Below are 72,089 nucleotides of genomic sequence, written 5' to 3'. Positions count from 1 at the left end.
CCACGATTTGTCCCTCTTCTAGCCGACATGTGGCCAAACTAGCCAGGCGGGAAGCTTGCGCGGTAAATAAGCGCGGGAACAGGCTCACTGATGATACATTTGGCGCCTCTTCGAGCCCACGCATGCGGTGCGGTGTTGTCAAGCGTGCACTGGAATCCTTCGCTATGAACGTCGTGACAAGACATGACGATTACAGGTTGGCCGGCCCCCGTTTATTACAACGACCATTTAACATACCCTTGTGTCTCTTCAACCTTTCGACCACGCCCCACCATTGCAAGAAGCACACCCACCACGAGAAATTCTTAGAGGGTATCCTGTGCGACTCCAATGGCGCTCCGAGCGGCTGCTGACGACGAGCAGCAGTTCACCATGCATGCCGTGGTGGACACTCACAGAAGGTTCATGGACCTCTCGGTGGTGTACACCAACGACCCGGTCTGGGTGGAGCACTCCATCCACATCATGGAGATGTTGCTTGCCGCGGAGAAATACAAGGTGGTCGGGCTCGACCTCGAGTACACCCGCGCTCGTGTCGGGTCTCGTCCCAAGGTCGTCGTCGCCCAGATGTGTGTGCGCCACCACGTCCTCGTCTACCACTACTGCCTGGGCACAAGGCCTTGCGAGAATTTTGCCAGGTTTGTCAACAACCCCACTACATGTTCGCTACGGTGGACATCACCAACAATGTAAAGGCGCTCGAGAATTCGGGCATCGCCTGCCAGAATCTTGTCGACATCCAGGGCCAATACAAGATCTGGGGCAGCAAGTAGCATGAGAAGGACTCACTGGTTCACCTCGCCGAGGCCATCATCGACCCCTACTACAGAGACATGAAGGATTCGTGCAACAAGGACAAGCGTGCCTGGTACTCGGCCTGGATGGAGAAACTCGACAAAGCCCACGTCGTGTACGCGGCCAAGGAGGCGTACACGATCTATAACATGTACAGGCGGATCATTGACACGAGGAAGTGTCTCCTTCCCCAAAACGGCCAGGGATCTAGCCGGAAGCAGAGCTATGGCAAGCGCGTCGCAACAATAAGTAGATGATTAGATCCTCGTTTATCCTACTTTAGTATGCATGTAATTGCTTTCTTTTGTGTGTGGAAATGTTATGTGTGTAGTCACTTGTGTAATTGTATGCTCAATTTGGTTATGCAATGCTGTCATTTTAAGTATATATGTTGATGCTCTGTAGACAGAGCGTAGATGTTGTGCGGACAAAGAAAATCACATCGCACATGGACTAAACAATGGAACCCATCGGTGATGTTTTCATCAATCACTCACAATTGTATACCAGCAATTGTTTGCTCACAACACACACGGCTTGTTAGCAGTAATCGTCTATGTTGTTATCAGTCTTCGCACACGTTTCCGATTACAGACTTGTTTGCCTCGTATCACACACATCTTGTTCATTTGAACCGTTTCTGTTCTCATGTCTCAACGCAAATAGTTCATCCGAGTGAACCGCATGTCGTATATCGCACAGACTTTTGATCTGGCTGGCCGTTTCTTTTGTGTTGCCTAATCACAAACAGTTCATCCGAGTGAACCGTATGCTGTACATCGCACACACCTTCATCTGGATGCCCATTTCTTTTGTTCCTCCTCATCGCAAACGGTTAACTAAACTGAACCGTATGCCCTCAATCGCACACGCAACTAAAATTTGAACCGTGTTTGATGCATCCTCCAACGCAATGGTTTTGCACCTTTTTTGATAGTTTTATACACCATTGTTTGCGATTATGGCATTGCACACAGTTTCGTCGAAGGGTCTCTGATCGTAGTGTCACGTTAGCAGCATCCTGCAAAAGTGTAACGATCATTATGCTAAGCTAACTGGTGGGTCTTGTCCATCACATCATTCTCCTAATGATGTGATCCCATTCATCAAATAACAACACATGTCTATGGTCAGGAAACTTAACCATCTTTGATTAACGAGCTAGTCAAGTAGAGGCATACTAGGGACACTTTGTTTTGTCTATGTGTTCACGCATGTATCAAGTTTCTGGTTAATACAATTCTAGCATGAATAAAAAAACATTTATCATGATATAAGGAAATATAAATAACAACTTTATTATTGCCTCTAGGCCATATTTCCTTTAGTCTCCCACTTGCACTAGAGTCAATAATCTAGTTCACATCGCCATGTGACTTAGCACCAATAGTTCACATCTTTATGTGATTAACACCCATAGTTCACATCGCCATGTAACCAACACCCAAAGGGTTTACTAGAGTCAATAATCTAGTTCACATCGCTATGTGATTAATACCCAAAGAGTACTAAGGTGTGATCATGTTTTGCTTGTGAGAGAAGTTTAGTCAATGGGTCCGCCACATTCAGATCCGTATGTATTTTACAAATTATCTATGTCTACAATGCTCTGCACGGAGCTACTCTAGCTCATTGCTCCCACTTTCAATATGTATCTAGATCGAGACTCAGAGTCATCTGGATTAGTGTCAAAGCTTGCATCGACGTAACTCTTTACGACGAACTCTTTATCACCTCCATAACCAAGAAATATTTCCTTAGTCCTCATAGGTAACTAAGGATAACTTTGACCGTTGTCCAGTGATCCACTCCTGGATCACTATCGTACCCCCTTGCCAAACTCATGGTAAGGTACACATTAGGTCTGGTACACGGCATAGCATAATGTATAGAACCTATGGCTGAGGCATAGGGAATGACTTTCATTCTCTCTATATATTTTGCCGTGGTCGGGTTTGAGTCTTACTCAACTTTGCACAATGTAACACAGCTAAGAACCCTTTCTTTGACCGATCCATTTTGAACTCCTTTAAAATCTTGTCGAGGTATGTGCTTTGTGAAAGTCCTATCAAGCGTCTTGATCTATCTCTATAGATCTTGATGCTCAATATATAAGCAGCTTCACCAAGGTCTTTTATTGAAAAATCTTATTCAAGTATCCTTTTATGCTATCCAAAAATTCTATATCATTCCCGATCAACAATATGTCATCCACATATAATATCAGAAATACCACAGAGCTCCCACTCACTTTCTTGTAAATACAGGCTTCTCTGAAAGTCTGTATAAAACCATATGCTTTGATCACCTCATCAAAGCGTATATTCCAACTCCGAGATGCTTGCACCAGTCCATAAATGGATCGCTGGAGCTTGCACACTTTGTTAGCACCTTTAGGATTGACAAAACCTTCTGGTTGCATCATATACAACTCTTCTTTAAGATATCCTTTAAGGAATGCAGTTTTGACATCCATTTGCCAGATTTTATAAAATGCGGCAATAGCTAACATGATTTGGACAGACTTAAGCATCGCTACGAGGGGGGAATTCTCATCGTAGTCAACACCTTGAACTTGTCGAAAACATTTTTGCGACAAGTCGAGCTTTGTAGATAGTAACACTATCATCAGCGTCCATTATCCTCTTGAAGATCCATTTATTCGCAATGGCTTGTCGATCATCGGGCAAGTCCACCAAAGTCCACACTTTGTTCTCATACATGGATCCTATCTCAGATTTCATGGCCTCAAGCCATTTATCGGAATCTGGGCTCATCATTGCTTCCTCATAGTTCGTAGGTTCATCATGGTCTAGTAACATGACTTCCAGAACAGGATTATCGTACCACTCTGGTGCGGAATGTGCTTTGGTTGACCTACGAGGTTCGGTAGTAACTTGATCTGAAGTTTCATGATCATTATCATTAGCTTCCTCTCTAGTTGGTGTAGGCATCATTGGAACTGATTTATGTGATGAGCTACTTTTCAATTCGAGAGAAGCTACAATTACCTCATCAAGTTCTACTTTCCTCCCACTCACTTCTTTCGAGAGAAACTCCTTCTCTGGAAAGGATCCATTCTTATCAACAAAATCTTGCCTTCGGATCTGTGATAGAAGGTATACCCAACAGTTTCTTTTGGGTATCCTATGAAGATGCACTTCTTTGATTTGGGGTCAAGCTTATCAGTTTGAAACCTTTTCACCTAAGCATAGCAACCCCAAACTTTAAGAAATGACATCTTTGGTTTCTTGCCAAACCATAGTTCATGCGGTGTCATCTCAACGGATTTAGACGGTGCCCTATTTAATGTGAATGCAGCTGTCTCTAATGCATAACCCCAAAATGATAGTGGTAAATCGGTAAGAGACATCATAGATCGCACCATATCTAATAAAGTACGGCTACGATGTTCGGACACACCATTACGTTGTGGTGTTTCAGGTGGCATGAGTTGTGAAACTATTCCACATTGTTTTAAATAAAGGCCAAACTCGTAGCTCAAATATTCGCCTCCGTGATCAGATCGTAGAAACTTTATTTTCTTGTTACGATGATTCTCCACTTCACTCTGAAATTCTTTGAACTTTTCAAATGTTTTAGATTTGTGTTTCATTTAGTAGATATACCCATATCTACTCAAATCATCTGTGAAGGTCAGAAAATAACGATACCCGCCGTGAGCCTCAACACTCATCGGACCGCATACATTAGTATGTATTATTTCCAATAAGTCAGTGGCTCGCTCCATTGTTGCAAAGAACGGAGTCTTAGTCATCTTGCCCATGAGGCATGGTTCGCAAGCATCAAGTGATTCATAATCAAGTGATTCCAAAAGCCCATCTGCATGGAGTTTCTTCATGCGCTTTACATCAATATGACCTAAACGGCAGTGCCACAAATATGTTGCACTATCATTATTAACTTTGCATCTTTTGGCATCAATATTATGAATATGTGTATCACCACGATCGAGATTCAACAAAAATAGACCAGTCATCAAGGGTGCATGACCATAAAAGTATTAATCATATAAATAGAACAACATTTATTCTCTTATTTAAATGAATAATCGTCTCGCATCAAACAAGATCCAGATATAATGTTCATGCTCAACACTGGCACCAAATAACAATTATTCTGGTCTAAAACTAATCCCGAAGATAGATGTATAGGTAGCGTGCCCACGGCGATCACATCGACTTTGGAACCATTTCTGACGTGCATCGTCACCTCGTCCTTAGCCAATCTTCGTTTAATTCGTAGCCCCTGTTTCGAGTTGCAAACATGAGCAACAGAACTAATATCAAATACCCAGGCGCTACTACGAGCATTAGTAAGGAACACATCAATAGCATGTATATCAAATATACCTTGGTTCACTTTGCCATCCTTCTCATCCGCCAAATACTTTGGGGCAGTTCCGCTTCTATTGACCAGTCCCTTTGCAGTAGAAGCACTTAGTTTCAGGCTTAGGTCCAGACTTGGGCTTCTTCTCGGGAGCAACAACTTGCTTGCTATTCTTCTTGAAGTCCCCTTCTTTTCTTTGCCCTTTTTCTTGAAACTAGTGGTCTTGTTAACCATCAACACTTGATGCTCCTTCTTGATTTCTACCTCCGCAGCCTTGAGCATTGCGAAGAGCTCGGGAATCATTTTGTTCATCCCTTGCATATTATAGTTCATCATGCAGCCTTTATAGCTTGGCGGCAATGATTGAAAAACTCTGTCAATGACACTATCATCCGGAAGATTAACTCCCAGCTGATTCAAGTGGTTATGGTACCCAGACATTCTGATTATGTGTTCACTGACAGAACTATTCTCCTCCATCTTGCAGCTATAGAACTTGTTGGAGAATTCATATCTCTTGACTCGGGCATTTGCTTGAAATATTAACTTCAAATCCTGGAACATCTCATATGCTTCATGACATTCAAAAACGTCTTTGAAGTCCCGATTCTAAGCCGTAAAGCATGGCACACTGAACTATCGAGTAGTCATCAGATTTAGCTTGCTAGACATTCATAACGTCAACAGTTGCTCCTGCAGCGGGCCTTGCACCTAGCGGTGCATCAAGGACGTAATTCTTCTGTGCAGCAATGAGGATAATCCTCAAGTTACAGACCCAGTTCGTGTAGTTTCTACCATCATCTTTCAACTTAGCTTTCTCTAGGAACGCATTAAAATTCAAGGGAACGATAACACGGGCCATTGATCTACAATATAGATATGCAAAAACTATCAGGACTAAGTTCATGATAAATTTAAGTTCAATTAATCATATTACTTAAGAACTCCCACTTAGATAGACATCCCTCGAGTCATCTAAATGATCACGTGATCCATATCAACTGAACCATGTCCGATCATCACGTGAGATGGAGTAGTTTTCGATGGTGAGCATCTCTATGTTGATCATATCTACTATATGATTCACATTCGACCTTTCGGTCTCAGTGTTCTGAGGCCATGTATGTACATGCTAGGCTCGTCAAGTTTAACCCGAGTATTCCGCATGTGCAAAACTGTCTTGCACCCGGTGTATGTGAACGTAGAGCTTATCACACCCGAGCATCACATGGTGTCTCAGCACGACGAACTGTTGCAACAGTGCATACTCAGGGAGAACACTTATACCTTGAAATTTTAGTGAGGGATCATCTTATAATGCTATTGCTGTACTAAGCAAAATAAGATGCATAAAAGATAAACATCACATGCAATCAAAATATGTGACATGATATGGCCATCATCATCTTGTGCCTTTGATCTCCATCTCCAAAGCACCGTCATGATCTCCATCGTCACCGGCTTGACACCTTGATCTCCATCGTAGCGTCGTTGTCGTCTCGCCAACTATTGCTTCTACAACTATCACTAACGCATAGTGATAAAGTAAAGCAATTACATGGCGATTGCATTTCATACAATAAAGCGACAACCATAAGGCTCATGCCAGTTGCCGATAACTTCTACAAAACATGATCATATCATACATCAAAATATATCACATCATGTCTTGACCATATCACATCACAACATGCCCTGCAAAAACAAGTTTGACGTCCTCTACTTTGTTGTTGCAAGTTTTACGTGCCTGCTACGGGCTTCTAGTAAGAACCGTTCTTACCTACGCATCAAAACGACAAAGATGTTTTGTCAAGTTTGTTGTTTTAACCTTTAACATGGACCGGCCATAGTCAAATTCGATTCAACTAAAGTTGGAGAAATAGACACCCGCCAGCCACCTTTATGCAAAACAAGTTGCATGTCTGTCGGTGGAACCGGTCTCATGAATGTGGTCATGTAAGGTTGGTCCGGGCCACTTCATCCAACAATACCGTCGAATCAAGATAAGACTCTGGTGGTAAGCAGTATGACTATGGTCACCCACAACTCTTTGTGTTCTACTCGTGCATATCATCTACGCATAGACCTGGCTCAGATGCCACTGTTGGGGAACGTAGCATGCAATTTTAAAAATATTCTTACGATCACGCAAGATCTATCTAAGTGATGCATAGCAACGAGAGGGGAAGAGTGTGTTTAACGTGGAAGCGGAAGCATTAGCATAACACGGTTGATGTAGTCGAACGCCTTCTCGATTCAACCGATCAAGCACCGAACGTACGACACCTTTTGAGTTCTGCACACGTTCAGCTCGATGATGCCCCTCGAACTCTTGATCCAGCAAAGTGTCTAGGGAGAGTTTCGTCAGCACGACGACGTGGTGACGGTGATGGTGATCTGATCCGCGCAGGGCTTCGCCTAAGCACTACGACAATATGACCGAAGGAGTAAACTGTGGAGGGGCACCGCACACGGCTAAGAAACAATTGATGTTCTTAGAAGTGCCCCCTGCCCCGTATATAAAGGAGGGAGAGGGGAGGAGGCCGGCCTAGGGCGCGCCAAGTGAGAGGAGTCCCACTTGGACCCCTAGTCCAATTCGCCCCCTTCCTTTTACCGAAAGGGGAAAGGGGGAAGGAGTAGGAGGAGGAGAAGGAAAGGGGGGCCGCGCCCCCTCCCCTTCTCCAATTCGGACTCCCCATGGGGGGCCACCCCTTGTGGGCTGTCTCCCCTCCCCCCTATGGCCCATATGGCCCATATCTTTCCTCCCAGGGGTTCCGGTAACTCCTCGGTACTCTGATATGTACCCGATACATTCCAAAACACTTCCGGTGTCCGAATACTATTGTCCAATATATCAATATTTACCTCTCGACCATTTCGAGACTCCTCGTCATGTATGTGATCTCATCCGGGACTCCGAATAATCTTCGGTCACCAAAACACATAACTCATAATACAAATCGTCATCGAACGTTAAGCGTGCGGACCCTACGGGTTCGAGAACTATGTAGACATGACCGAGACACATCTCCGATCAATAACCAACAACAGAAGTTGGATGCTCATATTGGTTCCTACATATTCTACGAAGATCTTTATCGGTCAAACCGCAATGACAACATACGTCATTCCCTTTGTAATCGGTATGTTACTTGCCCGAGATTCGATCGTCGGCATCTTCATACCTAGTTCAATCTCGTTACCGACAAGTCTCTTTACTCGTTCCGTAATGCATCATCCCGCAACTAACTCATCAGTCACATTGCTTGCAAGGCTTATTGTGATGTGCATTACCAAGAGGGCCCAGAGATACCTCTCCGATACTCGGAGTGACAAATCCTAATCTCGATCTATGCCAACCCAACAAACACCTTCGGAGACACCTGTAGAGCATCTTTATAATCACCTAGTTACATTGTGACATTTGATAGCACACAAGGTGTTCCTCCAGTATTCGGGAGTTGCATAATCTCGTAGTCAAAGGAATATGTATAAGTCATGGAGAAAGCAATAGCAATAAAACTTAACGATCATTATGCTAAGCTAACAGGTGGGTCTTGTCCATCACATCATTCTCCTAATGATGCGATCCCGTTCATCAAAAGACAACACATGTCTATGGTCAGGAAACTTAATCATCTTTGATTAACGAGCTAGTCAAGTAGAGGCATACAAGGGACACTTTGTTTTGTCTATGTATTCACACATGTATCAAGTTTCCGGTTAATACAATTCTAGCATGAATAATAAACATTTATCATGATATAAGAAAATATAAATAACAACTTTATTATTGCCTCTAGGGTATATTTCCTTCAACAACACCTCGACTAAACCACAAACCCACAACATGGTAGTTGAGGGAGTCCTGGATTAGGGGGTGTCCAGATAGCCAGACTATACCTTCGGTCGGACTCCTGGACTATGAGGATACAAGATTGAAGACTTCGTCCCGTGCCCGGAAGGGACTTTCCTTGGTGTGGAAGGCAATCTTGGCGATACGGATATGTAGATCTCCTACCATTGTAACTGACTCTGTGTAACCCTAGCCCTCTCCGATGTCTATATAAACCAGAGGGTTTTAGTCTGTAGGACGAAAAAACAATCATACCATAGGCTAGCTTCTAGGGTTTAGCCTCCTTGATCTCGTGGTAGATCTACTCTAGTACTACCCATATCATCAATATTAATCAAGCAGGAGTAGGGTTTTACCTCCATCGAGAGGGCCTGAACCTGGGTAAAAACATCGTGTCCCTTGTCTCCTGTTACCATCCGCCTAGACGCACAGTTCGGGACCCCCTACCCGAGATCCGCCGGTTTTGACACCGACATTGGTGCTTTCATTGAGAGTTCCTCTGTGTCGTCACTTTTAGGCCCGATGGCTCCTCCGATCATCAACGACGATGCGATCTAGGGTGAGACTTTTCTCCCCGGACAGATCTTCGTATTTGGCGGCTTTGCACTGTGGGGAAATTCGCTTGGCCATCTGGAGCAGATCGAAAGCTACGCCCCTGGCCATCAGGTCAGATTTGGAAGTTTGAGCTACACGGCCGACCTCCGCGGAGACTTGATCTTCGACGGATTTGAGCCGCAGCCGAGCGCGCCGCACTGTCATGATGGGCATGATCTAGCTCTGCCGCTGAACAGTGCCCTGGAGGCCGCACCCGCATCAGCTCCGACCCTTAATTCGGAGCCAACTGCGCCAATCGAGGATGGATGGTTGGACACCGCCTCGGGGGCTGCAATCTCTACGGCGATCGAGCCGAACACCAGCCCTATTCTCTGCGAAGCCCGTGACTCCAAGGAGTCGGACTCCTCTCCAGACTCCGAGCCCTCCGCGCCCCTACCGATCGAACCCGATTGGGCGCCGATCATGGAGTTCACCGCCGTGGACATCTTTCAGCACTCGCCCTTCGGCGGTATTCTGAATTCACTAAAGTCTCTCTCTTTATCAGGAGAGCCCTGGCCGGACTATGGTCAGCAAGGTTGGGATGCGGATGATGAAGAAATTCAAAGCCCACCCACCACCCACTTCGTAGCCACTGTCGATAATTTAAACGACGTGCTCGACTTCGACTCCGAAGACATCGACGGTATGGACGACGATGTAGGAGATGAACATGAACCAACGCCTATAAGGCACTGGACAGCCACCTCATCTCATGATGTATACATGGTGGACACACCCAAAGGAAGCGACGACGAGGAACACAGGGATGCAATGAGGGATCGTTCACTCAAAAAGCAATCAAAGCGGCGACATAAGCGTCGCTCCAAGCCCCGCCTCGACAGAGACAGCAGCCATACAGACCCAGCCATAGAGCAGGACGAGCCGGCGGACAACGAACATGCCTTTGAGCAACCGTATGAATAGGGCAACTTGGATAAACAAACCGAACACCCCGTCCCCGGCGAAAACAACACTCCGGACGACCTTACGCCGGATAGGCTCATGGAGCAGAAGAACCTCCACAAAAGGCTCGTCGCCACTGCGCGTAGCCTGAAAAAGCAGAAGCAGAAGCTCAAAACTGCGGAAGATGCACTCAGAATCAGATGGAGCAAAGTACGCAACACCGCAGACAAATATGGCGGCAGTCGCCGCACAAAAAGCTATCCAAAGCGAAAGCTACTGCCTGAATTTGATGAGGAGGCCTTAGAGCCCCCGCAGTCAAAAAATAGGAAAGCCACCCGGTCAGATAGACGACCGCATGGCCAGCATGGAGCGGCAAGCGGCGCCGCACACAAGTCGGCACGCGATCCACCAAAGGATCCGCATCAAAAAGATGGCCTAGCCAGATCTATCTACGGGCCAAGAAAGCAAGCTCTAGTAAGCAATGCAACACAACAAATATTCGAACATCACGGCACACCCAAATACAGGGGTGCCGCACACCCCCTATGTTTCACCAATGAGATGCTGGACCATGAATTTCTAGCGGGATTCAAGCCCGTAAACATAGAGGCGTACGACGGAACAACAGACCCTGGGGTCTGGATCGAGGATTATATCCTCCACATACACATGGCCAGAGGAGATGACCTCCACGCCATAAAATACTTACCCCTCGAGCTTAAAGGGCCAGCCCGGCATTGGCTCAAAAGGCTTCCTGAAAACACCATTGGAAGTTGGGAAGAGCTTGAGGATGCTTTCCGGGCAAATTTTCAGGGACCTATGTCCGCCCTCCGGATGCAGACGATCTCAGTCACATAACTCAACAGCCCGGAGAGTCAGCCCGGAAATTCTGGAACAGATTTCTTACTAAAAAAATCAGATAGTCGACTGTCCGGACGCCGAAGCCCTAGCAGCTTTTAAGCATAACGTTCGAGACGAATGGCTCGCCAGACACCTCGGCCAAGAAAAGCCAAGAACAATGGCCGCATTAACAAGCCTCATGACCCGCTTTTGCGTAGGAGAGGACAGCTGGTTGGCAAGATGTAGCACCAGCGACCCAAGTACATCCGAAGTTAGGGATGGAAACGGAAAACCCCGACGCAGCAAGGACCAGCGCCGGAATAAGGGAAACAGCCCAAAGAGCACAGCAGTCAACGCCGGATTCAAAAGCTCGTGGCAGAATCAGAGAAAGCCGCTGTCGGTGTCAAAACCGGCGGATCTTGGGTAGTGGGTCCCGAACTGTGCGTCTAGGCCGGATGGTAACAGGAGGCAGGGAACATGATGTTTTACCCAGGTTCGGGCCCTCTTGATGGAGGTAAAACCCTACGTCCTGCTTGATTAATATTGATGATATGGGTAGTACAAGAGTAGATCTACCACGAGATCAAGGAGGCTAAACCCTAGAAGCTAGCCTATGGTATGATTGTTGTATATGGAGTTGATTGCCTACGGACTACAACCCTCCGGTTTATATAGACACCGGATAGGGTTAGGGTTACATAGAGTCGGTTACAATGGTAGGAGATCTTGAATATCCGCATCGCCAAGCTTGCCTTCCACGCCAAGGAAAGTCCCATCCGGACACGGGACGAAGTCTTCAATCTTGTATCTTCATAGTCCAGGAGTCCGGCTGAAGGTATAGTCCGGCTATCCGAACAGCCCCTAATCCAGGACTCCCTCAGTAGCCCCTGAACCAGGCTTCAATGACGACGAGTCTGGCGCGCAAATTGTCTTCGGCATTGCAAGGCGGGTTCCTCCTCCAAGTCCTTCATAGAAGATTGTAAACACCAAGACTAGTGTCCGGCTCTGCAAAATAAGCTTCCACATATTGCCATAGAGAGAATAATATTAACACCAATCAAATCTGCTGCGTATTCCGTAGTGCGTCATCACACTACAGCCAAGTCCTTCACTCGAATCGTTTTCACTTTTCCACCTCAGCATGTTTTGCGAGGCGGTTTCCTTGGCACGTCTTGTCAAAGCAGAGATCGTGTACCCCCCTTTTACGGGATTCTCATCAATACGGACGTGGGTAACCCAACCGCGCCACTTATCACGACGCTTGGGAGGCAAGCGAGTTTTACTAGGCAGGTGGGGACGCACAACCGCATCCGCCCATATAAGGGGACAAGGATCCACCTTTTTACCTACGCCTTCTTCCTCCTTTGCCTATCCATCTCTTGCGCACCCGAGCTCCAGCGCCCAAGCCCGCACTTCCCACCTCAACCTTCTCCAGCAATGTCCGGAGCGAGAGGCAAGTGGATGGTCTCCTCCACCACAGAGGGCAAAGTCAAGAAGCTAAGGAAGGCCGGATACCTGTCCAAGGACATCGCGCACCGGCTTCCCGAAGAGGGGCAGCTTCTCCCCACCCCAAGGCCCCATGAGAGGGTAGTATTTCTCCCCCACTTCCTCCGCGGACTGGGTTTTCCACTCCACCCATTTGTCCGGGGGCTCGTGTTCTACTACGGCCTGGATTTCCATGATCTGGCTCCGAACTTCATCCTCAACATCTCGGCGTTTATCGTCGTGTGCGAGGCTTTTCTCCGCGTCCGCCCTCATTTCGGCCTCTGGCTCAAGACCTTCAACGTCAAGCCCAAGGTGGTGCGCGGCAGCCAGGCGGAGTGCGGAGGTGCCATGGAGGGCAAGATGGCCAACGTCCTATGGTTCGAGGGCTCTTTCGTGGAGACCCTAAAGGGATGGCAATCCGGGTGGTTTTATATCACAGAGCCGCGCGATCCGAAATGGACCGCAGCCCCCGAGTTCCGATCTGGACCCCCCACGCGGCTTATGTCCTGGAAAGAGACGGGCCTGTCATGGGATGACGAAAAAGAGGTGACCGGATTGCTAACATGCATCCAGTCCCTGGTGAACAAGCCAGTCTGGCTTGTTAATGTAATCCAGGTTATGCTCGTCCGCCGGATCCTCCCGTGCTAGCAACGGGATTTTAATCTGTGGCAGTTCGACCCGGCGCAGCATCAAACCCTCAGCAGGCTCTTCGACACGACATACGAAGATGCCTGGAAGATGCTATTCAAGGGCGCCGAGGCTCCCGCATCCGCTTCCGAGGACCGCGGATACAGCTCGCAGCGTCACGCTAGCGAGGTATGCCATCTACACCTTTTACAGGATGTTAAGCTTTTTTCATAGTTTGACTCTATGCGGGATCTAAACTCCCTTACCTTTGACAGGCTTGGCGGGCGATATTCGGACCGATTAACTGTCCGGCTCCGCTGCCTGAAGACCCAGCCCCAGCTCTACTAGCGAAGCTCGTGTTTATCCTGTGCGCTGAAAACTTGTTCGTATGCGCTAAGCAATGCTTATTGAATTTAAAATATTACTTTCTGTGCGGCCGTTTATCAAAAATTAAGAGATGGCCAGTCGTCGGCTTCTGCCCCCGTGCCACTAGTGTTGGGGTGTTCGGGATAAACCTGAGCGCTCTTTTTCCCATAGTTGGGTCCTTCGAGGGAGGCGCTCAGCACAACGAACCAGGCAATCGGACTATAATGCTTGAACACTCTCACTTAGCCATAGAACTCTATAATTTTAAATTTCGGCGAAGCCCCTAGTTCGAAAGACCGAGTTCGGGGCGCTATCCACGCCTTGGTCGGACAAAGCCAGCTCCTCGCTCGAAGCGGCATAAGCCTTTAGGGACTCGAAAAACCTCTCGAACAGCGACCAGTCTCTCGCCACATCATGCCAGTCAGTTTTAGCTTTCTCCACTGAGGTGCTTAACCCAGCTGAACCGGGGCACAATCGCAGTGGTTCTCCTAGTGCTACCTTAGCCGATAGAGCGAAACGTAAGGCACCAAAACATAGGAGCCGGGCAAACCCAACTATTGACCCAAATCATGATTCGGAGCCGATGCATATAGTGCTATAAGTTCGGGGTGCCGCACTTGTGAAAGTGTACGGACTTCTCACACCATTATGAGGGGTACTGAAGCCCCTGGCGTGTTTGCCGTACCATGGTGTACGGGTGCAATCATGTCATTTAATAAACATAAATGTGAAAAGAAGATAATGCAAAAAATAGACAAGAAGCTAAGCATTGTTTATAGAGAGGCTATTTATCAAAGCCGAACGATACAAATAGTCGGTAAGCAAAAGATATTGGACTATTCAGTATGTCCTGACCAGGGGCAGGCCGCGGAATTGTATTTAAAACAGGTATACCGCTCGTAACAGAGACCACCTGGGAGTTCCATAATGCGGCATGGCTTGTCTGCCTCCCTGGATCTTGCATCGTTTGTGCGGCAGTCGAATTGCCGAACAGGTCGTCCGAAGTATGGAGTCCTGAAAGTAAGAAAAAATTAAAAAAGAATCCGGCAGCCCCTAGTACGTTTTAAGCCGTATTTTGGGCGTGCCGTTATTGTGCCCCTTCCCCTGTGCCCATGGTATTTCAAGGGCGTAGTTATGTATGCAAGGTACTGGTTTCGCTATGTCGCGAAAGCTGGGGTTGGGGCCGCATTGCTACGCTTACTCAGAGTGTGCCAGGCGGTCTTGCTGTGGGTTACTCCAGGCCCGCTTGGCAGTGTCTGGCTTTTTAATGGCCGGACTGGAGAATTGCCTGAGAAGGCTACTTTGTACCTCCGCTGCGAGAGCCGCCGTATGCTCCTCCGTACGGAGGGACCGCTCGGTGTTTCCGTTGACCGTAATTACTCCTCGAGGGCCTGGCATCTTGAGCTTGAGGTATGCGTAGTGCGGCACCGCATTGAACTTTGCGAATGCGGTTCGTCAGAGCAGGGCGTGATAGCCACTGCGAAACGGGACTATATCAAAAATTAACTCTTCACTTCGGAAATTGTCTGGGGATCCGAAGACCACGTCAAGTGTTACTGAGCCTGTACAGTTGGCTTCTACACCTGGTATAACGCCTTTAAAGGTCGTTCTTGTGGGCTTAATCCTTGAGGGATCTATGCCCATTTTCCGCACTGTATCCTGATAAAGCAGGTTCAGGCTACTGCCGCCGTCCATGAGGACTCTTGTGAGATGAAATCCGTCGATGATTGGGTCGAGAACCAATGCGGCGAAGCCGCCATGACGGATGCTAGTGGGATGGTCCCTTCGATCAAAAGTGATCGGGCAGGAGGACCATGGGTTGAACTTTGGGGCGACTGACTCCATCGCGTATACGTCCCGTAGCGCACGCTTCCGCTCCCGCTTGGGAATGTGGGTTGCGTATATCATGTTCACTGTCCGCACTTGTGGGGGAAAGCCCTTCTGTCCATTGTTGTTCGGCGACTTGGGCTCCTCGTCGTCGCTGTGCAGCCCCTTGTCTCTGTTTTTGGCCCTTAACTTGCCTGCCTGCTTGAACACCCAACAATCCTTGTTAGTGTGATTGGCTGGCCTTTCGGGGGTTCCATGTATCTGGCACAAGCGATCGAGTATTCGGTCCAAACTGGACGGGCCCTGAGTATTCTTTTTGAATGGCTTTTTCCGCTGACCAGATTTATAGCCTTTGAATCCGGCATTGACTGCCGTGTCTTCATTGCTGTCGCTGCTAACGCGGCGTTTTTGCTTATTCCGACGTGTCCTGCCACTTTTGTCCTTGGTATCCGAATTACCAGGGTTCTTTGATAAGTTGTTACTGCGAGCTAGCCAGCTGTCTTCTCCCGCGCAAAAGCGGGTCATGAGTGTCGTGAGGGCTGCCATGGATTTCGGCTTTTCATGTCCCAGGTGCCGGGCAAGCCACTCGTCGCGGATGTTATGCTTGAAGGCTGCTAGGGCCTCTGCGTCCGGACAGTCGACTATCTGGTTTTTTCTTTGTTAGGAACCGTGTCCAGAATTGTCTGGCCGATTCCTCCTGGCTGCTGAATTATGTGGCTTAAGTCGTCGGCATCCGGTGGTCGGACGTAAGTGCCCTGGAAGTTGTCGAGGAATGCGGCTTCCAGGTCCTCCCAAGAACCGATTGAGTCTGCTGGCAAGCTGTTAAGCCAATGTCGGGCCAGTCCTTTAAGTTTGAGTGGGAGGTATTTGATGGCGTGTAGATCATCGCCGCATGCCATGTGGATGTGAAGGAGATAATCCTCGATCCATACCGCCGGATCTGTTGTGCCATCGTATGATTCGATGTTTACGAGTTTGAAACCCTCTGGGATTTTATGATCCATTACTTCATTTGTGAAGCATAGCGGGTGTGCGGCGCCTCTGTACTGGGCTATATCACGACGCAGCTCGGAAGAGCTATGTCTGTTGTGTTCGGCCCGGCCGGATTTGTTGTATCCGGAGTGAAGATCATTGTCACATGCCGTAGGGCACCTGCGCGATCCGTAGATCGATCTTGTTTGTCTTGCCTTATCCTCCAGTATGTATCGCAGGTTGGGCGCATTTTCCCGTGCCTTAGTTGAGCGGCGTCGGGGCATGGCTTGGGTGGAGGGCCGAGAGGCCTCTCTGTCGTGGCCGCGAGGTGGCCGGTCTGCCATGTCATGCGCTGGTGATGTAGGTGCTTCCTCCTCTGATCAGGGTAGCGACCTGCGCTTCGGGTAACTCTTGGAGGGGCGTTCGAGTTCATACTCTTCGGCCGCAAGGACTTCAGTCCATCTGTCAGCTAGCAAATCTTGGGCAGCTCTAAGCTATTGCTGCTTTTTCTTGAGGCTGCTTGCCATGGCTAAAAGCCTGTGTTTAAAACGCTCTTGTTCGGCGGGGTCTGATGGTATGACGAATTCATCGTCATCGAGGCTTGCCTCGTCTTCGAAGGGAGGCGTATAGTTATCATCCTCGACCTCTCGGTCTGCCGCTCTCTCATGAGGGCTGGCTTCTCCATCTTCCTATGCTGAATCTTGCTGAGGTGGGTGTTCTTCGGTGCTATCCGGGGTAGTATTATCTCCCATGCCGGAATCACCGTTTTTGCTTTGGCGGGATTTAGAGCAGCGCCGCTGACGCCGGCGCTTTGGCTGTTTCTTGGGGGCGTCATCCCCCACTGTTCCATCGCCATCTCCATCTTTTGGAGTATCCACCATATATATGTCATATGACGAGGTGGCCTTCCAGTGCCCTACAGGTGCTGGTTCTTGTTCGTCTCCTACATCGTCGTCCATGTCGTCGATGTCTTTGGAGCTGAAGTCAAGCATGTCGGTTAGATTGTCGACAGTGGCTACAAAGTGGGTGGTGGGTGGGCTTTGAATTTCCTCATCGTCCGTATCCCACCCTCGCTGACCGTAGTCCGGCCAGGGCTCTCCTGATAAAGAGAGAGACTTAAGAGAATTCAGGATGTCGCCAAAAGGCGAATGCTGAAAGATTTCTACGGCGGTGAACTCCATTATCGGCGCCCAATCGGATTCGATTGGCAGGGGCGCAGGGGGTTCGGAGTCCGGATCCTCGGAGTCACGGGTCGTGCAGAGTGCGGGGCTAGCGTTCAGCTCGATCGCTTTCGGGATCGCAGCCCTGAGGTGACGTCCAACCGATCATCCTCGATTGGCGCAATAGGCTCCGAGTTAGGGGTCGGAACCGATGCGTGTGCGGCCTCTAGGACACTGTCCGGGGGCAGAGCTAGATCATGCCCCTCGAGATAGTGCGGCGCACTTGGCCGTGGCTCGAGCCCGTCGAAGATCAAGTCTCCACGGATGTCAGCCGTGTAGTTTAAGCTTCCAAACCTGACTTGATGGCCAGGGGCGTAGCTTTCGATCTGCTCCAGGTGGCCAAGCGAATTGGCCCGCAGAGCGAAGCCGCCGAAGACGAAGATCTGTCCGGGGAGAAAAGTCTCACCCTGGACCGCATCGTTGTTGATGATCAAAGGAGCCATCGGGCCTAAAGGCGACGACACAGAGGAACTCTCAATGAAAGCACCAATGTCGGTTTCAAAACCGGCGGATCTCGGGTAGTGGGTCCCGAACTGTGCGTCTAGGCCGGATGGTAACAAGAGGCAGGGAACATGATGTTTTACCCAGGTTCGGGCCCACTTGATGGAGGTAAAACCCTACGTCCTGCTTGATTAATCTTGATGATATGGGTAGCACAAGAGTAGATCTACCACGAGATCAAGGAGGCTAAACCCTAGAAGCTAGCCTACGGTATGATTGTTGTATATGGAGTTGATTGCCTACGGACTACAACCCTCCGGTTTATATAGACATCGGATAGGGTTAGGGTTACATAGAGTCGGTTACAATGGTAGGAGATCTTGAATATCCGCATCGCCAAGCTTGCCTTCCACGCCAAGGAAAGTCCCATCCGGACACGGGACGAAGTCTTCAATCTTGTATCTTCATAGTCCAAGAGTCCGGCTGAAGGTATAGTCCGGCTATCCGAACACCCCCTAATCCAGGACTCCCTCAGCCGCCCCTCAAGGATAACAGGGACGAGCTATCCAACTTAAACAAAATCTTGGACAAGATATGTCAAATACACAGTACTCCCGGGAAGCCTGCGAACCATACCCACATAGATTGTTGGGTTTTCAAGCAATCCAGCAAACTCAACGCCGAACACAAGGGGCTCGACACACCAAGTGAGGACGACGACGAACCCCACAAGCAGAGCACCAGGAAACAAAAGGATTTCCCACAAGAAGTCAAAACAGTAAACTTACTTCACGTGACGAACAGAATGGCGCCAATAGAGATACGCGCCATACGGCCTATCCCAAAGGAGTCTCGCCAATGGTTGTTAAAACTGATCACCTTCAACCATCAGGATTACTCTAGAAGTATCCGGAACGCAGGGTGGACTGCCCTGGTATTAGATCCAATAATCGGTGGACTCCACTTTACAAATGTCCTGATGGATGGCGGCAGTGGTCTAAACATGTTATACCAGGACACAATCCGCAACATGGGGATAGACCCAACAAAAATTCGCCATAGCAAAACCTCCTTTCAAGGGGTAACGCCAGGCCCGGATGCCCGTTGCATGGGTTCTCGCAGGCTAGAAGTTATGTTCGGCTCCCCCGATAACTTCCGTCGCGAACAGCTAACTTTCCACATTGCCCCATTCTCAAGTAGCTATCAAGCACTGCTGGGACGCGAAGCTTTCGCCCGCTTTAACGCAATACCGCATTATGCATCTCTTACGCTTAAGATGCCCGGTCCACGAGGCATCATCTCATTAAAGGGAAAACATTGAGTGTTCCTCCCGCGCGGAAGACAGTGTGGCTGCCTTGACAGCCCCACAATAAAGCGGCTTCACCAGCCAAAGCACCTAAATAGGTCGTCAAGACCACGGACACAGCTAGACGAGTCCGGCATAAACATACAATTGATAAAGGCTTAATAGCCGTATACCCCTGTACTAGGGGCTCCGCGCATATAAAACAAGAGACAATAAAGCTCAATTTTACCAATTTTGATTTATACTTTGTTTATTTAGTATAACTCATGTTCGGCACGATCTTTCTTCAACTAAGTTCCTCTCTTTTGCAGATGAACACCGTGCTACGCCCGTCCAGGATACGGCACAACGGAGACATAGGCGCAGACATGCAGCAGGGACCCGTTCCAAGGATTCTTTTCAGATTAAGACCCTGCGTAAACCTTTTTTACTATCTCTTGTTGATACACATCCCCTGGTTTCTTGGTATAACCAAGGAGGAGGCTGGCGTTTTGGCATGTGTCCACGTCAGAGTTTTGCGCGTACCTGGACACTAGGGGCTTATTACTAAGGGCGTTATCCCGCCCGCCCTCATAAAGACCGAATACCTTAGGGAGTGTTCGCCGTCGCGAGTTTGGCCTTATATGCATCAGCTCCGAATCATGTCTTTGGTCAAATGTTGGGTTTGCCCGGCTCCTGTGTTTTTCTACCTTACGTTCTGCTCTATCGGCTAAGGCGGCACCAGGAGAACTACTGCGATTGTGCCCTGGTTCGGCCAGGCGAGCACCTCAGTAGAGAAAGCCGAAAACTGACTGTCATGATATAGCGTGAGACTGGTCAACCACTCTATGACTTACCGGAATCTTTAGGATTCCTCCGCATTAACGAACACATACGCGCCCCGAGTTCAGGCGAGCGCAGGCGCCACCAGGGGCTATATAAGTAGCCTCACTGTCAAACTCCTATGGCTAAGTGAAAGTGATAAAGCATCATAGTCCGATTGCCTAGTTCGCTGCGCTATCACCTCCTTTGTAGGACCAAGACGTTGGATCAAGTGTGAAAATGCGCCTTCTGCGAACACCCCCGCATTATGTGCGTGGGGGCTGAAGCCGACGACTGCCATCTTTCAGATTATATATACATATATGTTAAACGGCCGCACAGGAGGTATTATAATACTTGCAGGCACAAGTATAAAAAGCTTCTACAATTTATCAAAATATTGTTTTACAATAATATATGCTATTCGAATATAGTATCCTTCGAGCACTGCGTCTCTATTAAACGAGCGCCTTGCAGAACTTCCTGAAAATAGTGCTCGGCAGGTACTCGGCTTCCATCTGAGTCTGGGGATGCAACAGCGGTGGCCTCCATTTCCGCCCAGTATGTCTTGACACGGGCAAGAGCCATCCGCGCACCCTCTATGCACGTTGACCTCTTCATCGCATTGATATGCGGCGCCGCACCAAGGAACTGTTGCATCAAGTTGAAATAACTTTTCGGCTCTGGCCTCTCTAGCCACAGATGACTCATGACATACTTCATGGCGAGTCCGGACAACCTATTTAGCTCGGCCCATTCGGCCAAACGATCAGCTAATGACAGTGGACGCTCCGGATTGTGGAACTGCGACCAAAAGAGCTTTTCCACTTCGCGATCTTCTTGATCTCGGAAGTGTTCGGCCGCATCTGCAGCACTCGCTGCCAAATCCAGATAGGTGTCCGCCGTACTCCACATCCGGTCTAACGGAGCATGTTTAGGATCACAGAACTTCCTCCGCAACATAAAGGGCTTTCCAGCCGCGATCTCTCCGGCCTGACGCAGCTCCTCCTTCATAGTTCTCATCGCAGAGCGAGCATCCTTGGCATCGGCAACGGCCTTCTCCAGGTCCGTTTGTTCCGCCTGATCTTCTTTTTCAAGAAGCTTGCAACGGTCAGCAGCGCTCTTCGGCTTCACAGCCATCTCAGCCATTTCCTTCTTGCTTCGGCAGTGAGTAGCCTGTTCGGCTTTCAGCTCTTCAATTGCCTTTCCGGCAGCCGCATCACTTTTCCTGGCTTGCTCCTTGGCTCGGGCAAGTTCCGCCCAAAGATTCTCCATGGCAGCAGCACCATCTGCATCAAGCGCACACATTGTAAGATACTGGCATAAAGCTCCTCTTACCAGGTGCCGCCGGAGTAATTACATACCTTGTGCCTCGTCAAGCCGCTTGTTGACAAGCGCGATGTCGGCATCTGCCGCGTCAAGTTGCTGCTTTAGCTCGGCAAATTCATCAGTCCGGCTGGCCACCCGACACTTCGCCACCTACGTATGAAGGCGGCATATTAGACCTGGGATTATGATCCTCTGCGCGCCGTCACTTTTGACAACACATAGAGTCTTAGGGGCTACTATCTACACAGGGCACATCTTATTTATGCACAACTGTCAAAAAAGGGTGCATTATTTCGCGTACCTCAAAACCTGTCAGTAAACTCCTGACGGCCTCGTGCAATCCGCTCTCCGCGGATGAAATCCTCTCGATCACCGTACCCATCAATGCACGGTGCTCCTCTGAGATAGATGCTCGCCCTAGCAGATCCTTCAGCTCCTCCGATCGCGCACCAGATGGTGCCGGACTCGTTTGATGGCCCTTTTCGAAGGCCGGACACGGAGGGCTTTGTGGGGCCATACGACTACCTTCCGGCCCTGCCGGATTCGTAGAAACCCTCCGCGACGATACCTCAGGGTCGCCCGCCTCGCAAGGCGGTACGGCAGGGGGAGGCGTTCCGCTCTCCATCATCTCCAGAAGAAGATCCCCCGAAGACGAGCTCTGCTGAGAAGGGCTAAGGTCCGAGCTACAAGGTAAATTTTTGATTACTCTTCTCAGATATAACGCAAGGATTTCTCTCATTTCTTAAAAATAAAAACTCCTCTCTACTTACGGCTCGGTGGAGGGCTGATCCCCTTGAGGGTATAATTCAGCCGAAGTATCCCCCGGCGCAGGATCCTCTGACAAAGATTTCTTCCCCCGCTTTGAGGCCATGGTCTCCAGTTCGTCAGAGGCGGTCCTCTTCTTCCCCTGAGGAAAGGAATTTTTGATTCCTCCCTTCCGGACAAACTCCTTTGAGGAGGCTGTAGCTTCCTTGTCCCCTCCCTCGCTTTCCTTCGAAGGCACAACCTCCAACATCCTAACTAGCACGGGACCCGGCGTGGTCTCGGGGAGGGGAGCCGGACACCTGATTAACTTTGCTTTCGCTATCCACTCTTGTTTAAAGGACAGCTCTTTTAGGGGCAATTTTATGATAAATATACGGCTAGCAAGTTCGGGCACAAGGCTACTTACTTGAGTATCCGGGCGATTGCAGCTCAGGCCTGCGTCCTCGGTCAAGTCCGGACACATTGCTTGTGATCCGAAGAACAATTTGTACATCTCCACGGGCGTTGGCCCATGAAATGCTGGAGAGCTCGTGGTCCCTCCGGATTGAACTCCCACAGGCGAAGGGGGCGACGTTTGCCGGGCAAGGCTCTGCGGATCAACATGACCTGCGTCACCACGACCAGGCTAATGTCTCTTTCTAAGAGATCTCGAATGCGGCCCTGCAACAAGGGCACGTCCTTGGATGGCCCCCAGTCCAGTCCTTTATTGACCCATGACACTAGCTGTGGTGGGGGACCCGAGCGAAAGGCAGGTGGCGCCACCCACTTGGTGCCCCTGGGAACGGTGATGTAAAACCACTCTCGTTGCCATAAGCAAGACTCCTCTTGAAAAGAGCCCTCGGGCCATGGAGCACCAGCATTCTTGCTTATAAAAGCACCTCCGCACTCCGCGTGTCGTCCCTCGATCATCTTCGGCTCTACTTTGAAGGTCTTGAGCCATAGTCCGAAGTGAGGAGTAATACGGAGGAAGGCTTCACACACGACGATGAATGAGGAAATATGGAGGATGGACTCCGGAGCTAAGTCATGAAATTCCAGCCCATAATAAAATATGAGCCCCCTCACGAAGGGATCCGTCGGGAAGCCTAGCCCCCGAAGGAAGTGAGACATGAACACCACACTCTCACCAGGCTTGGGAGTGGGAATGACCTGCCCTTGAGCAGGCAGCCTATGCCAGATTTCGCCGGTCAAGAACCTGGCCTCTCTCAACTTCAGCATGTCCTCCTTCGTGACGGAGGAGGGCATCCATCGGCCTCGAAGGTCGGAACCGGACATTGTCGAAGGTCCGAAGCGCCTGAAATCTGGAGCCTTGGGTGTTGGAACTCGAGGCGAAGGGCGAACTCGTTTGAGATTGAAAGAAAGGAGTAAGGCCTTGGTCTCTTTATAAGAGGTTGAATACTAAGGGCCCTCCCCGTGACTGTTTGGGACTCGCCTTTGATCGAGAAAACATACCAACGGGTACGACTGGGTTACCCATGCCCGTATTGATGAGAATCCTGGAATAAGGGGACACGATCTCTGCTTTGACAAGACGTGCCAAGGAAACCGCCTCGCTAAACTCGCTGAGGTGGGACAGTAAAACGATTCGAATAAAAACTTGGCCGTGGTGTAATGTCATGCTACAGAATACGTCAGCATGTTAGATTTGTGTAAATATTATTCTCTCTATGGCAATATGTGGAAACTTATTTTGCAGAGCTGGACACTACCTTTGTGTTCAAAATCTTCTATTAAGTACTTGGAGGAGGAACCCGCCTTGCAATGCCGAAGACAATCTGCGCGCCGGACTTGTCGTCATTGAAGCCTGGTTCAGGGGCTACTGAGGGAGTCCTGGATTAGGGGGTGTCCGGATAGCCGGACTATACCTTCGACCGGACTCCTGGACTATGAAGATACAAGATTGAAGACTTTGTCCCGTGTCCGGAAGGGACTTTCCTTGGCGTGGAAGGCAAGCTTGGCGATACGGATATGTAGATCTCCTACCATTGTAACCGGCTCTGTGTAACCCTAGCCCTCTCCGGTGTCTATATAAACCGAAGGGTTTTAGTCCGTAGGACGAAAAAACAATCATACCATAGGCTAGCTTCTAGGGTTTAGCCTCCTTGATCTCGTGGTAGATCTACTCTTGTACTACCCATATCATCAATATTAATCAAGCAGGAGTAGGGTTTTTGTTGGGTTTCGTAGTAATTTCAAAAAAATTCCTACGCACACGCAAGATCATGTGATGCATAGCAACGAGAGGGGAGAGTGTTGTCTACGTACCCACGCAGACCGACTGCGGAAGCGTTGACGCAACGTAGAGGAAGTAGTCGTACGTCTTCACGATCCAACCGATCAAGTACCGAAACTACGGCACCTCCGAGTTCGAGCACACGTTCAGCTCGATGACGATCCCCGGACTCCGATCCAGCAAAGTGTCGGGGAAGAGTTCCGTCAGCACGACGGCGTGGTGACGATCTTGATGTACTATAGCAGCAGGGCTTCGCCTAAACTCCGCTACAGTATTATCGAGGAATATGGTGGCTGGGGGCACCGCACACGGCTAAGGAATAGATCACGTGGATCAACTTGTTGTGTCTTTGGTGCTAGCCCTGCCCCTCTATTTATATGTTGAGCCCCGGGGTCGAAACTTGGAGCAAAAGCCTCCTCAAAGTCGGTTTTGCCCGAAAGGCAAGAGTCCCACTCGGACTCCAGGACTAAACGCCACAATCCTTGGCGTCTGGCCCAGACGCCATGGGCCTCGGCGTCTGGCCCAGGGCCAGACGCCAGGGTCTCCGGCGTTTGGCCCCCTGGCCTCCGCAAAACTCCTTTTGCACCGACCTAAAGCCTCATGGGCTTGACCCCTTGGCCTAACCATATCATCCAATATATGAATCTTTACGTCTCGACCATTTCGAGACTCCTCGTCATGTCCCCGATCTCATCCGGGACTCCGAACTCCTTCGGTACATCAAAACATGTAAACTCATAATATAACTGTCATCGTAACCTTAAGCGTGCGGACCCTACGGGTTCGAGAACAATGTAGACATGACCGAGACACGTCTCCGGTCAATAACCAATAGTGGGACCTGGATGCCCATATTGGCTCCTACATATTCTACGAAGATCTTTATCGGTCAAGCCGCATAACAACATACGTTGTTCCCTTTGTCATCGGTATGTTACTTGCCCGAGATTTGATCGTCGGTATCCAATACCTAGTTCAATCTCGTTACCGGCAAGTCTCTTTACTCGTTCTGTAATACATCATCCCGCAACTAACTCATTTAGTTGCAATGCTTGCAAGGCTTAAGTGATGTGCATTACCGAGAGGGCCCAGAGATACCTCTCCGACAATCGGAGTGACAAAACATAATCTCGAAATATGCCAACCCAACATGTACCTTTGGAGACACCTGTAGTACTCCTTTATAATCACCCAGTTACGTTGTGACGTTTGGTAGTACCCAAAGTGTTCCTCTGGTAAACGGGAGTTGCATAATCTCATAGTTATAGGAACATGTATAAGTCATGAAGAAAGCAATAGCAACATACTAAACGATCGGGTGCTAAGCTAATGGAATGGGTCACGTCAATCAGATCATTCTCTTAATGATGTGACCTCGTTAATCAAATAACAACACTTTGTTCATGGTTAGGAAACATAACCATCTTTGATTAACGAGCTAGTCAAGTAGAGGCATACTAGTGACACTAAGTTTGTCTATGTATTCACACATGTATTATGTTTCCGGTTAATACAATTCTAGCATGAATAATAAACATTTATCATGAAATAAGGAAATAAATAATAACTTTATTATTGCCTCTAGGGCATATTTCCTTCAGTCTCCCACTTGCACTAGAGTCAATAATCTAGTTCACATCGCCATGTGATTTAACAGCAATAGTTCACATCACCATGTGATTAACACCCATAGTTCACATCGATATGTGATCAACACCCAAAGGGTTTAGTAGAGTCAGTAATCTAGTTCACATCGCTATGTGATTAACACCCAAAGAGTACTAAGGTGTGATCATGTTTTGCTTGTGAGATAATTTTAGTCAACGGGTCTGTCACATTCAGATCCGTAAGTATTTTGCAAATATTTATGTCAACAATGCTCTGCACGGAGCTACTCTAGCTAATTGCTCCCACTTTCAATATGTATCTAGATCGAGACTTAGAGTCATCCAGATCTGTGTCAAAACTTGCATCGACGTAACTTTTTACGACGAACCTTTTTGTTCACCTCCATAATTGAGAAATATTTCCTTATTCCAATAAGGATAATTTTGACCGCTGTCCATTGATCTACTCTTAGATCACTATTGTACTCCCTTGCTTAACACAGTGTAGGGTATACAATAGATCTGGTACACAGCATGGCATACTTTATAGAACCTATGGCTGAGGCATAGGGAATGACTTTCATTCTCTTTCTATTTTCTGCCGTGGTCGGGCTTTGAGTCTTACTCAACTTCACACCTTGTAATACAGGCAAGAACTCTTTCTTTGACCGCTCCATTTTGAACAACTTCAAAATATTGTCAAGGTATGTACTCATTGAAAAAACTTATCAAGCGTCTTGATCTATCTCTATAGATTTTGATGCTTAATATGTAAGCAGCTTCACCGAGGTCTTTCTTTGAAAAACTTCTTTAAAAACACTCCTTTATGCTTTGCAGATTAATTCTACATTATTTCCGATCAACAATATGTCATACATATATACTTATCAGAAATGTTGTAGTGCTCCCACTCACTTTCTTGTAAATACAGGCTTCACCGCAAGTCTGTATAAAACTATATGCTTTGATCAACTTATCAAAACGTATATTCCAACTCCGAGATGCTTGCACCAGTCCATAGATGGATTGCTGGAGCTTGCACACTTTGTTAGCTCCTTTTGGATCGACAAAACCTTCTGGTTGCATCATATACAACTCTTCTTCCAGAAATCCATTCAGGAATGCAGTTTTGACATCCATTTGCCAAATTCCATAATCATAAAATGCGGCAATTGCTAACATGATTCGGACGGACTTAAGCATCGCTACGGGTGAGAAGGTCTCATCGTAGTCAATCCCTTGAACTTGCCGAAAACCTTTCGTGACAAGTCGAGCTTTGTAGATAGTAACATTACCATCAGCGTCAGTCTTCTTCTTAAAGATCCATTTATTCTCAATTGCTTGCCGATCATCGGGCAAGTCAACCAAAGTCCACACTTTGTTCTCATACATGGATCATATCTCAGATTTCATGGCCTCAAACCATTTCGCGGAATCTAGGCTCATCATCACTTCCTCATAGTTCGCAAGTTCGTCATGGTCTAGTAACATGACTTCCAGAACAGGATTACCGTACCACTCTGGTGCGGATCTTACTCTGGTTTACCTACGAGATTCGGTAGTAACTTGATCTGAAGTTACATGATCATCATCATTATCTTCCTCACTAATTGGTGTAGTAGTCACAAGAACAGATTTCTGTGATGAACTACTTTCCAATAAGGGAGAAGGTACAATTACCTTATCAAGTTTTCTACTTTCCTCCCACTCACTTCTTTCGAGAGAAACTCCTTCTCTAGAAAGTTTCCGAATTTAGCAACAAAAGTCTTGCCTTCGGATCTGTGATAGAAGGTGTATCCAATAGTTTCCTTTGGATATCCTATGAAGACACATTTCTCCGATTTGGGTTTGAGCTTATCAGGTTGAAACTTTTTTCACATAAGCATTGCAACCTCAAACTTTAAGAAACAACAGCTTATGTTTCTTGCCAAACCATAGTTCATACGGTGTCGTCTCAACGGATTTAGATGGTGCCCTATTTAACGTGAATGCAGCTGTCTCTAATGCATAACCCCAAAACGATAGTGGTAGATCGGTAAGAGACATCATAGATCGCACCATATCTAATAAAGTACGGTTATGACGTTCGGACACACCATTACATTGTGGTGTTCCAGGTGGCGTGAGTAGTGAAACTATTTCACATTGTTTTTAACTGAAAGCCAAACTCGTAACTCAAATACTCTTCTCTACGATCAGATCGTAGAAACTTTATTTTCTTGTTACGATGATTTTTCACTTCACTCTGAAATTCTTTGAACTTTTCAAATGTTTCAGACTTATGTTTCATCAAGTAGATATACTCATATCTGCTCAAATCATCTGTGAAGATCAGAAAATAATGATACCTGTCGCGAGCCTCAATATTCATCGGACCACATACATCAGTATGTATGATTTCCAACAAATCTGTTGCTCGCTCCATTGTTCCGAAGAACGGAGTCTTAGTCATCTTGCCCATGAGGCATGGTTCGCAAGCATCAACTGATTCATAATCAAGTGATTCCAAAAGCCCATCAGCATGGAGTTTCTTCATGCGCTTTACACCAATATGACCTAAACGGTAGTGCCACAAATAAGTTGCACTATCATTATTAACTTTGCATCTTTTGGTTTCAATATTATGATTATGTGTATCACTACGATCGAGATCCAACGAACTATTTTCATAGGGTGTGTAACCATATAAGGTTTTATTCATGTAAACAGAACAACAATTTATTCTTTTACTTAAATGAATAACCGTATTACAATAAACATGATCAAATCATATTCATGCTCAACGCAAACACCAAATAACACTTATTTAGGTTCAACACTAATCCCGAAAGTATAGGGAGTGTGCGATGATGATCATATCAATATTGGAACCACTTCCAACACACATTGTCACTTCACCCTTAACTAGTCTCTGTTTATTCTGCAACTCCTGTTTCGAGTTACTAATCTTAGCAACTGAACTAGTATCAAATACTGAGGGGTTGCTATAAACACTAGTAAAGTACACATCAATAAGATGTATATCAAATATACTTATGTTCACTTTGCCATCCTTCTTATCCGCCAATCACTTGGGGTAGTTCCGCTTCCAGTGACCAGTCCCTTTGCAGTAGAAACACTTAGTCTCAGGCTTAGGATCAGACTTGGGCTTCTTCACTTGAGCAGCAACTTGCTTGCCGTTCTTCTTGAAGTTCCCCTTCTTCCCTTTGCCCTTTTCTTGAAACTAGTGGTCTTGTCAACCATCAACACTTGATGTTTTTCTTGATTTCTACCTTCGTTGATTTCAGCATCACGAAGAGCTTGGGAGTTGTTTCCGTTATCCCTTGCATATTATAGTTCATCACGAAGTTCTACTAACTTGGTGATGGTGACTAGAGAATTCTGTCAATCACTATCTTATCTGGAAGATTAACTCCCACTTGATTCAAGCGATTGTAGTACCCAGACAATCTGAGCACATGCTCACTAGTTGAGCGATTCTCCTCCATCTTTTAGCTATAGAACTTGTTGGAGACTTCATATCTCTCAACTCGGGTATTTGCTTGAAATATTAACTTCAATTCCTGGAACATCTCATATGGTCCATGACGTTCAAGACGTCTTTGAAGTCCCGATTCTAAGCCGTTAAGCATGGTGCACTAAACTATCAAGTAGTCATCATATTGAGCTAGCCAAACGTTCATAATGTCTGCATCTGCTCCTGCAATAGGTCTGTCACCTAGCGGTGCATCAAGGACATAATTCTTCTGTGCAGCAATGAGGATAAACCTCAGATCACGGATCCAATCCGCATCATTGCTACTAACATCTTTCAACACAATTTTTCTCTAGGAACATATCAAAATAAACATATGAAAGCAACAACGCAAGCTATTGATCTACAACATAATTTGCAAAATACTACCAGGACTAAGTTCATGATAAATTTAAGTTCAATTAATCATATTACTTAAGAACTCCCACTTAGATAGACATCCATCTAATCTTCTAAGTGATTACGTGATCCATATCAACTAAACCATAACCGATCATCACGTGAGATGGAGTAGTTTTCAATGGAGAACATCACTATGTTGATCATATCTACTATATGATTCACACTCGACCTTTCGGTCTCCGTGTTCCGAGGCCATATCTGCATATGCTAGGCTCGTCAAGTTTAACCTGAGTATTCCACGTGTGCAAAAACTGGCTTGCACCCGTTGTAGATGGACGTAGAGCTTATCACACCCGATCATCACGTGGTGTCTGGGCACGACGAACTTTGGCAACGGTGCATACTCAGGGAGAACACTTCTTGATAATTTAGTGAGAGATCATCTTATAATGCTACTGTCAATCAAAGCAAGATAAGATGCGCAAAAGGATAAACATCACATGCAATCAATATAAGTGATATGATATGGCCATCATCATCTTGTGCTTGTGATCTCCATCTTCGAAGCACCGTCATGATCACCATCGTCACCGGCGCGACACCTTGATCTCCATCGTAGCATCGTTGTCGTCTCGCCGATCTTATGCTTCCACGACTATCACTACCGTTTAGTAATAAAGTAAAGCATTACATCGCGATTGCATTGCATACAATAAAGCGACAACCATATGGCTCCTGCCAGTTGCCGATAACTCGGTTACAAAACATGATCATCTCATACAATAAAATTCAGCATCATGCCTTGACCATATCACATCACAACATGCCCTGCAAAAACAAGTTAGACGTCCTCTACTTTGTTGTTGCAAGTTTTACGTGGCTGCTACGGGCTTAAGTAAGAACCAATCTCACCTACGCATCAAAACCACAACGATAGTTTGTCAAATAGACTCCGTTTTAACCTTCGCAAGGACCGGGCGTAGCCACACTTGGTTCAACTAAAGTTGGAGAGACTGTCGCCCGCAAGCCACCTATGTGCAAAGCACGTCGGGGGAACCGGTCTCGCGTAAGCGTACGCGTAATGTTGGTCTGGGTCGTCTCGTCCAACAATGCCGCCGAACCAAAGTATGACATGCTGGTAGGTAGTATGACTTATATCGCCCACAACTCACTTGTGTTCTACTCGTGCATATAACATCAACATAAATAACTTAGGCTCGGATACCACTGTTGGGTTTCGTAGTAATTTCAAAAAAATTCCTACGCACACGCAAGATCATGTGATGCATAGCAACGAGAGGGGAGAGTGTTGTCTACGTACCCACGCAGACCGACTGCGGAAGCGTTGACGCAACGTAGAGGAAGTAGTCGTACGTCTTCACGATCCAACTGATCAAGTACCGAAACTACGGCACCTCCGAGTTCGAGCACACGTTCAGCTCGATGACGATCCCCGGACTCCGATCCAGCAAAGTGTCGGGGAAGAGTTCCGTCAGCACGACGGCGTGGTGACGATCTTGATGTACTACAGCAGCAGGGCTTCGCCTAAACTCCGCTACAGTATTATCGAGGAATATGGTGGCTGGGGGCACCGCACACGGCTAAGGAATAGATCACGTGGATCAACTTGTTGTGTCTTTGGTGCTAGCCCTGCCCCTCTATTTATATGTTGAGCCCCGGGGTCGAAACTTGGAGCAAAAGCCTCCTCAAAGTCGGTTTTGCCCGAAAGGCAAGAGTCCCACTCGGACTCCAGGACCAAACGCCACAATCCTTGGCGTCTGGCCCAGACGCCATGGGCCTCGGCGTCTGGCCCAGGGCCAGACGCTAGGGTCTCCGGCGTTTGGCCCCCTGGCCTCCGCAAAACTCCTTTTGCACCGACCTAAAGCCTCATGGGCTTGACCCCTTGGCCTAACCATATCATCCAATATATGAATCTTTACGTCTCGACCATTTCGAGACTCCTCGTCATGTCCCCGATCTCATCCGGGACTCCGAACTCCTTCGGTACATCAAAACATGTAAACTCATAATATAACTGTCATCATAACCTTAAGCGTGCGGACCCTACGGGTTCGAGAACAATGTAGACATGACCGAGACACGTCTCCGGTCAATAACCAATAGCGGGACCTGGATGCCCATATTGGCTCCTACATATTCTACGAAGATCTTTATCGGTCAGACCACATAACAACATACGTTGTTCCCTTTGTCATCGTATGTTACTTGCCCGAGATTTGATCGTCGGTATCCAATACCTAGTTCAATCTCGTTACCGGCAAGTCTCTTTACTCGTTCTGTAATACATCATCCCGCAACTAACTCATTTAGTTGCAATGCTTGCAAGGCTTAAGTGATGTGCATTACCGAGAGGGCCCAGAGATACCTCTCCGACAATCGGAGTGACAAAACCTAATCTCGAAATACGCCAACCCAACATGTACCTTTGGAGACACCTGTAGTACTCCTTTATAATCACCCAGTTACGTTGTGACGTTTGGTAGTACCCAAAGTGTTCCTCCGGTAAACGGGAGTTGCATAATCTCATAGTTATAGGAACATGTATAAGTCATGAAGAAAGCAATAGCAACATACTAAACGATCGGGTGCTAAGCTAATGGAATGGGTCACGTCAATCAGATCATTCTCTTAATGATGTGACCTCGTTAATCAAATAACAACACTTTGTTCATGGTTAGGAAACATAACCATCTTTGATTAACGAGCTAGTCAAGTAGAGGCATACTAGTGACACTAAGTTTGTCTATGTATTCACACATGTATTATGTTTCCGGTTAATACAATTCTAGCATGAATAATAAACATTTATCATGAAATAAGGAAATAAATAATAACTTTATTATTGCCTCTAGGGCATATTTCCTTCAGTTTTACCTCCATCGAGAGGGCCCGAACCTGGGTAAAAACATCATGTCCCTTGTCTCCTGTTACCATCTGCCTAGACGCACAGTTCGGGACCCCCTACCCGAGATCCGCCGGTTTTGACACTGACAGTAGCCATGGGAATTGAGGAGGGAACGGAGCATCATTACCAAGGACGGCTAGGAGCATAACTATATGGTCGTCCCACAGTTGCCACCCGCCGAAGAAAACGACTACATGGTTCAATGCCCTACAAGATTTGGCTCACACCCGGCCGAGGATGCAAGTGAGAGAGGTTTCCTCGCCACCGCTGACCTCCCTGGTTACGTGGGCTCATCGACGACAACCTTAAGCAACGATGAAGGACGAGTGCTGGTGGTGGTATAGAACTGGGTGACTTGGGTTTGCGGATGAGAGGCCAGTCGCTGTCTTGACTCAGCACCTCACACAAGCACACGAACTTGTCATTGTGTCACCTCTTATTGGGTGATTCCATACAAACTATAGGAATAGTTATATGATGTCTCGTTGGATGATGACATAACTATATTTACGTTTATCCTCTCATTTCCTTCCCTAACCCTAGCCGTCTAGGGCAAAATTTCCCCTCCAGACTTCATCGGCAAGCCCGTGGATTCGCCTTCCCTTTGTGCGCCATACCACCAGCCGGTTAAATCCCGGTGCCTCCGCTCCGGTTAGTAGTTTAGGTTAGGGTTTTCAGTCCTCGCAGTTGCGGCGCTCAGGCGGATCACGGTGCTTCTTCTTCGAGATTGCTTTTTGGGTTTCGATCCTCCCCGAGTTCGTTTGTATGAACGTAGTCGACGGAGCTCCGTCGTAGATTCCAATCGTCTGCTTGGGGCGGTGAGGTTAGAATTTCTCGTCATGTGGCGAGCTTTGGTGTTAGGTGCTTCAGATCTATGCAGAAGTTCAACGGGCGACGACTACGCCTCTAGGGCGCTAGTCCTTAGGTGCACATGCATGAAGACTTCCCGACTAGTCCTTAGGTCAAGCCGGCTCCGATAGGGAAGTGGCGTCAGTGCCACGTCGGTGGCTCGTTCTGGCAGCAGTAGTAGTCGTTCGGTGGTCTCGGAATCTAGGTGTAATTTTTCTTATGTTTGAGATGCTTTGTACCTCTTGATCTGATCCTTTCAAAAAAAACTATTTTTAGAAGCAAGTTAGGATAGAAATTTAATTAAAAAAATTAGGGAACAAATTTATAGCATTATCCATGAAGATGCCCCGGGCTGTTCAGATTAAACGCTCAGAATTCACTGCCCCTTGAAGATAAACAGAATTCACCGCGCTACAGGACATCAAACCCCGACCCAGTTACCAGTGCGATGCCGTCGCTGTTCTGTCACGAGCGAGCTTGGCAGGTCCGACCACGCCGTTTCGTTGCAGAGCTGCGAGAACTGCTCAGGCACGCGATGGCCATCGTAGCGTGCGAAGTTTCTGCAGGCCGTCACATGAAGACTGGCAGGAAGCAGCAGCCGCCCTCTCATGGAAGCATTTGACAAGATGTTGCCCTCTCCCTCTGTCTCTGCGCAGCCGAGACAACGGCATCGGCACGGATACCCCAGACAGCCACGAGCTGCTACCGCCGCTGCATCTGCTGCGCTCTCTGCCGAGGCCGGGGACGAGCGTTGTGCGCTGATGCCGAAAGCCACCGACCCCCGCTGCCCAAACAACGCACACGCCCGCATCCGACCGTCCGCCCGCGTCCATCCAAGCATCCAACGGGCCGCGTCGAGCCGGGGGCGGGGGCCCCGCCAGCGACGCGGGCAGGACAAAGCCTCGTAAACCGAGCGCGCGCACCACTCGCTCCACCTTTGAAACCTTTCCCGTGCTCCAACGCGCGCCGTGCTCTGCCTCTGCCTCTGCGCGTCCGTGGGCATGGCCGCCACCCTCGCCGCCTCTCGCCTCCTCCTACTGCTCATCAGCGTCGCGGCCACCGCCTCCTTCGCGCTCGGGCTCGCCGGCCGCGCGCAGCTGGACCCGCAGCAGCTGCTGGCGCTGCGCGCGCTCGGCCTCGGCGCGCGCCGCGCCGGCGACCCCTGCGACGCGGGCGGCGCCGTGGCCGCGTCCTGCGACGCGGGGGCGCCGTTCCGGCGCGTGACGTCGCTCGCCCTCACCAACTGCTCCGACACCACCTCCGTCTCCGCCGCGGCGCTCGAGGCGCTCGCGCCGTCGCTCCGCGCGCTCGCCTTCTCGGACTGCCCCGCCGCGCCGCCGCGGCTCCTCCCGCCGGAGCAGCTCGCCGCGGGTCTCCTATCCTTCTCCTGCACCGCGTCTCTCGGCCGCCTCTCCGCGGTCTGGCTCTCCCGCCTCGCCAACCTCACCGAGCTCACCGTCGCGAACACCCCTCTCGCCACCGGCTCCCCGTCCGAGCTGGCCGTGGTCATCTCGCACATGGACCACCTCAACCGCCTCACCATTTCCAATGCCAACCTATCCGGCTTCCTCCCGCACCACTGGCACTGCCCCAACCTGACGCACCTCGACCTCTCCGGCAACCGCATCTCCGGCGCCATCCCCGACACCATCACCCACCTTGGCGGCATCACCCACCTCAACCTCAGCTCCAACGCTCTCAAAGGGCAGATCCCCGCACACATCGGTGACCTCATTTGGCTCACCACCGTGGACCTGTCCAACAACTCCCTCTCCGGCGGCATCCCGGAGACCGTCTCGACGCTGCCCGAGCTGGAGGTGCTCAACCTGGGCTCCAACCGGCTCAACGGGAGCATACCGCCGTTCTTGTCCGAGATGAGGGGCCTCAAGGAGCTCAACCTGGAGAACAACGACTTCGACGGCGTGGTGCCGTTCAGCGCCAGGTTCTTGTCGAGGCTACAGGTGTTCAGGGCGGCCGGGAACGGCAAGCTGTGCTACAACAGGTCGGAGCTCTCCGCCGAGGTGGCCGTGGGGGTGGCGCCGTGCGACAAGTACGGGTTCCCGGTCACGGCTCCCCCGGCAACGGCGCAGTCCGAGAAGAGCACGGCGGGCTACGACGACGGCGGCAGTGACGGTGACGCGGACGGCGGCGACGACGCTCGTGGCGGCCCCAGCGCGGTGGTTCTCGGGCTCGCCATTGGCCTGTCCTGCTTGGCGTTCGTGATCATCCTGGTCGTCTGCCTCTGCAAAGTGTGCAGATAACGAGGTTGGTTTACCACTGCATGTGGAATAGTCGGATCCGAAATTTGCTGTTGCTGTGTGGTGTAGCAGTGCATGTTGCACTCCTAAACCAGCATAGATCAATTGATCAATTGAGAAAAATGACGAAAAATACAACGAAGAGCCGCATTTGCAAAGCAGGGTATACCTCTTGTTTTCGTTTGCTGGCCAATGTCGTTGTTATTATTAAGTGTTGCCTTTGTGCCGTGGTCGCATTGTTCTACTGTATGTATGTATGTATCCACTGCAGTATCACAAATTCAGAAGAGTAAACCAGTTATATATGCAGCATGGACCGATGTGGGCAATGATCGCCTTGAGGTGAGTAGAAGAAGGCGAAGTCGAGTGGAGAGAGTGATGAGAGCTGGACAAGATTAGTGCTTCAGTCTCCTTTGTTAGACTTTTCCGTGGACTGGCCGGCCTAATTTTAGTTTAGGCTTGAAGCGTACTCCGCCGCCAATCGCGCTTTCTCGCACGGCCATCCCCATCATGCATGCAGAACGCAGCTTGGGTAGCCCATCATACACGGACCGGTCCCTCTCCGTACTCCTCGCAACACGATGCACAGCTAGCTGCGGCATTGGTCGCTTTTGAGTTGCGCTGCCGCTTCTGGCAAGGGCACCGCAGTGATCTCATCTTTTCACGGTACCTCGTTGAGACGCTGACGGTAATCATACAATGCGATCTTGTACGCGCGGTTCTACGCTCCTACTCTACTCCTGTTTAAGAGCAACTCGACCCAAAACTGTCCCCGCGTGTCTATTTGGGTTGAAACAGACCAAAACGCCGGCCCAATGCGACCAACACCCAAACCATGTCCGCTTGGTGTTCGTGTGGATGCATTTCAGACCCAAATTTGTGTTTGGTTTGCGTCCACGCGAATACGAAACAGACATGACACGCGTCCTTCGTTGTCCGCCACGGTCTCATCTGTCGGCCGCCCAACCATGGCTCATGGTCGTATTAAACGAGACCATCGACCTCGGGCCCGCCTGACAGTGGGTGGAAGCGTCGGGTCGCCGTCCTTTTTAATGCAAGCGTGCGGGAAGGCGGCCTCATCCACTTCCCGTCCACATCTAGCCAACCTTGCCCCTCGTCGGAGACATCCAAACCCTAGCTCGCGGTTTCTTTAGATGGTCCAAGGGAAAGTTCACCCCCGGCGCTAGCTCGTCCCGGGCGTCGCCGCCACCTACTCGACGCTGAGCCCCGCCGCTGGAAAGGGAGAGCATGTACATCCCAGTGCACCAACACATATGTTGGAGGTGCGCAGGTGGCGCAAACTTTTGACGCCGGAGCGGCGGCGGCTCCCTGCGTACGCGTCGGACTCTCCCAATTGGGAGATCTGGTTCGCGCTCGAGCACAACGAGGAGCATCGTCGCGGCGTGCAGCTCAACCCCGCCGTCGCACCGTCGCCCCCGTAGGTCAAGCCGAAGGAGGAGGAGGCGGAGGCGGCCTATCAGGCCGCGCTGGAGGCGGCCCTGCAGCGCGCTCTAGAGGAGAGCAGGTGCGACGAGGACGCGCACTGAGATGGCCTGGAGGAGGCCCTCGCGCTGTCCACGGCCGGCGACTACATCATCCCTCCGCTGTCGGCACTCCTCGAGCCCAAGGTCGAGCCACCACCCATGGAGCCCGAACTGGAGTGGTACCAGTGGACCGGCCAGCTCCGCGAGTGGTTCCGTGTGGCACCCGTGTGGCTCGGCGCGACGAGCAGGAGACGGCGTACCTCCACAATGGAGGGTGCACGTGCTGGTGAAGGAGCGAGCCAACGGCGAGCGGCGGATGGAGCTGGAAAGCCGTTGGGCAAGGGAGGAGGAGGAGGAACGCGCCCGCCGCAGGATGCGGCGCGGCCCTGGGAGGCGACATTCCTTGGCCCGATGCTGGAGCTCATCGACCCCACTGGTCCGGGGAGGACGACGAGGCCTAGGGCAGCGTGCGGCGAGGCGCATACTTTTTTATGTTTAATTATGTTTAAGTGAATTTTGGCGGGCATTTGGCCCGCGTTTAATGTTTAGTTATGCTAATTATGTTAAGTTTGAATGTGTTTCTGCGTTTTTTAAGTCTGTCTGGAAAAAAACTCGTCAGGTAGCGTTGGATGCAGGCGTCGACCAAAAAAAACAGACACTATCGTTTGGCCAACCCAAATAGGTAAAAAACGGACAAAACATGTATCCATTTGAGTCGGTGGAGTTGCCCTAACCGTTTGAACTACCACTTGATCTTGATCTCGTGCAGTCAAATTTGCTGCTTGCGTACAGATTGCACGAATGCAGCAGACATGCAGTGATGCTCTTACTCGATCGGTAGACCAATTCCCGACTGGTGAAGTAAGTTTACAGTAGTTTGTTGATCCATATTGCCCGCTTTGCCACGGCGATTTACGGGGGCAATGATGGATCGATCGCCGCCCTAATGAACGCTCATGATTGCATAGTACAAGCATCATACTAAGGCTTGATTCCCCACTCATGCCCTTACGTTGTTCATGCAATCAATACCCACCACGCTGGCCACGATAGCAAGCTAAACGCGCCCCATAAGTAGCATTAGCACTAGCACTAGCACTCGATTGATATAGCTAGGCCGCATCACTAGAGCAGCACACCGGGCATCATTTGGCCACGTCATTCTTGACACATAGGATAATCCATCGATGAGCCGTGTTCCTCGCGTGTGTAATTCTAATTCACGTCCTCGTGACGATTAGGTAGCAGCGATTGATGTCTCATCAGTGCGCCTTTTTCACTGAGAATGCGGTAATTAGCACTCCGATCTGATGTTTGTAGTGGGTAAAAAGGTAGTCCAAAAGCTGATGCTGGAAAAGTCGAGTAAATAGCATAAAACTACTACTTTACAGACTAGGGTTCCAAAAAACTATCACTTTTTAATTTTTCTCAGAAAGCTACTAAACGAGCGGTCGGCTGTTTCAAAAAACACCAAATGCCCGTTGCTTAAAAATTAAATCTGTTTATGACAGGTCGGGCCCGCCACTAAACATTCTGTCTATTTGACCGTGTGTTTGACCGTTAACTGACATGTGAGGCCCACATGTCAGTGTCTGACAAAGCAATCGGGTCCCTGGAAGTTTTCTAAAAAAGCAATCGAGTCCCTGAAATTTTTCAAAAAAAGCAATCAGATCCCCAGATCCAGAGGAGGGGCACCCGCCATGGCAGGAGCTCGATCTCGAGAGCTCTGCCTGGAACCGCGATGCCACCTCCGGGCCGACGCCGTGCATCACCTGCGGCCGGCGAGCCGCGCCCGCAGCGGCCGGAAACACGCCGCCCCTCGCCTGTGGCCGCCGCCACGCCGTCCCTTGCCTACGCCGACCACCACGCCGCCCCGCCCCTCGCCTGTGGCCGCCGCCACGCCCCCCTCGCCTGTGTGCGCCGGCGGCCACGCCTACCTCGCCTGCGACGGCGGCCACCCACTGCCTCGCCGAACGGGAGGTCCACCCCGTGCGCAGTGGATGACGACGGGCGACCGAAGGAAGGCCCGCGGCGATGACGAAGCTGCTGGCCGGCGAGCTCATCCGGCGGGGCTGCTGGCCAGCGCAGCTCCTGTCGTTCTGGAGCAGGGGGACGGGAGGGAGCCAATTGCTTTTGTGAAAATTTACAAGGACCTGATTGCGGTTTTTTAAAAGAGACAGTGACATGTGGGTCCCAAATGTCAGCTAACGGTCAAACAAACGGTGCATTTAGTGGCGGGCCCGACTTGTCATAAACATGTTTAATTTTTTAAGAAAGAGGATTTGGAGTTTTTTGAAACAGCCGACCGCTCGTTTGGTAGCTTTCTGAGAAAAATTAAAAAGTGGTAGTTTTTTGAAACCCTAGCCTGTAAAGTAGTAGTTTTATGCTATTTACTCGGAAAGGTCGTGCTAGATGATGATGATACACTTGGTTAGAGTAGTTCTATGGCAAAACTAGAATCATGCGACCGCAAAGTTGACATTGGAAAAACGGAACTGGCTGTAGCTTCTGGAACACAATGTGGTTGCATCGATAGTTTGAAGCATTCTCCAAACTGTCGATGGGGTGACAGAGTTAAAAAAATCTCAATTCTAAAAGGCCGAGGAGTACACCCCGTTTGCTTCCTTTTAGAAGGCCAGTCACAACTGACAATGTTATCATCTTCCATATCAGATACAATTTCAGGTTCCTCTGGTGCAGACTCTTTTTTTATCTCTATACAGAAGTACATGCTTCCTTTCTACAAGTATGCTTTACACGAACTTCAACTTTGGCCGCTCATAATTCCAGCGGCTTTAACACCAAAACTTTCCATAAGAGAGTCAACAGCAGTGAAAAAATCGACACAAAATAGTAGCCTACATCACCTCTGTAATGGTGGGCAAAGGTTTTTACATTGATCAAATACACACATCCGCTGACCAGCAAACAATTGCCTGGACCTCCAAGCAGTGGCAGTTGCTCAGCAGTCGATGCTGCTGCAGGCTCCGGTGGCGACGGTCTCGGCACCGGTGATAAAGGGATCGATCTTGACCCAGAGGAGGGAGAAGACCGAGGCCAGCAGGACGGACCAGAGTATGACGATGGTGGGAGTCCGGTTCTGGCGGCCCATGAGACCCTTGAGGAACGGGTACAAGTGCATAATCACCCACATGGCGAAGAACACCTTGCCGAAGAGCGGCCCCCATGACTCGTAGCCGCTGTTGAGCGCGTCCGAGAACCCGGCCACCACGCCGACGAGGTTGAGAACCAGGATCGTCGTGGGCGGGATCAGCACCGTCGTCCACTTGAACACATACAGCTCAGCGAAATCGCCGTCCTCCGCGGCCTTGCTCGTGACCGTGAAGTTGGTGTCCAGCCCGATCACCATCTTGAGGATACCCTGGAACACGGCAAAGAGATGAGCAGACACGCCACCGATGACCCAGAACTGCTCGTTGCGCCACCAGTCCTCAATGCCAATGCCGCTCCACCGCAGCTCCAGGACACTCGTCAGGATGATGGAGGTGAAGAGACCAAGAAACCATATTGTTGCGGCATTGGAGAGCTGTATTGTCAACAAGTGAACAATGTTATCATCGTTTAACAGTGATAATCATCAGAGTCCGATGTCAATGTATGTGTGTTCAGAAATCTTACGATTGGAATGATGAATTTGCCAGTGAGCAAGCAAATGGCAGGCAGGCAGCAGTATGCGACGAGAGGGACAGAGGTGAAGGGGTAGACGATGGTGTTGATGTAGGACAGCCTCTGGAGCCACCTCAGACGGCCACCACCGTAGCCGTACCACAGCGGGCAATGCCGGCTGAAGAAGATCTCAACAGAACCGAGAGCCCACCGAAGAACCTGGTGCAAACGATCGGAAAGGTTGATTGGGGCTGATCCCTTGAATGCGGGTCTTATCGGCATGCAGTAGATTGATCGCCACCCACGGCAATGCATCTTAAACCCAGTCAGAATATCCTCTGTAACTGAACCATAGATCCAACCAAGCTGACAAAAAAGCAGAACAAGCAGTCATGCCTAGTGAACAGAGCAAAATGACTGAGGCATAGTCAAGTAATTCGACATAAGTATAGACACTGAAGAGCAAGAGCTAACCTCTTTTCCCCATTCAGTTTTCTCTTCATATCCACAGCTAATGACATGAATGGCTTCTTTAATCAGTGTAGAAGGGTCTACAGACTCAGGAACACCCCCATTCTCCATAAGAGTTGATTCAATGAATACCGAAGACTGCCCAAACGACTTCTCGAAGCTCATCTGGGAGATAAGCATGGACCGCTCATACTCGTCGTAGTCTGCAAAAGCAACCAATGTTACGAAAACACAACTCTTAAGATTTAGAACGTTTTATTCCACATAGTTCGTGCACTTACTGTCGATTTCCCGTAGATTGAAAATGGCAGATTCAAGGTCCTCTCGTCTGGAGTCTCTGTGCATTTCCTTCTCAGTTTTTTCAACCTTTTTCTTAGGACAGCAGCAGCAGCAGAATGAACAAGCCGACGATTTTGGAAGGGCAGGCAGAGATGGTGGCCCATAACCGTAGAGTGCTTGCCTATAGAAACAACAACCAGTTCCCACATAAACCGGCCCTTGGATGCCATCAAGCCCTTTCATGTTAACCTGTGCATGATAAGTATGAACATATAAGTTGGGTAAAGATACTTAAATGGAATACACATCAGTGGCATAATGCTTACATCAAAGAACACGACGTTCCTATTGGCATAACGATCACTGCGATCAATCCCATCGAATCTCTGTGGGAACTGGACATAGCAGACATCTCTACCAACGGAAGGGTCCATCATGAAGCACATTGCTTCACGCACAGCTTTGCTGTTGTTAACATAGTGATCACAGTCAAGGTTAAGAATGTAGGGAGCATTTGTCAGAACAGCAGACACTCGGACCTGCCAAATTAGATAATTATTCAGTAACCTTGTATTCAAGCAAATTTTGTCAAAATAAACAAATAAATAGGATAATTCTCTCTAAAAAAGGATTTACCAGAGCGTTCATAGCCCCTGCCTTCTTGTGGTGTTGGTACCCTGGTCTTTTCTCTCTTGAAACATATACTAGCCGAGGAAGCTCATTTCCATCGTAATCGCGAGCACCGGTCTCACCAAGGAAAACCTGCAACCAGAAGTCAGAAATACGATAAGGATAAGTTTGAAAAAATCGCCGACAAGGTAACTATTCGTTGGTTTTCTTGGAAGGTCAGCAGGCATCATACTAGAAGCATCAGTTCCACATCTGCAAACTACGACTTTGCTTTTAATCATGTAAGTGGAACCTGATCTCATGTAAGTTCAGCTTCAGTGAGGACATTTGAGACAATGGCAACTAATCGTATGCTGAACAAATAATGAATGATTTTGGGCACAATGCCCAGGAAAATTAACTACCAAATAGATCCTGTTTTTTTATTTGTAAAGGTTTTTGTTATGTCTTAATATCTTAAGAGGTTAAAGAAAGTTGGCACTTTGCCGTTGCTTATATGGAGTAATATGAAAGGCAAAACCAAGCTTTATATTGAACTTTCAAGTCCAAATGGCAGAGTACACTTCATTATTATGACGTGTATAAACCTCAATACTAAGAGGGACCATGTTAAAATAGCTCGTCAGTCAAAGATCACCTTATATGTTTTTAAAAAAGGCGATTGACCCATAACATTTCCTGGACTGATTTCAATAGTGAAAAGCAAATTACCTGAATCATGCCGGGGTGGTCACGAGAGTTGTTCCCAGGCCATGGTGTCCCATCCTGCATGACCCAGCCTTCCTCAGGTGTCTTCTGAGCCTTGGCAACCAAAGCATTTATCCTCACCTTGAACTCTTCATAATCTCTCTGCACAAAACACAATGCTTATTTACATGACTAACAGCAAAATGAAACTTCCAAAATAAAGGACGTTGTCAAACTGTCCAATCGAAATATACCTTCATAGCCCTACGCTCCTTGACGAAAGACGGGTGTATTTTGTCCTTCAAGTAGTCAATCTTCTGTGAGAAGTAGAACTCAGGAGTTCGTGGCTCAATGGAGAACTTCTTGCAAAATGGAACCCATCTCCTTGCAAATTCCGCAGTTTCAGCAAGTGATTCAAACGTGAGCATGGCAGCTCCATCGTCAGAGACGTAGCACGAAATTTTCTCAACAGGATAGTCCACCGCAAGAATGGACAGCACAGTGTTCGCAGTGATTAGCGGAGGCTCTTTCAATGGATCCACTGTACTGACAAAGAAATCCACAGGTGCTAACCCAGAATCTTCTCCATCTCCATATCTGTAACATGCATGGATTATGAAATTCAGTACAAACAATGCTTACTGATATACTCCCTCCGTTCCTAAATATAAATCTTTTTAGACATTTCAAATGGACCACGACATACGGATGTATGTAGACATATTTTAAAGTGTAGATTCACTCATTTTGCTTCGTATGTAGTCACTTGTTGGAATCTCTAAAAAGACTTATATTTGGGAACGGAGGGAGTATAATATAAACAGTTTTAGTGGTACTACTACCGAGCATACCGTGCAATCAGCCTATCAACGTAAGTCTCTCGGTTGACAGGACACCACTTGGGAAATTGATCCAGGATCCAGGAGAAACCGAACCAGATCTCACATATGACTGAAGTCAGCCAGAGACCAAAGGCGCTGTCGACAGGGTTGGTGATACGGTAGTGGAAGAAGAGCCCGAGAACAACTAGCCGCATAATGATGACTGCCCTGTAAGGTGTGAGCTTGTTCTTCGATATAGGGATGATCCGGGAAAGTGGCTCATACGCATCTGTCAAACTGCAAAATCGTTTGGTGTGTAACAATAAATTGTCAGCATATTAAAATTAAAACACTTGAATTATATGAACCAGCCAACTCACCCAAAATCGTAAGCTAATGAGGGAAGGTGACATTATGCATTTCAACAAAACACCATGTTATTTTATAATGTAGCAGAGGTGAAGCTCAAAAGGTTTTGAACTAAGCCAGGGGAGAGTATAATAGCAGAAAAGTTAAATGTATTAAATTGACAACCTGATGTTAAGATGTATAAACAAGGTGTGGTTAATGGTTATAGGCCAAGTTAAGCAACAAATTTTGTGACTAAGGTGTAAATGAAGCATGTTAATGAGATATGAAGTGTGAATACAATATCACATTTTCAGCTATTTTCCCCAGTACATGGGAGATATAGAAGTTTGTATATGGGATCTGGTAAGATAGTCACATGAGACATTAAGGTCAATTTCAAATATAACTGGCATCTAGCTCATCTAAAAAGAATCTTGGGTGCGAATGAGCTAACTATATACTCCCTCTGTCCCAAAATAAGTGTCGCTGAACTTATTTTGGGACGGAGGGAGTAATTGTTATGATTATACCTAAAAATGGTCAAGGAGAGATTTACAAATATTCATTTATTCAGACACATTGATAGAAGTAAAAGCTCTAAAGTAATCAATTTAAGGATGTATAAATGGATGCGTAATTCTTACTCCTTTTCTTCCATGATCTGTTCTTCCACAGGCGGAACTTGTGCTTTAGCCGCAGCCTTTTTCGCTGAGGCTTTCTTCTCATTCTTCTTCTCCTTCCAACTGTCAACCCTGTTCTTCCAGATGGGCTTCCCGGATTCGTCATTCAACTCTTCAAATCCAGAGTGAGTAAAAAAAATTCAGTACTCGAGCGACATCAGAGTAAGGTAAAAAGCCCAAGCAAAGTAGAGAAGTATGCCTACCACTCCCAACTCCAGACATGCTGCTCAGGGTCCTGGCATGACTTACTACATCCTGTTGAACCAAAATCACGTCCAACATTGTCAGAACTGTAGGAAATTCCCCTTCCTTGAGGGGTGTCAGGTGTGTGTTCAGCTGTTCTACACAAAACCGGACAGTTGCACGAATAAATGACTTCACCTGGCGATCGCTGAGTTGGTTCGCCATTGTGGCCCGCCCACGCAGGCCCTCGGCGACGAGCTGGTCCTCCACCGCCGCCTCCTCCTCCTCCGCGGCGCTCCCCTTGCCATTCGCTGGAACAGAGAGCAAACTCATCAGCGCAAACCCCCTCGCTGGGCTGCCAAGCTTCTGTCAGAGGAAAACGGACCTGGGTCGGAGACGGCGTACTCCCCGCCGCAGCGCGCGCAGGCGGCGCGGCCCTCGGCGACGTCCTCGTCGAGGCACGCCTTGCAGAGCGCGTAGCTGCAGGCGCGGCAGGCGGCGTGCGCGTCGTCCCCGCAGGCCGCGCAGGGAGGATGGGTCCCCGGCTCCATCGTTGCTCCTCACTACTCACCCCTCCTCGCCGGCGCGCGGGCGGCTGGGGCGGCGGTGGCCGGAAGGGTGGGGAGTGGAGTGGGAGAGAGAGAGGGAGGGATAGGCTCAGCGTGCCGGAGGTTGGATGCGTGGTGATATAGCCACGGCCGCGCGCGCGGGGGTGCGGTGGCGTGGCGCTGGCAGGCGGTGGGTGGGGTTGGGGCGTCGGCATCGCATCGGCGGGTGGATGGAAAGAATGGAAGCAAAGGTTTGGCCGCCTGAGCGGACAGGGGAGGGGGAGAGGCGCAGAGGCGGGGCGGCGTGCGGCAGGTGTTTTTCGCGGGAGGGAGCGATTTTGCGGGTTTTGGAAGCGAAGGTGACGGGCGATTGGGCGGGGCGTAACCTGCAAGGCGGGCGGGTCGGAGGTCGGGGGCAGGTTGGTGGTGTGCTCGGTGTCGTCGGTGCGGGGCCCGGCGCGAGGTGAGAGCAAGAAGGTATCGCTCGCGCTGCGGCGTCGCTTTTGACAGCACGTTTTCTAACTCGCGACCGACGCGACGGCGAAGGGCGAGGAGGAGGTGGGGAAGTCGTGCTCCGCGGAGGACGAAGTTTGCGCAAATTGCAGATGCGCACGCACCTGCAGGGCCAGCATCATCGTCGATCACTCGCGTCGTGATTCTGCGCTCGTTTGCACCCCGAAAATTGCTAAAATTCAGAGATGAACTTTGTATGCCATGAATGTGTATGAATATAGTACAATTTAATGTACAGGTACTACGTACTTAATGTTCATTTTGCTCGCGTTGGACTACACACTGGACCTTACATGTTACCTCTTTCCTTGATGTTCATCTTCTTCGTTTGGACGGGCGGCGCACGGCTGCTTCGAGGTGGCGGATCGTGCACATGAGGCGGTGGCGGCGGATCGGGATCCGGCCCGATTTGGCGTCCGTCTTCAGCTGGCGGCTGTGAGCGGCGTAGGCTGGCGTCCTCCGATGTGGCGGCGATGGCGTCGCTTGGTGGAAGCAACGACGTGGCGGCGTGCTCTTATCGCATCACGACAACAATCTGCATGATTGGTCCTCAATTTGGCCGTCGACGTGTTCCGGAACTACAGTCAGAGATCTTGCGCATGGATATCTGGATCAGATAGAATCCGGTCGTTGATACGTCTCCAACATATCTATTTTTTAAAACAATTTTTCTCTTGTTTTGATCTTTAATTTGCATGATTTGAATAAAACTAACCCGAACTGACACTGTTGTCAGCAGAACTATCTTGGTGTTGTTTTTTGCAGAAATAAAAAGTTTTCGAAATTAGACGAAATTTTACAGAGAGTTGTTTTGAAATATATAAATATATTGGCGTAAAGAACTACTAGAGTGGGGTCACCAGAGAGCCACAAGCTCAGGGGGTGTGCCATCTTGAGCTTGTGGGGTTCTCGAGCCTCCGTTTGCCTTAACCCGAAGTCCATAAATACTGTCTTCTTGAGACAAAAATTAGAGATTAAGTTTCATCATGTTTTATGATACGGAGCCGCCGCCACCTTCTATTTTTCATCGGGAGAGCTGATCTGAAGTTCGTTCGAGGCCCCGGAGAGGGGGGTTTGTCGCTGTCATCATCAACAACCCTTCTTCATCAACAACCTCGTGATGCTCACCACCGAGAGTGAGTAATTTCATTGCAGGCATACTAGAGGTAGATGGAGATGGATGTGATCTGTCATGTAATCAAGTCAATTTGTTAGGGGTTAATCCCTAGTATCTAATATGTTCTGAGATTGATGTTGGTATGAATTTTCTATTCTTAATGCTTGTCACTAGGGCCCAAGTGTCATGAATCCATATCTGAATCTACTATGTTTTTATAAATATATTTGAGTTCTTGATCCTATCTTTTAAGTTATATGCGTCTGTTATTGTTCTGAACCGTAGACCCCAAGGTAACAATAATTGATATACCCTCCGGGGATGACTGTAATTTTGAGGACTTTATATATTCACTTTGTGTTAATGCTTTATTCCGGTTCTCTATTAAAAGGAGCGCCTTAATTACTCTTAGTTTCCGTTAGGACCCTACTACCGTGGAAGGGTAGGACAAAAGATGTCGTCCAAGTTTTTACCGCAAGTATATATGACTATATATGGAATACATGCCTACATATGATTGGTGAATTAGAGCTATTGTGTATCACTCTTGATTTGTGACTGTTACATGATGAACGTTATCTAAATATCCATCGCTACTCCATGCCTATGCCTTTCATAATATTGTCTTTCCTCATATCACTATTACCGTTGTTGTTCCAATTACTACAAAACTACTATTACTGTTACTGTTACTGTCACTATTGCTATTACAGTTTCCACTGTTATCATATTACTATGCTACTAACAAGTTGCTACAAAGAAGTGACTTCTCAGGTGTGGTTGAATTAACAACTTAACTTCTAAGGCTTATAAATATTTTTTGGCCCTCCTTGTGTGGAATCAATAAATTTGAGTGAAATACTACCTTCGAAAACTATTGTGACCCCCTATACTTATGGGTCATCAAGACTATTTTCTGGCGCCGTTGTCGGGGAGCATATCTTTATTTATTAAGTTCACTTGCGAGTTGAATATCTGCTGCAATTTATATTCACAATGAAGAATCTGAAAGACTCTAAGACCAAGATCATGCCCTCTAAGGCGAGGGGAGGTAAGGAATTACCAACTCGATCTACACTTGATTAACCTTCTATTTTAAGTCAGCTTACGCACCACCACCTGCTATTTAATCTAATATGTCACAAGTAATTGATAATAGTTCTGGTGTTGATGATACTCATGATGATGCTTCTACTTTGTTGGATTAATCTTTGCCACTTGTTGAATTACTTGATGCTCATATTGCTAACACTAGTACGCATCGGTGCTATACAAACGGTTTCTGACCCCTTTCCGTGACAGCATTTGGAACCATCGCCTAGTGATTGACGGTGATAGGGGGTCCTTCACACACGACCCAGAAACCGCCGGGGATATGCCCTCTTGGCACACACGCTCAGCAAAATGAGGTTGTGGGCGACCGGTGAGCGCTCAAATATGGAAATACATATAGTAGAGCTAAAAAAAATACAATTATACAGGTGAAATTGTTTCCGGTCGCAAGTACATTCCACACAATTAGTCCCCCGCTAAACGTTTTTGTTCGTATGTACATCCCACATAGTCGCTCCAAGAAAAACGTTTTCGTTCACAGGTACATCACATACAATTTTCCCCATTAAATCGTTTGTGATAGCGTTGCCATTGCACACGATATTAACAATTTTATCGTTTGCATTATTGAATGCATCACACACGGTGCGTAAAAGAAACTGTGTGGCAAAGACTGTCCATCACACACAGTTTTTATGTGGTAAACGTTTGTGCAAGGTGGCCTAACGCAAACAGTTTTCAAGAGAAGGTCGTGTGTGATTGTTCATTGATCCAACACGGTTTATTCCTAGAGAAACTATGTGCGTTGTCTGAGGTCATCGTCCATGGTATTTTCTCAATAACCGTTTGTAATAGCAAAACCCAATTAGCAGGCTAATTTCCCTATTATTAATAATCCATTTACTAATCTAATTGACATTCATATTAAACAGATGATATATTTCATTTCCATATTAAGGAAGCAGGATTTCATAATTGAAATACATCAGAGTACAACATGATATAGCTTCAGCACTCAGCTACCCCATTACACAACTGCACCAGCACCAAGTTTCACATGCAACATGTAGAACCTTTCAAAATTAGCATCATAGATGGTATATAGACAGATGCATCTCATCTAGAAAACTGCTGAAGCGGAAGGCAAATATTGATCATTCATTCATGTTGAAGGTCTTTGCAACTTTAGGCCAGTGCCTGTGGATGATTGACCTTCCGTCCTTCGTCCTCTTCAGAAACACTTCAATATTGAACCGTGAGTGTTGTATGAAAACCTTCATCGCCTCCTAACATAGAAGTGGTTTGAGAGGTAATCATCAGTGAACTGCTTTGGAAAAGCCTAAAAATAAATATCTTCTCTATATTGGAAATGAGGCAAAGGAATAAAAAAAAGCAATGTATAATAGTTAGTACCATCTTGTAGTGAACTGATGTCTTCTTCATTGTGCAGACAAAGATCTTATTTTTTTTTGTCGCTAATTTCTGTATCCTAACAATCTTTCTGAGTTTCTTGACTTGATTGATATTCATGGACAACTCATTTCCCCATATGCAAAAAGGGTCGAACAGTGGGTCAAAACCTCTGACAGCAGGACCTAAATGTGCAAGACCAAATTGTTAAAAACCTAAATATTAGAATGGTTCCCGCAATTGCACAATAATGTGCTATTAGACAACGGATCATGCACGTGCAGTTAACTAAAAACCACAACAAATGAACCAAACGTTAACTGAGCACCACATTGCACAATATAACATACTCCTAATAGAAGATCAGACAATTAACCAAATCAAGCATGTTTAACAACTTGGAAATATAGCAATTGTATTTTTTTGTCATGTATTTAGTACAGCCAAATTCGATTTATTTTTCACATGGTATACAATAACATAATGCACCCACAACAATTGAACATGGCATTACAAAATTGAACCAAGTTGTTAACTAAACACCACAACAAATGAACCAAACGTTAACTGGGCACCACATTGCACACTATAACATACTCCTAATAGAAGATCAGAGAGTTAAACAAACCAAGCATGCTTAACAACTTGGAAATATAACAATTGTATTTGTTTCTCATGTATTTAGTACAACCAAATTCGATTTATTTCTCACATGGTATACAATAACAGAATGCACCCACAACAATTGAACACCGCATTGCAGAATTGAACCAAACAGTTAACTAAACACCACAACAAATGAACCAAACATTAACTGAGCACCACATTGCACAATATAACATACTACTAATAGAAGACCAAACAGTTAACCAAACCAAGCATGCTTGATAACTTGGAAAATTGCACCCTGAAGAATTGAACATAACATTTGCAGAATTGAACCAAATAGTTAACTGAACACCACATTGCATGACATATAGAACATATACACTAGAGCAGAAGATTGCATGGTAAAAATAGATAGCACAATTCACTAGAATTTGTTAAGGAAAGATAGGAGCTAGCAAACTGAACATGGGTCCTTATAGTGAGGTAATAAGACAAGCTACTCCTCATTGTCAGAGATATCGATGATGATTGGCTCCTTGGACATGGAAGAGGGCGATGCCTCCACATTGTGGGTGCCCTCGTTGTAGTGGTGAGTTGCCTAAGCTGCTTCCGGCACCAACCTGCTGGCTCTCGAGATGAGGTAAGCACGTGCACACTGAGAAAACACCTTGTAGTCTTCATCAAAGGCACTGACGGTGGCCTCGAGAACATGCCACGAACTATCATTTAAAGCAGCCAACCGCGTCGCGGCGTCGGCGCACGAGGCGTCGACGATGGCCTCGACGACGAGGTGCTCCTCCAAGATTTGGGGGTCGGCATGAATGGCAGCCATCGCGACCTCATCCACGCGTGCGGCCGCGATTTGCTTCTCCGCTGCCAAATGCTCCTTGAGATCCTGGCTATACTATGTTCACCATGGCTTTGGGCGGCGCTTATTTGGTGGAGGGGTCAGTGATTTGGGTGGAAGGTGTCGCGCTCGCGTCGATGGTCGGGGCATGTGGGATGTGGAAGGAGGAGGAGGATGGGGGTCGGGTGTGGATTACCTGCCTGGATAGGCGAGGCCGAGCAGCGTGAAGGAGGGTCGCCGGCAAGGAGGCGGCGCTGCAAGCAAGGAGTGAAGGTTTCAACTTGGAAAGGAAGGTGGAAACAGGGGAAATGTGGCTTTTGATAAGGGGGGGGTGAGGAGGTAGATATTTCCGTGTAAGCCAAAAATTTGGAATCGCTTCAGCGAAAAACTCGACACGCAAAGTGTTATCAGACACGGTCCCTTATTCAGAGTGGGCTATAGACTGTAGTCATCGCACCTTCTCGTGTAAGTTGTATGCGTACTATAATCCGACGGTGCTCCAAGATATTTTGTGCTGCATCTCACACGGTGGGTGATAATAAATTGTGTGGGATCTAATTAATTTTTCGTCTTGATTTGAATTACATAATGGGGTCACAGCAGCAATGGACGGTGTTTGAATTGCTAGACCTTTTATCTGTAGTGAACATGCAACTATATGTGTGTCATAAAAAATGGAATTATCCAGGGTTCGTTTGGAAATTTTATACATTAAATTGGTTTTCTAACCATTTTCGGGTGCATAATTCAAAATTAAAGCACATGCACATGTTTCGGTGCACCAACATGGGTTGTAAAATCATATATGTGTCCATGGGTTTATGTTTATGTCCCATGCAAGAAATGGGGATGAATTTCGAACACCACGGCACCGTGGCTCTTCGGCAATTTGTAGGATCGAAAGTATGTCCAGAGGGGGGGGGGTGATTAGACTACTTGACCAAATAAAAATCTAGCCTTTTCCCAATTTTAGTTCTTGGCAGATTTTAGCTATCTTAGCACAAGTCAAGCAATCTCCACACAATTCAAGCAAGCATGCAAAAGAGTATATGAGCAGCGGAAAGTAAAGCATGCAACTTGCAAGAATGTAAAGGGAAGGGTTTGGAGGATTCAAACGCAATTGGAGACACTAATGTTTTTGTCATGGTTCCGATAGGTGGTGCTATCGTACATCCACGTTGATGGAGACTTCAACCCACGGAGGGTAACGGTTGCGCGAGTCCACGGAGGGCTCCACCCATGAAGGGTCCACGAAGAAGCAACCTTGTCTATTCCATCACGGCCGTCGCCCATGAAGGACTTGCCTCACTAGCGGTAGATCTTCACGAAGTAGGCGATCTCCTTTCCCTTACAAACTCCTTGGTTCAACTCCACAATCTTGTCGGGGGCTCCCAAGTGACACCTAGCCAATCTAGGAGACACCACTCTCCAAGAAGTAACAAATGGTGTGTTGATGATGAACTCCTTGCTCTTGTGCTTCAAATGATAGTCTCCCCAACACTCAACTCTCTCTCACAGGATTTGGATTTGGTGGAAAGAAGATTTGAGTGGAAAGCAACTTGGGGAAGGCTAGAGATCAAGATTCATATGATTGGAATGGAATATCTTGACCTCAACACAAGTGTAGGTGGTTCTCTCTCAGAAGATGTGTATTGGAAGTGTAGGTATGTTCTGATGGCTCTCTCCATGAATGAAGAGTGGGTGGAGGGGTATATATAGCCTCCACACAAAATCTAACCGTTACATGCAATTTGCCAAACTCGGTGGGACCGAATGGTTAAACTCGGTCCGACCGATTCAGCAAACCTAGTGACCGTTAGGATTTTCGGTGGGACTGAGATGCAACTCGGTAGGACCGATACGGTTAGGGTTAGGGCATAACGTAATCTCGGTGTGACCGATTACACAAACTCGGTGGGACCGATTTTGGTAATAGCTAACCAGAGAGTTGGTCAGGTAAACTCGGTGGGACCAATTCGCTCATCTCGGTGAGACCAAAATGTTACAAAAGGGAAACAGAGAGTTTACATTGCAATCTCGGTGGGACCGATCGCTCATCTCGGTAAGACCGAAACGTTACAAAGGGAAACAGAGAGATTACAATCCCATCTCGGTGAGACCGAGATCCCTATCAGTGAGACCGATTTGCCTAGGGTTTGTGGCAGTGGCTATGACATTTGAAACTCGGTGGCGCCGGATAGAAAGAATCGGTGGGGCCGAGTTTGACTTTTGGTTTAGGTAATATGTGGATGTGGGAAGGTAGTTGAGGATTTTGGAGCATATCACTAAGCATTTTGAGCAAGCAAGCCATTAAGCAACACCTCATCCCTCCTTGATAGTATTGGCTTTTCCTATAGACTCAATGTGATCTTGGATCACTAAAATATAAAATGTAGAGTCTTGAGCTTCAAGCTTGAGCCAAACTTTTTGTCCTTAGAATTTTGAGGGATCCACTTTCCTCATCCATGCCAGGCCATTCATTGAGCTTTTCCTGAAATATTAATCTTGGAATAATGTTAGCTCAATGAGCTATATGTCGTTAGGAATTACCAAAACCACCCAGGGATAGTTGCACTTTCAATCTCCCCCTTTTTGGTAATTGATGACAACATATAGATCAAAGCTTCGACAAATGATAATAAGAGTGAAAGATATTGTCGCTTTGAGAAGTATGTGAAAAGCAAGAGCTCCCCCTAAATTTGTGCATATCTGAAGATTTGCTTTGGACTGCAAATGCACAATGAGTTAGGATCATGGGTTACTCTTCCATGTCACATACATCTTGGTGGAGCGCTCAAAATAATAAAGATTGAATACATGCACTCATCACCAAGCAAAGTGAATGATCATATAAGGATAAGTAAGATAATATCATCTAACAAGCATAAGTGTAGCTTATGATCAACCACATGATCATCAATGTCTCATAGATAATAGCATAGTATCTCAAGAAATCAAAAGACAAACAAAGTTCAACCACCAAAGTAAGAGAGAATAAAAAGCAACGCTCTCTCTCGAAGCCTATGATCTATACATGTATCTCCCCCTTTGGCAACAAGTTACCAAAAATTTCATAGAAAATGCATAGCACTAAAACATCTCTCAAGCTTGGTCTTCAGGTGGTGGCGTAGAGATGGCTCCTTGGACGAAGACTTCAGTTGATGTGGATGGAGCTGAAGGAGTTGGTGCTGGAGCTGGTTGCGCTGAAGCTGTAGCTGGTGCAGATGAAGTGGCTCTGGTGTCTGGAACAGGCACTGCAGCAGACCTCTGAGCTCTAGGCACTCTGGCAAATGCATCAGTGGTTGTCTTGCCCTTCCTCTCATGCATATCATCTTGAAGTTGCTCCACAACAGATTGAATCTCAGTTACCTTCACATCCAAGTCATAGAATTTTTGCTCCACGATTCTTTCCAAGCTCTCCTGGTTTTGAGTCAGGGTGGCCAGTCCCTTCTCAATCCTCAGAGTGGATGCAATCAGGTAGCCAAGCTGATCTTGCTTGCTCTTCAGGAGATACTGAGATGCTTCTTCAGTAGTTGGCATCCTTGCAGCCTTTTCAGCTTTTGCCTTCTCCTTCTTGGCTTGTGCGTGCACAGAAGATGGTTCATCCTCATTCATAACCACAATGTTTTCCTCGAAGTTTGGATAGATAGGCATGTGCTCCTTGTCCAGCAGATATGTACCAGTGCCCATCTTGGAGTTGATTAGCTCCTGGATCTGTGGGGCATACCCACAACTCCTCTTCTGATCTGCAGCTGTCCTCTTGATAGTTTCAACTATTAGGCTCATGACTTTGAACTTCTGTGGGACATCAAAGATGTGAAGCAAGTTAATTGCATGGCCTCTGATCATCTTGTGATCACCTGACTTTGGCAAGAGAGTGTGCCTGAGGATCCAGTTGATGGTTGGCAAGCCTGATAGAAGGTAATGTACAGATCCAAACTTATGTGTCTCAAGAGCAGCATCTGGGATCTCCTTGTACATGTGTGCCATTGTGTTGTGATCCTTCTTCCTGTTGGCATAGACATCCAAGTCATCTTCACTCTCTTTTGGGGCATTGATCAACTTCGCCCATTCAGCAACCGTGGACTGGTACCTCGTACCTTCAGACATCCAGACAATCCTTCCATCTGGGTAGAAATGAGTTGTGGAGTAGAACTGCATGATGAGCTCATCATTCCATTTTGTGTGCTTCTGAGCCACAAACTCATCGACTCCACAAGCCTTGAAACTATCATGTACACCTGGATAGTGATCCTCATTCTCCTTGATGTAGTCCCAGTCGACCCATCTCATGTCACACACTATGGGCTTCTTGTCAAGCAACACTGTCTCATAGAAGTCCTGCTGTTCCTTTGTATGGAACCTGTAATCCGCAGCAGTCCTTCTCCTGGTGGCATATGGATCTGACTCTCTCCATAGCCTCAGACCTGAGTCCTTCCTTATCTTCATGTTCTCAGCTACTGGATGAGCATCATTGTGATCTGGGATTTTTGGCTTCAGCTTCCTCAATACATGTGACTCATCATCATCTTCTTCCATTTCAGCTTCAGGCACTGGGGCCTTGTTCTTTTCCTCGGCAGGGATGTTCCTGGTGCTCCTCTTCGGTTTTGGCTTTGGAGCTGGAGCAGCAGCCTTTGGAGCAGTCTTAGGCTTAGATGGAACAGCCCCTGCCCCGATGGCATCACCCATCAGCTTTTGTGCCTTGGGTGCTGGTGCAGCAACCTCTTCTTCCTCTTCCTCTTCAGAATCTCTCATGATTGAGGATCTCTCAGGCACTCTAGCAGTGGTCTTTTTGACCCTCTCCTTCCTCTTCTTCCCTTCTGTAGCAGCCTCTTTGGGTTCAGATCCCAAAGGGACTTGAGTAGATGCTCTGGCCTTAGACATTGGAATTCTCTTTGCAGGAACCTTTTGCTTCATGCTTGGCTTGGTGGCAGCAGCAGTGCTATATTCCTTCTTAACCACTTTCTTCTTGGAAGTGGCCTCATCCTCAACTACCACATAGTCTTCATCCTCAGATTCAGAGGTCTTCTTCTTTCTGGCCCTGGTGGCAGCTTTGGGTAAGTTGCTTGGGGTGCTCCTGCTATCATCATCTGAACTGCTAGAGGGACTAGTGCCCTCACTCAGGTGAACCTGCTCCTCTGACCTGTTCTGGCTTTCACTCTGATCAGACATATTGCAAACACTGACAGCAGACCCTGTGAATAGATATAGATGAGATAGAGTGGATGAGCATCACAAAATGCAGAGGTTTTTGCAAAAGAATGAGTCAAAAACTTAGTTTTAGTTTTCCACAGAAAGCATTTCGGATCAACCGATTTGTAAACTCAGTGATACCGAAGCAGCTGTTGGAACCTAAACTAGTGAACTCGGTCAGATCGAGTCACAGTTCGGTGGCACCGAGACTGCTAGGGTTTCACAAAGTCCTGAACTCGGTCACACCGATTTGCAATTCTCGGTCAGACCGAAAATTACATGTGCAATGGCCTGAGCCGAATCGGTGGTACCGAGTTCCACAACTCGGTGGGTCCAAGATGGTTTCGGCGGAAACCTAACCCTAAATTTTCAATTCACGACTAAACTACGGAGTGTTTTGACTGGATAAGAATGATCTCAATCGTGGCAAGATACATGGCGAACACAATGTGCTAGGAATCAGATAGGGATAGCACAGTGATCGAGTTCATACCCTAGTTCAGCGATGAACTCGCTACGACGGCAATGGCGGGGATGATTCCCGTTGACGACGGCGGAGACCAGCGGCAGGAGGCGGCTGGCGACGAGGAAGACGATCCAGAGACCCTGGAGGCAGAGCGGGCTAAGCGCGGGTCGAGGAGGTTCGGAAAGTTTTCCAAAATTTGAACCGTAGGTATATATAGCCCGACCCTGTCGGTGTGACCGAGTGGAACAACTCGGTGGCACCGAGATTCATAACTGCAATCAGTTACTGAAACTCGGTGTGACCGAAAGGTTCAAATCGGTTGCACCGAGATTGAAAACCTAGATAGACTTAGAGATCTCGGTATGACCGAAATGGATGAATCTGTCAGACTGAAACGCACAAAGAAGTTTTGGAAGTTTAAGTCTATGACGAATCGGGGACTCCGAGTGCTCCTCACACAGAGTGGTTCGAATTTGACTTGATCAAATTTTGCGATGTAGCATGAATAGAGTTTGAGACGAGAAAAGCATAGATAGCTAGAGAGGGTTCTTAGGCATTCTTGTCCATCCACTTGGCAAAAGAAAAGAAAACTAATCAATCAAAACAACAAGTGGATGTCCTTGAATGAGTAAAATATGCAATCAACATGCTCACACAATAAAATGGCAATTGAAATATGTGGCAAAGCATGCATAACCAATTCTAGCATCTATCAAACAATTTGCGATGACTAGGTCATCTATATATGAGTATATTGACTTAGGAGTCAAATGAGAACATTTGATCATAGGTCATACTCATCGTTTAAGCACAAGTGGGGTTACCACTTTTACATAAAGCATTGTTGTGTTCATGCCATTAGAGTTGCTTTAGCTCAATTCTTAGAGTAAAGCTCCCCCTAGATGTGAGATCCCCCCTAAGAGGGATGAACTAACCTTGGGTTTTGTCGATGATGACTTCATGTAGATGTTGAAGATGTGGATGCTCAATGTTGATGTAGATCATTTGAAGCTATCCATTGGAGTGAGTTGCACTTTCAATACCTACACGAGTTAGTCCCACAAGGAACAAACAAGGATATCCATAGACATAAAGTGATGCACACACAAGATGATGTCTATGAAAGCTTTTAGGTTACCTTGTCCCTTGTCTTACCAACAAGAGGGTTTGTGACTCCTTGAACTAGTGCAAGATGTGGAAGTTGATTGCACTTGTTCTTGCCAAGATGATAAGAGTGAAGTATGTTGGCGGAGTCACCCTCAAGAACTCTCTAGTTCTTCTTCTTCGGGATCCACACCATCTTGATGGAAATCCTTGGTGTTGTAGTTGTACTTGATGAAGTGGAACTTGAAGTAGTCTTGGGAACCCACTTGACCAAGGCCTTAGGAGCTTCTTCAAATGCATCAATTTCATCTTGAAGCTTGTCCTTGCCTTTTTGCTTGTGGTCTTGTGGTGGAAGATCATCTTGAGCTTGTGTCCCTTTGAAAGAAGTAGGATCATACTTCTCTTGTTGAGGAACAAACTTCGTCTTGGGGTATTGATCTTCTTCCCACTCAACTCCATTGGCATTGAACTTTCATTCAAAACCAACACCTTGATTCTTCCGGTGCCTTCCTTGCTTGCGTACAATTTCCTCGAATTGCTTACTTCCCGCAAGGCTCTTGTAAACATCTTTCTCTATAATTCCCTTCAATAAGCTATTTTCTTGCTCAAGTGTAACTTGGCTAAGAGAATCATTAGTGGAATCAAGAGAACTACTAGAAGCAACAATATTGGATTTAGCATGATTATTGTTACTACTAGAGGAAGAATCTTTCTTGTTCTTGTTACTAGACTTGACTTGAGGCATGTAAGTGGATAAGAGTAAACGCTTGGCAATGTAAGAAGAACTTTTCTTACGAAGATCATCATTGATTTCTTTTAAGAACTCATGCTCTTGCTCAAGGTTGAGCTTTTCAAAGCGTAATTTCTCATGAATCCTTAAAAGTTCTCGATGATCTCCTAAGATAGTTTCATGAGCTAACTTAAGAGTGTTTAGTTCTTTAGTTAGAGACTCAATCTTCTCCTTATCATTGTCATTCGTTTTATCTTGATTAGCATGATTAATTGACGTTTCATCACAGTATTCATCACTAGAGTTGTCAACAAGTAAATCATCATCACCTAACAAGTCATCTTCATCACTATTGAAATCAACATACTCGGGGTGTGATACCTTTGGGCCTTTAGCCATGAAGCATGTTCCAACTCCTTCATTTGGTGAGTCAAATATGTCATAGGAGTTGGTTGTCACAAGTGCTAGACCGGCAACACCTTCATCTTGAGTATATTCGAAGTCGGAGTGATAGCTTCTCTCGGAGTGGTTGTAGGAGTCGGAGCCGGATACCCATTCACCAACATGAGCTTGATGTCTTCGTTTTGTGTAGCTCCTTGATGACTTTTCCTTTCTTTCTGAATCCTTGCTTCTCCGTGAGGGTCTTTGTTCATAACGATCATCTCTACTCCTTCTTTCTCTAGATGGTGATTCTTCTCTTCTACTTCTTCTCTTGGGAGAATCTTCTCTTCTCTTGTAGGGGGCCGTACACTCATTGGAATAGTGTCCGGGCCTTCCACAATTGTTGCAGTTTCGCTCTCGACTAGAAGATCTTTTGTCATTGTAGGACCTTGACTTGGAGCTTCTCTCTTTGCTTCTACTCTTTTAGAACTTGTTGAAGTTCTTCACCATTAAGCTCAATTCTTCATTGAAGGTTTGTTTCTCACTCGATGATGTGGGGGCTTCACATGAGGCTTTGTAAGCACCACTTGATTTGTTGTGAAGTTCCTCTTTATCCTTGAGTGACATCTCATGAGCAACAATTCTTCCGATGACTTCCGTGGGCTTGAGATCTTTGTAATTTGGCATCATTTGGATCAATGTGCACACGGTATCATATTTTCCATCCAAGGCTCTTAGGATCTTCTTGATGATGAATCTATCTGTCATCTCTTCACTCCCTAAGCCGGCAATATCATTTGTGATAAGAGCAAGCCTAGAGTACATTTCAGCAACACCTTCACCATCCTTCATTTTGAACTTGTCAAGTTGACTTTGAAGCACATCCAATTTGGATTCCTTGACGGAGTCGGTACCTTCATGCATATCAATCAAAGTATCCCAAATTCCCTTTGCATTCTCAAGACGGCTGATTTTGTTGAATTCTTCGGGGCACAATCCGTTGAAGAGGATATCACAAGCTTGAGCGTTGTATTGCAGCATTTTCAACTCTTCTGCGGTGGCTTCACGGTTTGGTTCTTTCCCGTCAAAGAATTCACCTTGCAAGCCAATACACACAATAGCCCAAACGGCGGGGTTATGTCCAAAAATATGCATTTTCACCTTATGCTTCCAACTAGCAAAATTAGTGCCATCAAAGTAAGGACCTCTACGGTGATAATTTCCCTCGCTAGACGCCATACTCTCCTAGGTTGTGAAACCAAGGCTATGACCGCCAAAAGCTACTGAAATCAAAGCAAATGGAGACCAAAGCTCTGATACCACTTGTAGGATCGAAAGTATGTCTAGAGGGGGGGGGGTGATTAGACTACTTGACCAAATAAAAATCTAGCCTTTTCCCAATTTTAGTTCTTGGCAGATTTTAGCTATCTTAGCACAAGTCAAGCAATCTCCACACAATTCAAGCAAGCATGCAAAAGAGTATATGAGCAGCGAAAAGTAAAGCATGCAACTTGCAAGAATGTAAAGGGAAGGGTTTGGAGGATTCAAATGCAATTGGAGACACGAATGTTTTTGTCATGGTTCCGATAGGTGGTGCTATCGTACATCCACGTTGATGGAGACTTCAACCCATGGAGGGTAACGGTTGCACGAGTCCACGGAGGGCTCCACCCACGAAGGGTCCACGAAGAAGCAACCTTGTCTATTCCATCACGACCGTCGCCCACGAAGGACTTGCCTCACTAGCGGTAGATCTTCACGAAGTAGGCGATCTCCTTGCCCTTACAAACTCCTTGGTTCAACTCCATAATCTTGTCGGAGGCTCCCAAGTGACACCTAGCCAATCTAGGAGACACCACTCTCCAAGAAGTAACAAATGGTGTGTTGATGATGAACTCCTTGCTCTTGTGCTTCAAATGATAGTCTCCCCAACACTCAACTCTCTCTCACAGGATTTGGATTTGGTGGAAAGAAGATTTGAGTGGAAAGCAACTTGGGGAAGGCTAGAGATCAAGATTCATATGATTGGAATGGAATATCTTGACCTCAACACAAGTGTAGGTGGTTCTCTCTCAGAAAATGTGTATTGGAAGTGTAGGTATGTTCTGATGGCTCTCTCCACGAATGAAGAGTGGGTGGAGGGGTATATATAGCCTCCACACAAAATCTAACCGTTACACACAATTTGCCAAACTCGGTGGGACCGAATGGTTAAACTCGGTCGGACCGATTCAGCAAACCTAGTGACCGTTAGGATTTTCGGTGGGACTGAGATGCAACTCGGTAGGACCGATATGGTTAGGGTTAGGGCATAACGTAATCTCGGTGTGACCGATTACACAAACTCGGTGGGACCGATTTTGGTAATAGCTAACCAGAGAGTTGGTCAGGTAAACTCGGTGGGACCGATTCGCTCATCTCGATGAGACCGAAATGTTACAAAAGGGAAACAAAGAGTTTACATTGCAATCTCGATGGGACCGATCGCTCATCTCGGTAAGACCGAAACGTTACAAAGGGAAACAGAGAGATTACAATCCGATCTCGATGAGACCGAGATCCCTATCGGTGAGACCGATTTGCCTAGGGTTTGTGGCAGTGGCTATAACATTTGAAACTCGATGGCGCCGGATAGAAAGAATCGAAGGGGCCGAGTTTGACTTTTGGTTTAGGTCATATGTGGATGTGGGAAGGTAGTTGAGGATTTTGGAGCATATCACTAAGCATTTTGAGCAAGCAAGCCATTAAGCAACACCTCATCCCTCCTTGATAGTATTGGCTTTTCCTATAGACTCAATGTGATCTTGGATCACTAAAATATAAAATGTAGAGTCTTGAGCTTCAAGCTTGAGCCAAACTTTTTGTCCTTAGAATTTTGAGGGATCCACTTTCCTCATCCATGCCATGCCATTCATTGAGCTTTTCCTGAAATATTAATCTTGGAATAATGTTAGCTCAATGAGCTATTGTTGTTAGGAATTACCAAAACCACCCAGGGATAGTTGCACTTTCACAAATGTTGAGGTACTTGCTTTTGTAATTCTAGTAAATCCATAACCCATCTGAAATTCATGAACCTTGGCATGCTATCATGGAATGGCATCAACATGCTGGGGTAAAAAATAATGTCTCATTTGGGGCAGGTTGTGGTATAAGCTTCTCACAAGAAAGCCGCATGGTTCCGTTAGGGAAACATGTCACCTTTGTGGACAAAACGTTATTCGTCGCTTCTTCTTCCTTTCAATTTTTTTCCTGGTGTTAACATAGAACAACGTGAGTGTCGTGTTAAATTTTGGATTTTTTCGAGGATCATTTGGACATTTTTATACGTTAATTGAGTTTTCTAGGCATTTATGTGCATAATTCAAAATTGAACTACATGCACATGCTCCGTCCATAAATACGGGTTGCAAAATCAAATGTTTGTCCTTGGTTGCAATATTAGGTCACATGCAAGAAATGAGAACGAATGTCAAACACCTTGACACTGTCGCTCGGCAGCTAACATTGAGACACATGGTTTTAAAATTCTAGTAAATCGAAAACTCGTCTGAAATTCATGAAACTTGACATGATATGATGGAACGGCAGCGACATGTCGTGGTAAAAATATCGTCCCATTTGGGGCAAGTGTGGGTATAAGCTTCTCGCAAACCAGAGCTTCTCTCACAACAAGTCTGATGGTTTCGGTAGGGTACGTGCCACCTTGGGGGACGAAACAATATCTATTGCCTCTTCTTACTTTCAAATGTTTCTCGTGTCAACATAGAACAACACGAGTGTTGTGTCAATTTTTGGGATTTTTCGGGGTTCGTTTGGACATTTTTGTGCATTAACTAAGTTTTCTATGCATTCATGTGCATAATTCAAATTTGAACTACAGGCACATGCTCTAATGCATATAAATTAGTTGAAAATTCAAATTTTTGCCCTTGGTTGCATGCTTAGGTCCCATGCAAGAAATGCGAATGAATGTCAAACACCCTGCCACCGTCACTCGGCCGCAAACATTGAGATACCTGGTTTTTAAATTCTAGTAAAACCAAAGCTCGTGTGAAATTCATGAAACTTGGCATGCTATCATGGAGTGGCATCAACATGCCATGGTCAATTTTTTGTCCCATTTGGGGCAGGTTTGGGGATATGCTTCTCACAAACCAGAGCTTCTTACAACAAGCCTGATGGTTTCGGTAGGGAACGTCCCACCTTTGGGGACGAAACGATATACATTGCCTCTTATTGCTTTCAAAATTTTTCTCGTGTCATCATAAAACAACAAGAGTGTTGTGTCAATTTTTGGGATTTTTGGGATTCGTTTGGACATTTTTATGCATTAATTGAGTTTTCAATGCATTTATGTGCATAATTTAAATTTAAACTACATGCACATGCTCTAATGCATATAAATTGGTTGAAAATTCAAATTTGTGCTATTGGTTGCATGCTTAGGTCCCATGCAAGAAATGAGAATGAATTTCAAACACCCTGCCAGTAAATCCAAAGCTCGTCCGAAATTCATGAAACTTGACATGCTATCATGGAGCGGCATCAACATTCCGTAGTAAATTTTTTGTCCCATTTGGGGCAGGTTTGGGGATATGCTTCTCACAGACCAGAGCTTCTCACAACAAGCCTGATGGTTTCGATAGGGAACGTCCCACCTTTGGGGACGAAACGATATCCATTGCCTCTTATTGCTTTCAAAAAATTTCTCATGTCAACATAGAACGACATGAGTGTTGTGTCAATTTTTGGGATTTTGGGGGGTTTGTTTGGACATTTTTATGCATTAATTGAGTTTTCAATGCATTTATGTGCATAATTCAAATTTGAAATACATGCACATGCTCTAATGCATATAAATTGGTTGAAAATTCAAATATGTGTCCTGTAACACCCCCAGTGTCATGCTACAGTAACCCTCTGTGATGAAGCTAATCACTTTGCTAAGCAGTGCTTGATCACCTTTGACTCAAATATCATTTGAAATCCCACTTTGGAATCAAATACAATTTGCAAGTGAACTTTGAAGTTGCACAAAAGTTGCTGCAAAATAGTTCATCTTTTAGCCAAAATTCCATAACAAATGATTGTTAAGGAAAACAACATCACCTCCAAGCCAAGATGGACCATAGAAATTAAGACAATGCCATTCCAGCATTTTAAAATGCTATTCTAATTATGAAAATTCCAAATGGATTCAAATAAATCCCAAGCTTATGGTGGCAGTGCACCACTGACCCTAGTATTTGTTTTCACCAGTGGCACATTTTTGCAAAAGATAATTAGTGCAAAAGAAAATGCAAAAGGCTACTGTTAAATGAAAACAGAAAAGAATTAAAGAAAAAGAAAAGGGCCACTGTTAGCTGGGCCTTAGTGCACAATGTGCAGGCCCAGCCCAACAGAGTGCCTGTCCTTCCCTTGGGCCTCGGCCCATCCCACCAGGCCGGCCCATGCCCCTCCCTGGTCGCTCTCCCCTCCCTCCTATTCCATCGACCCGGTGCGCGCACCGAGTGCGCTCCACCGCACCCGCTCACCGACGTCGAGGTGGATAAGGGCGACGCCTCGGGCTCCCCCTTCCCTAGCTCGCCCCCATCTACTCCCCCTGGATGCCTTCGCCATTTCCCCCTTCTCTCTTCCTCGCTCGCTCACTCCCCTCTCTCTGACCCGAGTGCGCCCGCTGCCGTCCTCCGTCGTCACCGCGGCCACCGGAGCTGTCCCGTCCTCCTGACCTGTCCACTAGCACCATCGACGTCTTCTCCCTCTTCCCCGGCCTTGCGTCCGAGCCGGAGGCCACTACATCGCCCGGATTGAGACGGCGACCACCGTGGATCGCCAGAGCTCCTCCGCTCCGTCCGTCGCTGACTCCATCGACCCGTTGCGCTCCTAAACCTCCAAGGGCCACCGTGAGCCGCACCGTAAGCCGCTTCATCGAACCCCTCTCTTTCTGCTCTCTCCCCGTGCTCGCAATCATCGTTCTTCTTCATGGCCGAACTGCCGCCGCCCGTGCTCGTCGCCGGCATGGCTCCGATGACCGGTCACGGGTGTGCACCCAGCAGCTTCACCGCGTCGCGTGGAACCTGCACAGCCTCTTCATTTGCTCCATAGCAGGCTATTTTGCTGTCTCCGTCATCCACCCGTATGCGCCGCCGCCTCCGCCCCTCGCCGGTGCCGTTTCCGGCCATCCTAGATCCGGCCACCGCCACCATCCAACGTGGCGATGAACGCCCATTCGAATGGACCCAGCCACGCGCCGAGCGGCGTTGTAAGCGCTTTTCCGACGAGGGGCGAGGCCCTCCGCCACGTTTGGCGTTGCCGACGTTGAGCCGCCGGCCACCTGTGACGCCCCCGATTTAATCGTACACTAATCATACACGCAAACGTGTACGATCAAGATCAGGGACTCACGGGAAGATATCACAACACAACTCTACAAATAAAATAAGTCATACAAGCATCATATTACAAGCCAGGGGCCTCGAGGGCTCAAGTACAAGAGCTCGATCATAGACGAGTCAGCGGAAGCAACAATATCTGAGTACAGACATAAGTTAAACAAGTTTGCCTTAAGAAGGCTAGCACAAACTGGGATACAGATCGAAAGAGGCGCAGGCCTCCTGCCTGGGATCCTCCTAACTACTCCTGGTCGTCGTCAGCGGGCATCACGTAGTAGTAGGCACCTCCGGTGTAGTAGGAGTCGTCGTCGAAGGTGGCGTCTGGCTCCTGGGCTCCAACATCTGGTTGCGACAACCAGGTAGAAGGGATAGAGGGAAAAGAAGGAGAAAGCAACCGTGAGTACTCATCCAAAGTACTCGCAAGCAAGGAGCTATACTACATATGTATGCATTGGTATCAAATGGAATAAGGGTATCATATGTGGACTGAACTGCAGAAAGCCGGAATAAGGGGGGGATAGCTAGTCCTTTCGAAGACTACGCTTCTGGCAGCCTTCGTCTTGCAGCATGTAGAAGGGAGTAGACTGAAGTCCTCCAAGTATCATCGCATAGCATAACCCTAACCGATGATCCTCCCCTCGTCGCCCTGTGAGAGAGCGACCACCGGTTGTATCTGGCACTTGGAAGGGTGTGTTTTATTAAGTATCCGGTTCTAGTTGTCATAAGGTCAAGATACAACTCCAAGTCGTCCTGTTACCGAAGATCACGGCTATTCGAATAGATTAACTTCCCTGCAGGGGTGCACCACATACCCCAACACGCTCGATCCCATTTGGCCGGACACACTTTCCTGGGTCATGCCCGGCCTCGGAAGATCAACACGTCGCAGCCCCACCTAGACCAACAGAGAGGTCAGCACGCCGGTCTAAACCTAAGCGCCCAGGGGTCTGGGCCCATCGCCCTTAGCACACCTGCACGTTGCGAACGCGGCCGAAAGCAGACCTAGCCTAGTGGCCTTCCAGTCCAATCCGGCGCGCGCCACTCAGTCGCTGACGTCACGAAGGCTTCGGCTGATACCACGACGCCGGGATACCCATAACTACTCCCGCGTAGATGGTTAGTGCGTATAGACCAAATGGCCAGACTCAGATCAAATACCCAGATCTCGTTAAGCGTGTTAAGTATCCGCGAACGTCGACCAGGGCCAGGCCCACCTCTCTCCTAGGTGGTCGGAACCTGCCCTGTCGCTCCGCCTCAAAGATCCACTCGCGGGTGCTCCTCAAGCCGACCCGTCTTTAGTCACCACATGTATCATGTATAAAGTATAGTATATACCCGTGATCAACTCCCGAGTGATCACGGCCCGATAGTATAGCATGGCAGACGGACAAGGATGTAGGGCCACTGATGATAAACTAGCATCCTATACTAAGCATTAGGATTGCAGGTAAAGGTAACAACAGTAGTAGCAAGGACAGGCTATGCATCAGGATAGGATTAACGGGAAACAGTAACATGCTACACTACTCTAATGCAAGCAGTATAGAGAAGAGTAGGCGATATCTGGTGATCAAAGGGGGGGCTTGCCTGGTTGCTCTGGCAAGAGAGAGGGGTCGTCAACTCCGTAGTCGTACTGGGTAGCAGCGGCGTCGGTCTCGGTGTCTAGAGGAAGAAGAGGGGGGAAGAAAACAATAAATATAATGCAAACAGATGCATAACGATGCATGACAAGACAAGTAGCGGTGCTAGGGGTGCCCTATCGCGGTATGAGGAGATACCAGTGAAGGGGGGAAACATCCGGGAAAGTATCCCCGGTGTTTTGCGTTTTCAGACAGATGAACCGGAGGGGGGAAGTTGCGTGTTTGCTATGCTAGGGATGCGTGGCGGACGAACGGGCTGCGTATCCGAATTCGTCTCGTCGTTCTGAGCAACTTTCATGTACAAAGTTTTTCCATCCGAGCTACGGTTTATTTTATATTAATTTTAAAAGATTTAAATCATTTTTAGGATTTATTTATTTAATTTAATCAACATTATCCAAAATAGTGTCTGCTGACGTCATCATGACGTCAGCATGACATCAGTAGTTGACTTGGTCAACCTGACAGGTGGGTCCCGTTCGTCATACTCTGTTTTAATTAACTAACAGTTAATTAGGTTAATTAGTGATTAGGTTAATCTAATTATAATTAATTAACTTAATTAATTCCTTAATTAATTAATTAATTAATTATATTATTATTATATATATATTTTTTAATTCTTTTCCTTTTCTTTTTTTTATTAAAACGTTCTGTGGGGTGGGGCCCCCATGTCATTGGCCCTAGGGGGCCTTGCGGTTTTCGGGCGCATGGCCGCGCGGTTGTCGCCCGAACGGGCGCGGGCGCAACGGTGCCCAGCACCCGCTCTTTCGGGCGCACCACAGGGGCGGGCGGAGCCGGCAGATCGCCGGAGCAGGGGGGGTTGGTGACCACGGCGGGGCTCGCCGGGCGCCAACCGGGCGGAGGACGGGGATTGCGACGGCGCACGGAACAGGGGCGGACGGAGGGAGGAGCGGGCTCGGCAGGGGCGCCGCTTTGACTGGAGCAGCGGCAGCGGCCAAGGGACGGCGCCGGCGCGGCCTGGCGCGGCGAAGCTGAGGTGGGAGGCGAGGCTACAGGGGGAGGCACGGCGTGACGGGGTGGGTGCGCGTAGGCGAGCGGGCGAGCGGGATGGTGGGGCTCGCGGCCCAGGCACGGCGCGGGGAAGGAGGTCGCGGCCCCGGGATGGCAGCGGGGCGCTGGGCACGCGAGCGCGCGGTCGGGGGAGAGCCGCGGTCGGCGTGGTGGCGGGGGCGCGCGCGCCCGGAGGCGCGACCAGATCCGGTGACGGGAGAGAGGGGAGGGGCGCAGCTCACAGGGGGGATGTAGGGGGCGGGGCAGCGGGCTCGGCGGAGGTCGGTGAGGTCCGACGAGGGAGAGGAAGAGGACGAAGTCGGCGGTGGTGGCGCGGGCTCCGGGCGGCGGTGTCCAATCGGCGAGGGGCGGCGCGGATCGATCTGGCGGCTTCGGGGTTGGTGACGGGGCGAGGCGACGGCGGAGAGGACGGCGACGTCGGGCGCGGTGGGGGCTCGATGCTGCGAGTCGGGGAGGAGGACGAGGAAGCGAGGTCGGGCCGGCGAGTCGGAGCGACGGGCGCCGGCGGTGCGGCGACGAGCGGCGTCAGGGGCGACGAGAAAAGCCCCGGTCCAGATCGGATCGGGGGGGGGGGGGAAGCGTAGTGGGGAGGGCGAGTGGGATCGTGGGATGGGGCGACGGGATCGGGGGCGAGCCCGATCCAGCTCGTGGGGGCGACGGGGGGGAGTTGGGGGGTGCTGCGGGTGGGGCTAGGGTTCGGTGGGGAGCGGGGGGGTTAAGGGAGTGAGGGGGCCGGAGGGGTCAGTGGGCCGGCCGGCTGGGCCGTTTGGCCCAGTTGGCCAGGGGGTTTTCCCCCCCTTTATTTATTTTGTTTGTTTTTCTTTTCTTATTTTTCCTTTTCTGTTTTAATTCATTTTAAAATATTCAGACACTTTCTAAAAATATGTTTTCTTTATTATAATTACCCTTGTAATATTCGGCACCCACCGAACATTTTAGTTTTATTATTTGAAAACTTTTGTCGTTTGCCTATATTTTAAATTTGAATTTAAATCAGTTTCGAACTAACTCGAGATTAGCAACTATAAACGAGGTGACGTGGCATCATTAGCAAAGGATCACTGTAGCTTAATTACCCGGGCGTCACAATTCTCCTCCACTACAAGAAATCTCGTCCCGAGATTTAAGAGGTGGTGTAAGGGGGAAATTTGTGGTTGTGGAATTCTGGGATCTCCTCGGTCTTGGTTGCTCTTCTCGAAGAGGTCGATCCCTTACATGGACGTCTTCATTTCTGTGCTTCATCGCATCATGATGAAATTGTCGTCCTTTCTTCGGGGTTTCCTTTATGCTTACGAATAGGTAAGGGGTAGCTCGGCTACGACAGAAGGCTTAAGGGGTAATCGTCTGGGTTTTCCTGTGAATGAATAGATGAGTATATCTCGAGTTGAACAAATCGAGAGTAAGGTAAGAAGGTTCAATAAGAAGTTTCAAGCGGATAGGCAATCGTTCATTGCCTGAAGCAGAGTGCGAAAGGGGTTCAGAGTAGCGAGAGTAAGTATTGCGTCTGATACCAGAATAGATCACTAGGACGGTGGCCCGTGAATTACATACGAGGCCACGCGCGAGGAATAACTTTGGGAATAGGGGGTGTACAGGACAGTCAGGTTTCGATCCTGTGGAACTGTGGGTTATGGGCCCACCATGTGTTTTTTTAATAGGAGCAGTGACATCTTGCACGGTCATGATAGCAAGGCATGTCAGAGAGTACCATGTCAGTTATGTCGGCAACAACGTTGGTACCAAGGGCGAGGGACGAAGAGAACCATTTTCCTGCTCGTTGCATCGAGGCGAACCAATAGGCAAAGTTCTTGTCCATCGATGGTTACCGAAATGTCACCAACAATAGTAAATGGGTCTTACTGGCAGAGTTGTACCACAAGGTGCTTACATAAGCAGGAGAATAATACTGCTTAGATTATATAGACCTCAATAAAGGTTAAACCAACCAATGGAAAGGAAAATAAGATTATCAGATTAAGCAGAACAATGGAAAGGAAAATGTGTTTAAACACATATTTCAAGGGTATATCCTTCCCAAGGACAAGCCGAGCATGATATCCATGACAGGATATAATGTAGAAAACTCTTTAGGTAGGGGGGAGAAATTTCATGACATTACCCATACATCGGTGTTTGGATAATTGAGCAAGAAACATTTAGCATTGGGCTTCAAATGTTCTTGTTGAAAATCGGAGTACCACAGACATGCTTCGAGATAGCATTGACATGGTCTTCAAGCAAAGGTCGGACTTTAGATACTCAATGGATTCATCAGGAACAGCTTATAGAATAAGTCTTTCAATTTCCTCTTGGAAGAATGGTTAATATTGCTAAAAAGGAAACTATAACAATAGGTCCTCTGGCCAAGGGTGCTAAGCAAAGACACCACCTTACCGGGTTACGTAGAGATCAATGTTACAACTCTTGGAAATATATCCCAACCATCATATCTGACCGAGATTCAGATCCGATTGGTGTCAGGATACCTCAGACTTAGGATACCTGAGAAGAAAAGGTGCAACACAAATTGACGAGATGACATTGTAAGATTCTCGGGGAAATGAACTATGAAGTGATTTCCGTTAACAAGAGTCCATCATTAACCCAAGGAGAGGACAAGGAGGTGTCTGGTGAACTCAACCGCAATTCATCAAGATTTCCAAAAGATGGATTTCCACCATTAAGTGAACAAGGAGATAACATTTGTCAGATCAAATGATATAAGGAAGTATGCTCGAGGAAAACATACACAATTAAACATTGGTTGAAAGGTGCGCCCGAAATATGGGTTGGGTTGCACGACCAATGTCAGAATGGTGATTCAATAATCAATAGCCTAAGAATGAACTTTCGACCATTAACTTCAAAGAAATAGGGTTGCTAGAAGGAAAGAATCCAAACAACACCGTTCACTTGTTGGAATTAACACGGGGACCAAGAAAGAATGGTGATGGTGAGAAGTATTTCTATGTCAAGAATTCTGAATAGGTGGAACAAATCTCAGAACATTCTTGACATAAAGGATGGTAATACTCCAAGGTAAAGAAGAACAATTGCTGGATAGTAAGGAACTCAAGGTATAACACCAAACATGAACAAGCTTGTGTTGGTGGGAAGGCAATAAAGTGGTCGATGATAATACAATTCATCGAGGGCAAGGATGTTATTTCTCATCATGAATTCAATTGATATCATGGAAGAGCTCAGAACGCTGATGATGATCACGACACATTTGTCGAGAGATTTCATGAAGATGTAATCGATCAGCGATAACATCAAGTCAAAGGAATTATGAAGCAAAGGGTTAATGGGACCATGCGTACGACACAAACTCAAAATCAAGCTTGTTGTTCAAGGCGGAATGATATGACGAGGAAAATTAACATAAGCTTAGCTCATCATCGAAGTTGGTGCTCCAGGAGTAAGGACCAGGTAGCACCGTTAGAATTTGGTACTATAATGGTATAGCCGATCAGGCTAGGAATGACTTGAAGGATTATTAAACCCATAAGCAACGAAAATTACTTAAGAGTTATTGAATCGGAGTGCAGCATCGATTCACTTATCGGTGTTCTCGGTCGACAAACAACCCAGAACCCATGAAGTGG

At 47.6% G+C, this 72,089-nt stretch overlaps 2 protein-coding genes across 2 annotated transcripts; one reads left to right on the top strand and one right to left on the bottom strand.

Moving 5' to 3' along the window:
* The first annotated feature begins 34,824 nt into the window (after positions 1–34,824).
* Positions 34,825–36,539, top strand: LOC125548618 (receptor-like protein 51). Its single transcript, XM_048712183.2, has one exon. It carries the CDS (start codon positions 34,971–34,973, stop codon positions 36,228–36,230), a length of 1,260 nt encoding a protein of 419 aa, XP_048568140.1. The 5' UTR covers positions 34,825–34,970; the 3' UTR covers positions 36,231–36,539.
* A 3,826-nt stretch (positions 36,540–40,365) lies between these two features.
* IRX1 (cellulose synthase family protein) lies at positions 40,366–46,119 on the bottom strand. The gene is made up of 13 exons (XM_048708521.2): positions 45,826–46,119; positions 45,639–45,751; positions 45,461–45,512; positions 45,222–45,369; positions 44,257–44,523; positions 43,660–44,002; positions 43,430–43,567; positions 42,725–42,850; positions 42,415–42,627; positions 42,091–42,337; positions 41,813–42,012; positions 41,351–41,704; positions 40,366–41,258 (listed from the first exon to the last, which is right to left on the bottom strand). Exons 1-13 carry the CDS (start codon positions 45,989–45,991, stop codon positions 40,674–40,676), a joined length of 2,952 nt encoding a protein of 983 aa, XP_048564478.1. The 5' UTR covers positions 45,992–46,119; the 3' UTR covers positions 40,366–40,673.
* Between the last annotated feature and the right edge of the window lie 25,970 nt (positions 46,120–72,089).

Source organism: Triticum urartu, chromosome 3A (assembly GCF_056163025.1).
Source record: "Triticum urartu cultivar PI428250 chromosome 3A, HENAU_Tu73, whole genome shotgun sequence".
Lineage (NCBI taxonomy): Eukaryota > Viridiplantae > Streptophyta > Magnoliopsida > Poales > Poaceae > Triticum > Triticum urartu.
This window is presented reverse-complemented; position numbering and strand designations above follow the sequence as displayed.

What these genes read in the sequence shown, in the direction of transcription:
- IRX1 (XM_048708521.2), bottom strand. Translation starts at nt 45,991, where the DNA reads ATGGAGCCGGGGACCCATCCTCCCTGCGCGGCCTGCGGGGACGACGCG. An exon ending in ACCAACTCAGCGATCGCCAG is followed by an intron (nt 45,513 to 45,638) that starts GTGAAGTCATTT and finishes TTGGTTCAACAG; the next exon opens with GATGTAGTAAGTCATGCCAG. An exon ending in GTTGATAGGCTGATTGCACG is followed by an intron (nt 44,003 to 44,256) that starts GTATGCTCGGTA and finishes TGCATGTTACAG; the next exon opens with ATATGGAGATGGAGAAGATT.
- LOC125548618 (XM_048712183.2), top strand. Translation starts at nt 34,971, where the DNA reads ATGGCCGCCACCCTCGCCGCCTCTCGCCTCCTCCTACTGCTCATCAGC.